Source organism: Salarias fasciatus, chromosome 3, assembly GCF_902148845.1.
Source record: "Salarias fasciatus chromosome 3, fSalaFa1.1, whole genome shotgun sequence".
In the NCBI taxonomy this organism is placed as follows: domain Eukaryota; kingdom Metazoa; phylum Chordata; class Actinopteri; order Blenniiformes; family Blenniidae; genus Salarias; species Salarias fasciatus.
The window spans coordinates 29,379,771-29,442,478 of NC_043747.1; the positions used below are offsets into that span (position 1 = coordinate 29,379,771).

At 46.8% G+C, this 62,708-nt stretch overlaps 2 protein-coding genes across 7 annotated transcripts in view; both read right to left on the reverse strand.

Moving 5' to 3' along the window:
- LOC115409161 (uncharacterized) overlaps window positions 1-4,467 on the reverse strand; it is a 4,915-nt gene extending 448 nt beyond the window's left edge. The window contains exons 1-5 of the mRNA XM_030120173.1: window positions 4,272-4,467; window positions 2,118-2,162; window positions 1,740-1,991; window positions 1,408-1,647; window positions 1,149-1,343 (exon numbers count right to left, since the gene is read on the reverse strand). Coding sequence (XP_029976033.1) covers window positions 1,149-1,343; window positions 1,408-1,647; window positions 1,740-1,991; window positions 2,118-2,162; window positions 4,272-4,302 — 763 coding nt within the window. The 5' untranslated portion in view covers window positions 4,303-4,467. The remainder of the gene's footprint in view (window positions 1-1,148; window positions 1,344-1,407; window positions 1,648-1,739; window positions 1,992-2,117; window positions 2,163-4,271) is intronic.
- Window positions 4,468-28,362: 23,895 nt separating this feature from the next.
- On the reverse strand, window positions 28,363-59,532 carry LOC115408992 (H-2 class II histocompatibility antigen, E-S beta chain-like). 6 transcript variants are annotated; one of them, XM_030119979.1, is made up of 7 exons: window positions 57,871-58,005; window positions 55,955-56,093; window positions 33,506-33,778; window positions 32,729-32,939; window positions 32,524-32,591; window positions 32,332-32,445; window positions 28,363-28,739 (listed from the first exon to the last, which is right to left on the reverse strand). In XM_030119979.1, the coding sequence occupies exons 1-7, from the start codon at window positions 57,913-57,915 to the stop codon at window positions 28,714-28,716; spliced, it is 876 nt and encodes a 291-aa protein (XP_029975839.1). In that variant the 5' UTR covers window positions 57,916-58,005; the 3' UTR covers window positions 28,363-28,713. The 6 variants fall into 6 exon arrangements, with proteins under 6 accessions (XP_029975839.1, XP_029975812.1, XP_029975828.1 ...); XM_030119952.1 differs by lacking the exon at window positions 28,363-28,739 and having other exon boundaries at window positions 32,157-32,445; window positions 57,871-58,009; XM_030119968.1 differs by lacking the exons at window positions 28,363-28,739; window positions 55,955-56,093; window positions 57,871-58,005 and adding exons at window positions 49,052-49,100; window positions 49,206-49,226 and having other exon boundaries at window positions 32,157-32,445.
- Window positions 59,533-62,708: the final 3,176 nt, after the last annotated feature.

Sequence of the window (62,708 nt, forward strand, 5' to 3'; positions counted from 1 at the left end):
CCACTTTCAATAATAAGTAGAGAACTCATTCATTCCCTCAGTTCATTCATTCACATCGGTATCGCTCCTGAGTTTAGGAGCTTTGGCTTTTCTGTTTCACTGTTTTATATAGTGAATATATTTCACAGACATATATTCATCCAGCTCTGACAGCTGCGGGGGGATTTTTTTAATCAGCGGCACCTTGGTGAGACGGAGCTGTTCAGCCAATCAAGGAGCTTTAGTCCGAGGGCGTGGACAGCTCTACTCGGAGTTGATCGGCTCCTCTCAGAGCTCCACACACTACAGGATTTGCGATCGTAAATATTAAACATGTTCATTATCTGCGATCCCCCCTTCCGACGCCTCCCGAGAGGCTCCGACCGGAAAAAATCTCTTGGAACACATCGCACACCAGAGGAGGATCGGACCAAACTCATTTGCATACTCCCGACAATCGGACCCTGTTAGTTCATTTCATTACAATTCTACAATTCTACAACTTCATTCAGCAGACGCTTTTGTCCAAAGCAACGTACAACACAAGCAAGAATACAACATAAGAAAGAAAGAAACCTTTAGTTGGTTCATTGATTTGTTTGATGGTTTGTGTAATCGTGAGGTGGTCACTTACTTTGTTTACTGGCTGGTTGATTGACCGGTTAAGTTGGTCAGTTCTTGAATCGATTAGTTGGATATTTTGTCATTAAAAGTTAACTTGTGATTGGTTAGTGTGCCAGTTGTTGATTGGCTTGTTGATTGGTTGGTTGAATGGTTTGTTTGTTTGTTTGTTTGTCTGCTACTTAATTGATTAGTTGGTCATTTGGTTGGATGGTTGTTCGGTTAGTTGGTTAGTTAGTTAGTTAGTTAATGATGGGTGGATTTCTTGTCTTTGATAAGAAGGACCGAGGGACTGAAGACTTCTTCCTTTCATGCAGTACAGCGATTCGAGCTCTCTGTTCCACTGTCACTGCCTTTATTGGAAATTCTGCTCTGCAAGGAGTTTACATACATGATCATGAAATGTATACACTGAATCTAACATGTTACCTCATTCTTATATAATGCTTATATAATTCTGATACAACTTATACATAATTCTTACCTAACTCAGGTCACCGGTCATTGAAAGGTATGTCTCCACACATTTTAACCTTACAGTTAGTTACCTTTGGCTCTGCCTCGATACATCGACACCATGAGCAGAGTGGAGATGAAGTACGGACAGAAAACCAGCAGGTGGCGGAGAACACTGAACTCCACCTGGAGGGAGGTGGAGTTACTGGGCAGAGCTCCCTCAGTGGGTGGAGCTCCCTCAGTGGGCGGAGCTCCCTCAGTGGGCGGAGCTTCCTCGGTGGGTGGAGCTGCAGAGAGAGTCCCAGCAGGTGAGCATGAGGCTGAATCAGGAAGCAGAGTTCAGCTCCTCACCTGAGACAGAGATCCAGCTGGGTGGAGACTCTCCAACACCTCTGAAGCTACACCTGTAGAGGCCTTCAGCAGAGCGGGAAACATGGCGGAGGGTCATGTGACCTGTGGACTCGGTCCCGATGAAGACGTCATCTTTAAAGAAACTAGCTGAGAGGGTGGAGGGAGCGCTGGTTCTACAACCCAGAGTGACGTCCTGTCCCTCCATCACAGGGAGGACTGGACTCTGGAGGACCACTGTATCTGGACACAGAGAGCAGAGTCCAGCATCTGAGAGAGACAGAGAGACAGAGAGACAGAGAGACAGAGACAGAGACAGAGACAGACTCTCTTACCAGCTACAGTGATGTTGATGCTGCTTCCAGCTGCTCCCTCTCTGGACTCACACCAGTAAACTCCACTGTCCAGGGGGAACATGTCACTGATTCTACATGAGGAACCAGCAGGTTCTCCCCACCAGTCTTCACATGAACTCCTCTGTCTGCAGCTGGTCTTCCTCCAGACTGTCCATCCGTCCTCCTCACAGCTCAGAGACACTGAGTCTCCTTGAAGGAACTGAGATCTGCTGGGACTCACAGTCAGTCCTGCTGAGAACGAGAGGAACCGACGCTGAGGAACGAAGCAGCAGCAGGATGCAGGACAGACTGGACAGAACAGGGACTGAAAACACTGATCACTGAAGCAGGAAGCAGAGGAACGAGGCGTTCACTGACCTGGAGGAGACGGTCGAGTGGTGGAGATGAGAGTGAAGGTCAGACCTGCAGAGAGAGAGGAGCTGGTCTGAGGTTCTCAGGTGGAGGAGACAGGAGAACCTGTAGTTTAAGGTTTTAACTGGACAGACTGGGTGAGTCTCAGGAGTCTCGTTGGCCGGTTTGCTTTGCATCTCTTTAATCCACTTCCACTCCTCTGCAGAGGAGAACAACACTCGACCCAGTAAAGGAACACTTCCCTCATTTGATATAGTTTATTTCATTAGAACTCTGATTCTACCGAGTGACGAGGAACTGGGTTCCCCAACTGAAAGGACAAATTTACCAAATGAGATGAAAGAAATCAGAAAGGTACGATGGATGCCGGCCGTATATTCTAGAGCAGACATGGGCAAAGTACGGCCCGCGGGCCACATACGGCCCGTTAGGCTTTTCAATCCGGCCCGTCACACTTGTCCAAATTATAGTAAAAACCTCATTAATTTCCCATTTTTTTATGCTCCTTCCATGAAAGTGGACAACATAAATTGTGAATAAATGCACTCTGCATTTTTTCAAATCGACACCTCCATGAATGGAAAGGAGCAGCAAGAAGAAAAAAATCCTTATATTTGCCTGCCCCTACTTGAACACATTAAATTTGAAAATTAAAAAGAAAAAAAGTCTCATTTCACATACAAATCCCTTCACCAACAGCACTCTGAATATAACAGAACTCATAACTATTCATCATCATCGCCATTAATGTTCAGTTTAAATTTCAAGTCCATATTGACAATTTTTCTTTTGTTTGGTATGGTATGGTATGCATTTATTTGTCAGGGACAGTGCACAACCAAACATTAACCAAAAGAGGAGAGATGCTTGGTGCCAGGTTATAGCCAAATGCTAATTTCCACCAGTGAGTCCCTGGGCAGGTTGATGTTTAACAGAGAGACATTTAGAGTTAGATTACAATGACCAAAAGAAAAAAAGAAGAATAAATAAACTGTTAAATAAAAACATGTCTTTGAGCAGTGTTTCTGCACAGCCATATACCCGATCACTCCCTCATTCACTCTCTTTCAGATCACCAGTCTCTGTCACTCACAACACTACAGCGCTAATGTAGACACATTTGTTTTGTGAGCAGCCATTTGTTTGACAGACGTGCAAAAGTGGGAAATTCTGTGCAAGTCAAGATCTCTATTGGAAGTTTATTCCAATGTTTTATGGCCACATATGAGAAGGCTGTTCTGGCTGAAGCCGTATTATTGTTAGAGACACGACATTCTCCTCTAGAAGAGGAGCACGTCACTCTTTCTGATATTCCTGATGTTAAAGAGATGAAACTTCTCAGAGGTGGAGGCATACCATGAAGAACCTTAAACAGTAAACAGAGATTTGTAAAAATAATTACGTTTTCAAAACTTAAGATCTTGTATTTAGTAAGAATAGAGCAGTGGTGAAATCGTCGAGGTTTCTTATCGTGAATCTTGACCACTTGTTTATATGATTCAAGGAGTTCCAACACTGTTTTGCACGCCTGAGACCAGGATGTTATACAATACATAAAACGTGACATAATCATAGAATTTAGATACATGAATGAAGCCTCATTACTCAGCAACCCTCTAATGTACTTATAGTTTGAGAGAATAAATTTGAGGGAGTTGCAGAGTTTCTTTGTATGACTTTTAAATGTTGGTTTTGAGTCCAGAGTAATTCCTAAATATTTAAAATCTGGAGTTAGGTTTAGGGTTATCAGACTTGTTCTGTCCCAGTCGGAAAAGTTTTAGTTCCCTTCTCCAGTCAGCGCAGATATGTAACCAGAGGACCGGATCTCTGACGGAATGGCGGGCCGAGACGCTGGAGGACAGGCTGTTTGGAGCTAATTGAACTAGTAGAACTAACTGAGCTCACGGAACTAGCAGAGCTGAAAGAGCTAATAGAGCGAACGGAGCTAACGGAACTAGTGGACCTAACAGAGCTAACGGAGTTAAGAGAGCTAATGAAGCTTATAGAGTGAACGGAACTGACGGAGTTAACGGAGTTAACAGACCTAACATCTGCCCCTCCAGAGCTCACCACAACTCCTGAGTGTCTGATTGACTCAGAGTTTGAAATTTGCCGGAGTCAGGGCAACGGCGGGCCGTTCTCGCTCGAAGCGGTTCTTACAGAGCAGCTGCAGAACACGTCTTCCCTCCATCGTCCAGTCGGCCTGGTGGCTCCTCCTCCTCCTCCTCTTCCTCCTCCTCTCTGGATATCAGAGCTCCTCGTGGTCCTGGATGATCTGGATCAGAACCAGCTGCTCCTCTCGGGCTGGACTCCTCTCAGATCTGGAGGTTTTAGTCTCTGACGGTTTGACACTTTCTCTCAGCTTCACCTCTGAAATGTGATCGGAAAGAGAAACTAACACCTCAGAGCACACACCCACACACACACACAGACACACAAACACACACAACATAGACCAACTTAAAGGTATATTGGAGGATTCTCCGCCGATTTCATACAACATGGCCGATTTGCCATTTTTGGAGCACTGTGCATGCGCGGCTCGCTTCATGAGGACTGTGGGAGCGCGCACGTCAGCCACATGTCAGTTTGTTTACATCCGCACAGCTGGAGCATCGTCTTTCCGCATAGGATTAAAACGCATCTGTAACCATGTCGGACTTTTCATTGGTAAGTAATAACCCTTTGGGAATTACGTATTAGTGGAAGAACGTCACAGAGGCGGCGACTCGACATGATACGTCATCACGCTAAAGTGGTCCCACATTGACTGGCATCATGATTGCCTAATCACGAGTTGGAACCATACAATTCTGATTGGTTCTAAGGATCCTCCAGTATGTCTTTCAACAGCCCTGCATGAACTGATTCTGTATTTTAATTCTAAAATAAATAAGATCCACTGAAACCAGCTGATCTTCATTAATGGCTTGGAATTTAATTTACAAGCCAACTTCTCACCACAGCAGGACGATCTCTGGAGTAATGGAGATAAAGTCATTCACAATGAGTCTTTTCTCTGGATCAATGGAGATAAACTGTTTCACATTAAGAGTCTTATCTCTGGAGTCGCACAAAACCAAGATGAGGGATTAATCCAGGATATCTGGGTTATCCTGGATAAAATAATCTAGGATCCAGTTGCTCTCATAGGACAGACTAACGTGAGACATGTTTTAATGTACGTTACCATGGAGATTTATTGTGCGGAGCTAGTGACAGCTCTGGGATTGATTGCTGGAGTCTGGTTAAGGAATCATGTTGATCCTGAGTCCTGTGATCTCATCCTGGACCGGTCTTTAGTGCAGGTGCCTCTGACCGTGTTCCTGGAGACCCCCTATCCAGCATGTTTTAGTTCTCTCCCTGCTTCAGTACCCCTGCTGGCATCAACAGGCTCAGTACTGGGCTCTGCTCTGTGCTCCAGGAGGACACAATCATTAGATTGAGGTGTGCTGAAGCAGGGAGACCTAGAACGAGTTGGATAGAGGCTCTGCAGGAACAGGGTCAGAGACCCCTGCTTCAGTGGAACCAAGTAATGCTGAACCCTGTGCTTCTGGACTGGATGAGCCTGGATCAGTCGTTAATCCTGGATCAGTGAATCCTACTTTTGTGCAACAGGCTCCCGGACTGAATATGTTTATGTACCCTCTGACATTCACCATTTCTGGATGGGTTCTAATGGGTTCTAATGGGACACGGGCTCTTTTTTGAACCAACATCACTGCCCCCTGCTGGAATCTCCCCTAAATTACAGCTTTTCTGATCAGATTCTGATTCAGGAAGTTGAGACGAATCTCTACCTGAATAAACAGTCTCCTCTTTGTTTATGACTGACTGTGAACTGAAAGTGTTCTCCTCCCTCACTTCTTCCTCTCTCTCTCTCTCTCTCTCTCTCTCTCTCTCTCTTTCTCTCTCTCTCTCTCTCTCTCTCTCTCTCGTGCGCATGCGTGAGCGTTTGGTGAGTGGAGTGTGTTAGTGAGTGTCTGAGCGTTTCCTCTGAAAACTTTGGTTTTCGACCTCTTTTTTCTCGCGGATGGTTTTTCTTGTTCTTTGTTTCACTTGTCACAACTGTTGTAAAGCACTGGGGGTTTCACGGGGGGGGGGGGGGGGGGGGGGGGGGGGGGGGGGGGGGGGGGGGGGGATCACGGTGTGAGCGGGTGCGGCAGCAGCCGGTGTTTGGCTGGGTGCCATGGCCAGCGATGGTGAGGCTGGCGGGTTTGAGCGTCTCTCCCGGAGGCATGGAGTGAATGTCCCGGTCGGAGCGGACTTCTCCGTGGAGGAGTGCTCTGGCGGTAGGAGAGGTGGTTGGTTGTGAGGCGGTGAGAGCAGCGTTGCGCATGAAGGTGGTGTTGTTTCTCGAATCTATTGATAAAGTGAACAGCGTGGTGGAGCGAGGCGTGGTGCTGCGGGGCGCTCATGTCCGAGTTTTTCCTTTAATGAATCCTGCGCAAAAAGTGATTGTTTCCAACGTACCGCCGTTTATCAGTAATGGGGCTCTGCTGAAGGAGCTGTCACGGTATGGTCAGACTGTGTCTGTTATGAAGAGAATCTCTTCAGGCTGTAAATCCCCTCAACTGAAGCATGTGGTGTCATTCAGGAGGCAAGTTTATATGATCCTGAGAGTTGGGGATGAGAAACCTAGCATCGTGTTGAAGTTTAATATTGAAGGTTTCTACTACACTGTGTTTGCTACTTCAGATGTTATGAAATGTTTTTTTTGTGGGGAAGAAGGTCACCTGTTGCGCAGCTGCCCTGCTAAAGCTAACAAACCAGCAGAAGAGACTGTTCAGGCTGAAGGAGAGGGAAACAGTGAAGATCATGCAGAGGCGGAGCAGGAGCAGGAAGGGCCGGGGGCCCAGGACCCGGAGGGGCCAGCCACCCAGGACCCGGAGGGGCCAGACACCCAGGACCCGGAGGGGCCAGACACCCAGGACCCGGAGGGGCCAGACACCCGGGACCCGGAGGGGCCAGACACCCGGGACCCGGAGGGGCCAGACACCCGGGACCCGGAGGGGCCAGTCACCCGGGACCCGGAGGGGCCAGACACCCAGGACCCGGAGGGGCCAGACACCCAGGACCCGGAGGGGCCAGACACCCGGGACCCGGAGGGGCCAGTCACCCGGGACCCGGAGGGGCCAGACACCCAGGACCCGGAGGGGCCAGACACCCAGGACCCGGAGGGGCCAGTCACCCGGGACCCGGGTAGCGAGCCCCCCTCAACCTCTGCTGAGGCTTCCACAGAACCCAGTCAGACCAGTACAGTCAGTCAGTTCACTGAAGATGGTGATAGAGAACAGGAGATAGATGTGGATGTTCTTTCTGAAGGCGAACAAAAAGTAATGGATGACGAATCTGTTTTTAAAGTACCAAAAGCTAAACGGAAAACCAACAGAGAAGGAACAGGGACAAGACCAAAGAAAATGGCAGCACTGGAAACAGCAGATGTGAATAAAGGTAAAGATTCAGATGAATTATCTACATCGGACAGTGAGCGGGAGTCTTCAGATTCAACCCTCCCTGATGGTCAGAAGGAGAATGGCTACAGTCTTGAGCAGATACGATTCTTACAGGCAACTAAAGGGAAACGGGAAGTAAAAGTGGAAGATTTCTTTCCAAACCGTTTGTTGTTTGTTGCATCAGCCAGGTGGCTGATGAGAAACAGAGGTCCTGAGGGGCTGGAGAGACCAGAGGTTTACCGTCTTCAGAAACTAGTTCAAAAGGTGAAACTACAACTTAATGATGGTTAAAAGTAAATCAAAACAGATAAAAATGTGTTTCACACATTTTTTCTGGTTCCTTGCTGCACTTCTTCTGACCATGAGCAGTTTTAGGTTTGCATCTTTAAATCTAAATGGGGCCAGAGATGTTAGAAAGAGAGCAGTCTTCTTTGAGCTCCTAAAAACTAAGAATATTGACGTTGCCTTTGCACAGGAAACCCACAGTAATGCTGATAATGTTGTTGACTGGAAGAGGGAGTGGGGTGGGGACATAATTTTCAGTCACAAGTCCACAGTCAGTGCAGGAGTTGCAGTTCTTTTTTCAGAGTCTTTTCTGCCATCATCCTATGAGGTTGAGGAAATTGTAGAGGGAAGATTATTGAAAGTCACAGCAAAATATGAGGAATGTACCCTGACTCTTTTAAATGTGTATGCACCAGTTAACCCTGGTGAGCGGTGTGCTTTTTTAGAGGATCTATCCAATGTCCTTTCAACCTGTGTTGTAACGGATTTCTTGATCTGTGCGGGTGACTTTAATTGCACTGTCACTGACTTGGACAGAAACCATCTGGAACCGAATGCGCAGTCAAGGAGGAAGCTGAAACGGATCATTGAGACGTATGAGCTGACTGATGTGTGGCGCTCTAAGCATGGCGACAGCAGGCAGTACTCCTGGGCACATATGAAGGATAATCAGGTTTCCCTGGCCAGGTTGGACAGACTCTATTGTTTTAAACATCATGCCCAGATTTTTAAATCCTGCACTTTAAGCCCAGTGGGGTTCTCGGATCACTGTTTGCTAATGGGAAATATTTTTATTACAGGGGTAAAACCCAAGAGTGCGTATTGGCATTTTAATACTGTTTTAATCAATGACGGCCATTTTGAAAAGTGTTTTGATTTTTTCTGGAAGCAGTGGAGGTCCAGAAAACCTCAGTTTTCCTCCTTGCAGCAATGGTGGGATATTGGAAAAATACAAATCCAACAGTTTTGTAATCAATATAATTTCAATGTCACTCGAGAGATCATAAAATCAGTCAAAGATCTAGAGATGGAGATAGTGGAGCTTGAAGAATTATGTGGTTCCACAGGAGATTCAGGCCATTTTCAGGCCTACAAAGCAAAAAAGACAGCTTTAGCAGATCTGCTGGGGCTTAGAGCACAGGGGGCGCTAGTCCAATCACGCTTACGAAATATGGCTGATATGGATGCTCCGTCTAAGTTCTTCTTTTCCCTCGAGAAGAAGAATGGTCAGAAGCGACTGATTCACTGCCTGAGATCAGCTGATGGGAGGGATCTGACAGAGCCAGAGGAGACCAGGAGGAGAGCTGTGGACTTCTTCTCAGCACTGTACATCAGTGAACACAGGGAGGATCAGCTGATGTCCAGCTCCTTCCTTGAAAACCTGCCACAGGTGTCAGCACAGGACAATGCAGACCTAGAGCGGCCACTGACACTACAAGAGCTACAAATGGCGCTCAGTGGGATGGAGAACGGCAAATCTCCAGGCCTGGATGGCCTACCTGTGGACTTCTACAAAGCATTCTGGTCCACAATCGGGGAGGATCTGCTGGATGTTATCAGAGACAGTTTGGCTGGTGGGAAGTTACCCCTCAGCTGTCGGAGAGCGGTCCTCACCCTCCTACCGAAGAAAGGTGACCTTTCCGAGATCAAGAACTGGAGGCCTGTGAGTCTGTTGTGTGCTGACTACAAGATCCTGTCCAAGGTGCTGTCCAATCGGCTGAGAAAGGTGGTGGAGCATGTCATTCATATCGACCAGTCATATTGTATCCCCGGCAGATCAATAAGGGATAATATATCCCTAATTCGAGATTATTTGGAAGTCTCTAGTTCATTGGGTTTGAAATTTGGTCTGATTTCAATAGATCAAGAAAAGGCTTTTGACAGGGTGGAGCACCAGTACCTTTGGGATACTCTCCAGGCATTTGGTCTCTCCCCCAGCTTTGTAGCCATGATTAAGACTCTCTACTCTGACATTGAAAGTATATTGAAAGTCAGTGGTGGTTTATGTGCTCCTTTCTCTGTTGGGAGGGGCATTAGACAGGGCTGTGCGATGTCCGGAATGCTATATTCTTTTTCCATTGAACCCATGCTGATTAAGATTAGGAATGATTTGAGGGGGGTCAGACTCAGGCAGGATGCGTCGCCACTGCACCTTTCTGCTTATGCAGATGACATCATGGTGGCCATCACTGGCAATGAGGACATTCAGAGGCTGCTGAACATTACTACTTCTTTTGGAAAAATTTCCTCCTCCAAGGTAAACTGGGACAAGAGCGCAGCTCTGCTTGTTGGAGAATGGGGCGGATTTGAGCCAAGTTTACCTGGTGGAGTTTGTTGGAAGAGAAATGGGATTAAATACCTTGGAGTGCATCTCGGTAGCCAAAGTGAGGTTATGAAAAACTGGGAAGGAGTTGCAGAAAAAATGGAAGGCAGAATAAAAAAATGGCACTGGCTATTACCCCGGATGTCCTATAGGGGGCGCACACTCATCATTAACAACTTGGTGGCCTCCCCACTTTGGCATCGGTTGACTGTTCTCGAACCTCCGCAGGATTTGTTACGGAGTGTTCAGAGTTCCATCGTTGACTTCTTCTGGGACAATCTTCACTGGGTCCCTCAAAGTGTTTTGTTTTTGCCAAAAGAAGGAGGAGGACAGGGGCTGGTTCATCTGCTAAGCAGGAAGGCTGCCTTTAGATTACAGTTTCTGCAAAGTTACCTCTATGGTTCTGAGTTTTTACCATGGAGGCCAGTTGCAGATTTTATTTTTGGTCAGGTTGGGAATTTGGGTTTTGATAAGACACTGTTTTGTTTTGATTGGGCCAACTTAAGTGTAAACTGTTTGCCACCTTTCTATGCCAGCGTGGTCAGAGTGTGGAGGCTGATGGAGGTGAGCATATTGGATCCTACTGCTTCCCTGCACTGGCTGCTTAAGGAACCCATACTCCAAGGGGCACGTCTGGGAGCACCGTGGAAAGACGCCCCGCTAATGTCTGCAGTTTTCTTCCAGAAACGAATAACAACGGTTCAACATCTGCTGCAGCTGGCTGGAGAAAACTTGGATAACGCTGAGGCCCTGGCAGAGAGGCTGGAGGTCCGGTCTGTCCGGACTGTTGGTGCCATCCTGGAGAAGTTCAGGAGGGCGTTTTCCAAAGAGGACAGGGCGCTCCTGCAACAGTGGTCTAATGGCCAAGTAACACCTAATGCTTCTGATCATTTTCCTAGGGTGGCGATCAAAGCAAATCTTCCGGACTGTGGCATGGCAGACCCTCTGCTCAGCGGCTGTGTGTGGATGCCTCTGGACTCTGCTAATGGGAAGGGTCTTTACCAGGGGTGTGTAAAGGCCTTAAACAGAGAAAAACTCAAAGAAAGGGCAGACACACCATGGAGAGCCTTTCTGAAAGTGAAACCAGAGTTTAAACCAGCTTGGAATGTTTTCTATAAACCACCATTGACAAAAAATGTTGGAGATTTGCACTGGCGTGTTTTACAGGGGATTTTAGCAGTCAATGCCTTTGTGTCAGTGATCAATCCTTCGGTTCCAGATGGTTGTCCTTTCTGTTCTATGAGAAAAACCGTTTTTCACTGTTTTGCCCAGTGTTCCAGATTAACTCCACTGTTCAGAGCACTCAGCACTTTAGTGAGCCGGTTCAAAGAGCACTTTACGGAGTTAATGTTCATTTTTGGTTTTTCTTATGGGAAGAAGAAGAAGAGGAAGGGGAGATTGTTGAATTTCATTTTTGGACAGGCAAAAATGTCAATTTACCTAACCAGGAAGGAGAAGATCAAGGGAGAAGGGAGATTTGATGCTCTACTGCTGTTCAAGAAGCTTGTGAGAGCTCACGTACAGTTTCAGCACAGGTACTACTTCAAAATGGAGGACTTGGAGACTTTTAAAAACACCTGGGATCATGATGGTGCCTTGTTCTCTGTTAGAGATTCAAAAATAACTTTTGCGGATGTTTTGCTGTAGTTTGTGGCAGAGAATGGTTGACTCTTTATTTATTTATTTATTTATTCCTTGTAATTATTTAATCTCTTTCGATTTGGCGTTTTGTATATGTTAGCGTTGACTTGATACAACCCAGCCTTGTTAAAATAAAGGATTGTTGAAAAGTCAAGTCTCTCTCTCTCTCTCTCTCTCTCTCAGTGGAACCCTCCAGAACTCCAGAACATGGCCCTGTTCCTGCTCTTCACTGTGATCTGCTGGATGTTTGTGGACTCTGAATCTGCAGGTCAGTGTTCTCAGGACTTCTTCTCTGCTGGACTCTGACAGGAGGATTTACAGTACAGGACCAGAATCTGAGTCTATCGATCTGGTCTCACAGTCTCTCAGAAAATGAACCCCGAGAGTCACGCTTTAGAAACCCTGACATATTCAGCAGAGCAACACAGTCTGATTGACATGGTCTAAATTTGAAGGTGCTGAATTCAAATCTTGTTGGTTTTGGAGTCTTTAGACTACTCTGGGTGTCAGATTCAGGATTTGAACCTGAAACAGAAACATGACATTAAAGTGGTGTTCCAGATGTTTAGGAGTCATCTTTCCATTAATGTCAGATCAAGTCGTCATGAACTCCAAATGAGAAGTTCAAAAGTGGATAGAAAGTTAGAGTGAACTCAAAGTCAAGTTGAAGAAGCCCCAGTGACTCTGGGTCAAAGGTCACACTGTAGGGATCACTATCAGAGGCTTCAGATGGTGATCGGGTTCAGCAGGTTGATTAAAGAGCCACTCAAATACACACACACACACACACACACACACACACACACAGCCAGTCTCGTATTTCTATCCTTGTGGGGACCTTCCATTGACTCCCATTCATGTCTAGCCCCTAACCCTGACCCTTACCCTAACCCTAACCCACACCACAACAAAGCCTAACCCTAAAGAAATGTTTTTGCACTTTTACTTTTTTCAGTAACAACAACATGGTCAAGAAAACACTGTTTCTCCTACTTAGGACCGGAAAAAGGTCCCACAAGGCACGTCGTTCCACGTTTTGCTATCCTTGTGGGGACATTTGGCCCCAACAAGGATAGAAATACGAGAACACACACACACACACACACACACACACACACACACACACACACACACACACACACACACACACACACACACACACACACACACACACACACACACACACACACACACACACACACACACACTCCTCTCTGTTCTCCTCTCTGATTGGCTGCTGGAGGAGTGAAGAGTCTCTCCTGAATCTGTTTCTTCTCAGGTTCAGTCCAGAGAAACGTCTCAGCTGTTGAAGGAGGAGATGCTACTCTGCCGTGTGAAGCTCCGAACAACAAGACCATCAGAGTCGTATCCTGGACCAGACCGGACCTGGGGAAGAACCCGCCTGTTCTGTTCTACAGAAACGGATGCTTTAATCCAGATAATCATCCTTCTTATCAGAACCGAACAGATCTGAAGAATGTGAAGGACGGAGACGTGAGTCTGACCCTGAAGAACGTGACCTTCAATGACAGTGGGACATTCGAGTGTTTCATTACCCAGAGAGGAGAAAACAACAATTCTATAAACTCCCTCAGCTCCGTCTCTCTCTCAGTGGTTCCTCCAGGTCAGTAGTTTCAGCTGCAGGTTGTTTCATCATGTTGTTGCTGAGAGTTTAGAGAAAAGACAGCAGCTCTTCATCATCCTCTACCTCACTCTGTTTCTGTCTGCAGGAGACACCAGAGGACCAGAAGCAGATGGAGGGAGAGGACATGTTGCTCTGAGTGTTGGCCTGACTGGAGCTGGTCAGATTGTTGTTGCTGCTGCTGTTGTCGGTGGTGGTGGTGGTGGTATTTTGGGTGTTGTGATGTGTAAAAGACGCCGAAAGAAGAACTGTTGCCGTCCTGTTGGTTCTGATCCAGACCGTAACGAACCATTGAATCGGGTCTAGTACTAACTACAATGGTAACAAAACTTTCCACTCAGCTGGCACAATGAAATACTATGAATGAAATTACTTCGTTTCAGGCCTGTTTCTTCAAGTACGTTGAAAAAGGAAACACAAATCTCACTCGACCACCAACAAGCAAGCACAAGACATCCAACACTGAGTTTGGAGTGGTGTTGAGTAAAGAGTACTCGTCCAGCGGGAGGGAGGTGGAGCTGGAGTTTAGAGGTAGGGTTGCCAACTCCCAGAGATTGAAATAAGGAACGCCTCTCGCGGGCAGGTGAAAAGAACTGGGTTTTTGGAGGGTGAAAAATGCATATCTAACAGCATTTTGCCACCGTTATACCTACTACAGACTATAAAAACACATGAGGCTACTGCATCACACCTACAATAACTCATGATCAGCTCGATCAGTTTGTATTTGAGGCCTACAGTGAGACAGTTATCATTCCAGTATCATCATGATGGACAGCAGCTCTCAGCCACTGACCGGACGGTAGAGCAGCTCAGCAGCTCCTTCAGAGGAGACTGAGACCCTCAGAGCAGGAAGGAGCTACCACAGGCCTCTCATCCCCACCGCTGTCAGACTGTACAGTTCTACTGTGTAGAATATGAGCAATAATCCTGGACATTATAATATCCTGCACCCGCCCTAAAGAAATTCAGCGACACTTTATCATCCATTCACTCTGCTGTATCCAGTCACTCTGCTAAAGCATATTGTACATATTATATATCGTACTGTATAGTTATGTATTGCATCATATATTGCATATTGTATTGTATATATTGTATATATTATATATTTCCTGTTATATTTTTAAGATTCAGGTTGTACATACAGTTAAAGGGCAACTCCGGTTTTTTGACACCTGGACCTTATTTCTAGGTGTGTCATGCTCATATACTCACTCAGACAAACATCGTGCAGCTCGGAGTCCTTCAGAAGTTATTTAGATCCAAACGATGTAGCCGCACTAGCGGGGGTGCCACAGCAATGGCACGTTAGCGCGGGACATAATCTCTGCAAAGTCGCTCATTTCGGCTGTATTTTTCCTCCATCGGCGCTGGGTTGCCTTTCGGTCGGAAGGGGGGCCTCCGGCGGTGTCCCGCGGCCTGGCTTGGAGCGCGCATCCGCCGGGCGGCGGAGATCTGGATTCTCCCGGCGAGGAGAGCGCTCCGGCCGTCGCGCGTCCCGCGGCCGGCCCGGAGCGCGCATCTGCCGGGGAGCGGAAATACGCTTCCTCCCGGCGAGGAGAGACGTCCAGCGGCCGCGTGTGAGCCGTGCGTCTTCGCCGGTGTCCGGAGCCTCCGTGGAGCAGCTGAGGGCCGTTTTCCAACTCGGCCCCTGGAAGTCAGACGCCGGGGCACCGTGACAGCCGAGGCCGACTCAAAGTGCCTCTCTGCTGGGGAGAGGAGCGCCGCAACGTTCCCATCCGAGCTAATTGTGGCTAAGTTAGAGAAAACTGTCAGCTCTTCAGCTGACCCACCTGAAGACGGTAGACGAGCTGACTTTATGATAACACTGGCGATGGATGAAGAAATACAGCCGAAATGAGCGACTTTGCAGAGATTATGTCCCGCGCTAACGCTCCATTGCTGTGGCACCCCGCTAGTGCGGCTACATCGTTTGGATCTAAATAACTTCTGAAGGACTCCGAGCTGCACGATGTTTGTCTGAGTGAGTATATGAGCATGACACACCTATAAATAAGGTCCAGGTGTCAAAAAACCGGAGTTGCCCTTTAAATCTGCATTGTCTTTAGCTTCTATTATCAATCCTAGTATGATTTGCACTATAACTTGTTAATTATTGCACCATTCATTACTTTTGCACCCCGCTGTGGGTTCTATGGGCTGATACACCTGTAAATTTCTCCATTGTGAGATTAATGAAGTCTTCTATTCCTATTCTATTCTATTTTTATTGCTAAATGTGCAAAATAACATCAAACAGCTGCTGTCTCTTCTGGATTTTAACATGTTCTTTTTTTTTAATTTTCAACTAAAAAAGTGCCAAATCAAAACTGAAAAACCTTCTGAACAGAAAAACCAACAAGGTTCCGTTTCTAAACTGAAAACAAACCACAGTCTGCAGCAGCAGACACACATCAATGAACTAAACATGATATATCCGATATGGAAACGGCACAAACTTACATGTCTCTGGAAGCCACGCTGCTGCTTTATTAGGTGCGTTCAACATGAGAAAGCCAGAGGCAGACTTTTGAGACTTTTGAGCCGCCCCGCCCAGATGTGGCCCGGCGTCACTGATACGTAGGACCTACGTAGGGCATCGACGCATTGGTGCAGAAAAAGTAACGGAGCAACACAAAAACAGAATCCACAGATCAGAGGCCTGTTCTACTGTGTCCAACAACGTATGATCATTAACCACACTGCTAAAAAGCACAAATAGTAAAAAAAACAACAACAATAAAAAAACAAATGATAGAATAAGCAGCTCTCACCTTTAGCAGAGCTGCAGTCTCCTCTTTTTTTGACTTTTGAATAGCACAACACTTCATATTGATCTGAGCAAACCAGCAGAGTTTGCTGTTGTTTTTTAAGGACATAATAGACTGAAACTTAATGTTTTTAATGAAATACTATATTTTGACTGAGGGGGCGAGGCAGTCTGCCCCCCCTTGACGCCTGGTCTGCACTTGCAGCAGCACGCACGTGTCACATGTAACTTAAAATTATTTAGTTTTTTTAAATTTTATTTATTTCAGTTAACTGAATATGAATTAACACAATGTGACACACGAAAGAAATTATTATTTTGTTTTTAATAAGAAAAAAAAAAATTACCCCTCTGACAGCCAGGGGGGGCAAGGAGGCACAGGCGGGGGGGGCATTGCCACCCTAATTGACACCCCGGACGCCGGGCCTGTAAACACCCCCCACTGTGGGAGTCATGAGAAACACAAACATGGAGAACACAGGGTTGTCCGAGTTGGAGGCAGACTGATAACTCCGCCCCACGGCTGCGCAGTCTACTTTGTCTAGCTCCGTCTACCTCTGGCTTTGCCATCGTGAACGCACCTAATTTTTTGATTTACTTCCTCCCATGCGCTCTGTGACCAAACTGACTACTGGCCAATGAACTGCCGTAGCCTACGAGGAACGGTCTTTTTTGACCAATGAGATAAGAGTGATTCTGTGTTGTCGAGCCATCTCTGTCAGCTCATTGGTCACAGAACGTCAGAGAGCCGGTCAACAATTTACCATAAGTTTTCAAAAAAAAGCACATGTTCCATCGCTCACGTTTTGACTCTCACAAAAATATGGAACAAAGTGCGTTCCTTTCAGCTCAATACGGAACGCACACTTTTACATCCAAATACGGAACGATTCTGTTTTTCAAGGAACGGTTGGCAACTCTAATCGGGTCGAGTCTGAGACATCGACTGGAATCCCTCCATCCTTGACCAACCATGATGAAGATGATGGACACCACGAGCAGGGCCGTTTCAAGGAATTTGGGGGCCCCAGGCAAGATGAACATTGAGGCGCCCCCCCCCCCCCCGAAAAAACAAAACAAAAACAAAAAAAAATAGGGTTACGGTTTCAGTTCGCCCATACTTTATAACAAAAACATTTTTTCTGGCTGCCGGATGGATAAATTCTCTTCATCCTTGGTTTTGTTTCATGTTTTCCCAGCTGCAGGGCTCATGAAACCAGCTGGCTGTCAGCCACTCCTGAGAGGGGCCCCCTTGAGGGGGGATCCCGACTCCCGATAACAGTGTCATTGCACCTTGGCTGCCAAGGGGCGCTCACACGGTTTGTCGTTGCATTTTATTCATAACAGTCGTTGTCTTGGGGCCCCAGGCCAGCAGTGGGCCCCAGGCAATTGCCTGGTTTGCCTGCCTTATCACGATGGCCCTGATTATGATCCGTAATTAATCTAATTAATCTCTTTTTTTAATCTCACCTAAAAATTCCTTAGAAAAGCCCTCAACTTCAGGTACTTTCATTTAAATTCATTAGCCTACATTATTGTGGCAGATAAAAAGATTGATATATATATAACAGAAAAAAATGGCTTTATAAAGTCATTTACTGTTTTTAAACAGACTTGAACAGATGCGGTAATAGTAACTTACATTCCCCTGTATTTGAAACAAGACCCAAGAGCTGCCGACAACCTTTACTTTCGACTATCAGGGGGGAATATTGCTGTGTTCCTTCTCCTTTCCATCTTCGTCAGAGTCAGACCCCAGTAGAAGAACACTCTTCTTCTGAGCTGGGTCCTCATTCTCTGCGGAGGGCTGGAGAGTAGCTGCTCTTCTGGGTTCTGCTGCTTGGAGCATGTTCGCCAGACTGGTCCACACCTGAATGAATGAATGAATGAATGAATAGATGGACAGGTGGATGAATGACTCATTAATAGTAAGTGCAGTAGGCCATTTTATTTTGAGAAGCACTTTGTGTTGCATTTCTTAAGTGTGAAATAAAGTTTGATTTGATACATTGGACTCATTAGTCCAGCTTATCCTTAGTCTTTACCTGTTCCCTCTTTTCTCTTGGAAGACATTTCAAATCCTTAAATCGTGGATCCAGTGCTGTGGCCACCTTGAACCATGTCTCGTTGGCACCAGCTCGCCGTGCTGCCAGGTCCTTCTGGAAGGCATTCTTGAACTTTACCACACAGGCTGGATCGTCGTCAGTGATGTCCATGACGCGGACCAGATGGCGAAAAGCAGGCAGCACTTCAGAGCAGGAGATATAGGCCTCACCGCCCAGCAGCTCAGTCACATACCTGCAGAGGTGGACAAGTTTGAAAAATAAAATTAGCTGGATCTTTAAAAGTGTAGCTGATTCCCAATGTAATTGTCCTTAAAGGTAACTGTCTAATGTTCATTTATTTCTGGAATACACGTAACGGTTTTTAATTAAAATGGATGGGTGTTTATTTGAGCTTACCTGCATGGTTCGAGCAGGACCTCCAGCTTCTGCAGTTTCCCCCATTCAGCTTCAGTTAGCATGACCAATCTGTGGTTTTTGTCAGTCGCGGACTTGCTCATACGCGGGATGTTCTCCTTTAGTTCAGTTTGGCGAAGAGCTTTGCTGTGGCTCACTAAACTGCTAACGTGTTCGGTGCGAACGTTAGCTGTGGCTACACTCGCGACTGGGTGCTTTGCGTTGATGTGGTAGGCTAAACTTGAGCTGCTTCGATGGTAAGCAAACTCCTTACACAGAACGCAAATCACTTTACCTCTGTCAGTGGTGCCGTCGGGGCGTTTTTGAAAGGTAAACTTCCCATTCATTGGACCAACAACTCTCACACGCTTCTCCATTTTCACGTCTCCTCTCTGCGACTCAGGTCTCCTCACCTCGCCTGCCCAACTACAATGGGAGCCTATCAGCTTATGCTAAACAAGCCCAACCCCCATGAGAGCCAATCAGTGTCCACTTCAAGGTGTGACTGTTGTCCACCCCCAACAACTCAGACACAACAAGCCGAACGCATAGAAACGAAAGACAACTTGCATACAGAAACAGACATTAAAAAGAAGATTAACGCGACTGAAAAAATATAACGCGCTAAACATGAATGTAATTAATTAATCACAGTGAACGCGATAATTTGACACCCCGTACTGATAGTTGTTAAGTTCTTTAGTTATTGAGTTGTTCACTAAGTCAGTTGTTATGAAGACCGTCTGTGGCTGTGTATTTTTATGCCTATCTATACTTCATATTTACTTACCTGTCATTATTAACTGTAAATGCGAAAAACTTATCAAATTTACCAAGTATATACTTGCCTGATGTATATGTGCCTTTTATTTGTTACAGTTTCACACTGAGGTTCAGTAAATCATCAGTACAAGTCCCGGCTTCACTGGTGTTATTGAGCCCTGTGTTTAACTGACTGGGTAACCCATCACATGGTGAGACCAGTATACTCTCCTTCTCTGAGACACAGAGCTTCAGGAAACACAACGAAAGAAACAATCTGTTCTATTTTTTTCTTTTTAATTTTAGATAAAGTGTGTGTATAAAGGTGTTTGTGTCTGGGCATTTATACAGAGCTGAGTCAATCGAGCCACTTTTCTCGGGCTTTGTCTCCCTCTTGTGGTGACTGTTGGTTCCTCTTCATATGCTCTCTGTTCTCCATACTGTTCAAGTACTTTTATAGAACTTGTTTGCTGTACCTTTTTTCTGTATTTTCTTCTAACACCAGCGAGCTGAGACAGAATATCAAAAGTAAAAGCTTTATTTTTATTTGCCAAACAGCAAATAAAGGCACTGCTATTTCCTTGAGCAGTGGAGGAAACACTTCAGGCTCATTTCTCCATGATTGATAACAGTGATTCTGAAATGTTGCTTGTTAGGTTGTGGGCACTTATTTGATGTTAGAGATGTTTTTTTTTTTTTTTTTTTTTTTTACTTTTGCTTTGTAAATCCCCAGTCAGGAGTCAGCCGTCTCACTGAGCAGAAGAAACTTTGAGGAAACTTCTGGAGATTTTTGCTTTTCCCTGTAAACACACTGAGTGAGCGCTGTGGTGACGTCACGTTAGCCCCGCCCATCTTTTATATACAGGCCTCGTGGCAGCCTTTCCTGTTTTCCTGGCCCCGCCCCCTTGCTGAAGGGAGGGGGCGGGGCCCGAGAGTGACAAGGGGCGGGGCCTGAGAGCCCAGGACTGTGGTGTTGTGTGATCACTCATACCTCACAGGAAGGACTGAGTTCATAGCCCTGGGGGACGCCAAGTCCCCCACCCCACACTGTCCCCTCTACTCTACCTCAAGGTTGGCCCCTCTTCCAGCGCCCCCCCTCCAAACTGCCAAACTGTGGCCGTCCCTCTCCCGTTCTGCTGTCTTTGTCTCCTCCAGGCTGGACCACTGTGATGCTGTCCTCATCGGAGTCCCTGGCAGGAGCCTCCAGAGACCAGCATAGCCTGGGTCCCGCATGCACAGTGCAGCCCCCACCTGTCTCCCTGAACTCGTCCACCCAGAACCCGTCTGCGCCACCCAGGACTTTTAGTTCGTGCTGCCTTTCCTGAGTGATTTCACTGAGGACCGCTTTTACTGTTTTTATTGGCCCTCATTTATCAAACGATCTTTCAAATGGGTGAATATCTGAGCGGTGAGCTCATCGTACAACGAGGCTGTGTGGCATTACTGAAACTTCCGTATCTCACCTGTAGGAGCCATAATATAGGGTGTGTATGTGTCATTGGGTGTTTAAGGTTTCCATGGTAATGCACGGGTGCTTGGTCACGTGACGCATGCGGTGGTGGGCGGTCACTGTCTGGTAGTTATTAAAAGGTGTGTTCACCTGCAGGCAGGGGGAGAGAGGAGAGCGGGGTCGCCATAATTTTTGTTGACCGTTTGCCGTGTTTTGGCCCGTTTACGTTGATGCATGTTCACAGAAAGAGGTCATTGGAGGTGCAGCCGACAGTTTGTGCTGACGGATGTGAATTAAATGATTTGAACTGCACTTACGTCATCGTGTGCTTTCTGGAGGACGCGGCAGCGCGTCGGACAAACAGGAACCCTCACCCTTCCTCTCAGGGCGACAAGGTTGGCTTGGAGTCGCCGATACATCACTGATCTCAGCGTTTGAATGATCGGGTGTTGATAAATGTGGCGGCTGAATTTGATCGTCATTTACATGTGACGCCCTGAAACATTTGTGGTTCTGAAGCCCCGCCCACTGAGGTCAAACACAGAAAAGGAGCCATTTTGCCTGTAAGTGGCGACTCCAAGCCAACCTTGTTGCCCTGAGAGGAAAGTTGAGGGTTCTGTTTGTCCGACGCACTGCCACGTCCTCCAGAGAGCTTCAAATCGTTTAATTAACATCCGCCTGCTACACTGTCGGCTGCACCTCCAGTGACCTCTTTGCATAAACGAAACGGGAAAACAACACGGCATGCGGTCAACAAAAACTATGGCAACCCCGCTCTCCTCTATCCACCTGCCCGCAGGTAAACACACCTTTTTATAACTTCCTGACAGTCACCGCCCACCACCGCATGTGTCACGTGACCAAGCACCCGTGCGTCACCATAGAAACCTTAAACACCCAGTGACACATACAAACACAATATTATGGCTCCTACATTCTCTTTCTCAGAATCTGAGGCTTTGACTCTCGTGAATTACGTCTCTTCTCCGCCGTAGCTGGGGCAAGACCAGGACCGGTACCGGTTTGTGACGGTCCAGAGGAAGGCTAGTGCTAAGCACCGCCACGTAGCACTCCAAGAACCGCTTCACGTCTGCAATAGGTTCTCTCCCCTCAGCGACGACACACCGGCTGAACTGGACACGCTGGTGATTGGCAGCTCTATAGTTAGAGATGTGAAGCTGCCAGCGGTGAAGGTTAGGTGTTACCCGGGGGCCAGAGTGGGGGACATCGAGGGGAACCTTAGGCTTTTAGAACAGGAAGGTAGGAGATTCCGTCGAGTCGTGATTCACGCAGGCGGTAATGATGCCCGGCGGAGACAATCAGAGGTGCTCAAATTACAAGTAGCCTCTGTGTGTGAATTGGCTAAGTCGATGTCTGATGCTGTAATATTCTCTGTTCCCCTGCCCAATTTGGTCAATGATGAAATGTATAGCCGACTTTCATCATTCAATTGCTGGTTGTCTAGATGGAGTGAGGAAAACGGAGTTATTTTTCTAAACAACTGGTGCACCTTCTGGGGAAAGCCAGGGCTCATCCGAAGGGACGGCATCCACCCAACTTTGGATGGTGCAGCCCTTTTAGCTCACAATATGGCTGATCGGCTTAGTACTCTAAATTGACAATCCAGCTATGAGCCCCGGGCGCAGAGTAGTCGTGTAGAACGCTCCTCTGTTGATCTTGTTGATCCTGTCACTAATCCTGCTCCCGGATTTTTACAAGTCAAGCATGGAGGTTTACCTCAGCTAACAGAGACTGTGTCTGTCCAAAGTGCTCAAAGCATTAGAAAAGGACAATTGGTAAAAAGCTTAACACCTGTACGAGACAGAATAACTTTTCCAGTAGGAAATACATAAAATGTGGTCTACTAAACATTAGAGCAATCTCCACTAAATCTGTTAGTTAATGACCTTATCGGTGACAATAACATTGATCTCCTTGCTCTAACAGAAACTTGGCTTCAGCAAGATGACGATGTGAGGCTCAATGAATGTACCCCTCCAACCTATGTTAATTTCCAAACAGCTAGATCAACAGGTGGAGGTGGAGGTGTGGCAGTGATATCCCACTCCTGTCTTCTTCTTAAACCCAAAACTAATGTTAAATTCAACTGTTTTGAAAGCTTAATACTAACGCTTACTTGTCCAAATTGGAAGAATCAAAAAGCTGTGCTATTAATTATTGTGTATCGACCTCCTGGTCTTTACTCTGACTTTTTAACTGAGTTCTCAGAGTTTTTAAGCAATACAGTATTGACTCATAACAAGATCCTTATAATAGGTGACTTTAACATCCATGTGGATGATTCTGGTGACAGTTTGAGTAATGCGTTGATTGCAGTATTAGATAGTATCGGTTTCACTCAAAATGTTGATGAATCCACTCATAGTCACAAGCACACCCTGGATCTGGTCTTAACATATGGGATAGAAGTCAGTGACCTGAATGTTCTCCCTCAGAACCCCATACTCTCAGACCATTTTTTGATTACTTTTCAGGTTTTGATTGAAGACTACTCTGCTCAAAAAGATAAAATTCAGCTGATACGGACATTATCTGAAAAATCTGTGGCTCGGTACAAAGAATTGATCCAGCCTGCATTTGCTGCATTATCTAGTGAACTCACAGAAATGAGCTTATTGACCAGTGGTGATAATAGTGATCAGTTTGTTGACAGTGCTATGCACTCACTAAAATCTGCCCTTGACGTAGTGGCTCCGTTGCAGCTGAAAACCAACCGACCCAGGCGCGTTGCTCCATGGTTTAATTCTGAAACCCGTGTTCTCAAACAAAAAACTCGGCAATTAGAAAGACTGTGGCGTAAATCTAAATTGGAACAATCTCTGAAGGTCTGGAAATGTAGCTTGCTAAGCTATAAACAAACTGTTTTTAAAGCCAAGACATTATATTATTCTTGTTTAATAGAAATAAATAAAAATAACCCTCGGTTTCTGTTCAACACTGTAGCCAGACTGACAAACAGTCATACTGCAGTGGAACCAGTAATCCCAGAATCTTTTAACTGCCATGACTTTCTTAAATTCTTTAATGATAAAATCATAACCATCAGAGGTAAAATCAGTGAAGCGCTTTCCTCAGATCAAGCTCAGGGAATCCAGCCACTGCCTCCACCTGAAATACCTGAAATACTAGATAGTTTCTCACCAGTAAATGGGGCTGAGATTACTTCGATTGTAATGTCTTCTAAAACCTCGACCTGTCTCCTAGATCCAGTTCCAACTAAGCTTTTCAAAGATATTCTTCCAGTTATCTTAAATACGATCATAACTATAATAAATACCTCTCTAGAAATTGGCTATGTGCCACAGTCATTTAAACTCGCAGTAATCAAACCACTGCTGAAAAAACCTAATCTTGATCCTGATATTCTAGCTAACTACAGACCGATATCAAATCTTCCTTTTATTTCAAAAGTCCTGGAAAAAGTCGTGGTTAAACAGCTTTGCCGCCACCTACAGGACAATAGTTTATTTGAGAAATTTCAGTCAGGATATAGAGCTTATCACAGCACTGAGACTGCGTTAGTTAAAGTCACTAATGACTTGCTATTGGCGGCTGACGCACGTCTCGTCTCAATCCTGGTTCTCCTAGACCTCAGTGCAGCTTTTGATACAATCGACCACAATATTCTCCTGCAGAGGTTAGAATGTGAGGTCGGCATCAGAGGAAAAGCCCTCTGCTGGTTCAAATCCTATTTATCCAATAGGTACCAATTTGTTCACGTTAACCAACAGTCCTCACCGTACTCCCAGGTCAGTTATGGGGTTCCTCAAGGGTCTGTGCTTGGGCCAATTTTATTTCTGTTGTATATGCTTCCTTTAGGGAACATAATTAGAAGTCACCATATCAATTTTCATTGCTATGCAGATGACACACAACTGTATTTATCTATGAAACCTGATCAAACTAATCAAATAGACAGACTCAGTGACTGTATCAGAGAAATTAAATCCTGGATGACTACGAACTATCTCCGTCTTAATCCTGGCAAAAAAAAAAAGGTCATTATACTAGGCCCCCATAAACTGAGAGAGTGTCTATCTGAACAGATTATCACCTTAGATAACGTCAGTGTATCCTTCTCCTCTACTGTCAGGAAACTCGGGGTCTTATTTGATCAGGATATCTCCTTTAAAGCACACATCAACCTGGCTTGTAAAACAGCATATTTCCACTTGCGCAACATTCTACCTGGAAGCGATGCAGAAAAACTCATCCATGCATTTGTTTCTACTAAACTGGACTACTGCAACTCCCTTCTGGCAGCCTGCCCAAAAAGTGTATTAAAAAACTTTCAGTTGGTTCAAAATGCGGCCGCCAGATTATTAACTGGAACTAGAAGACGTGAACACATTACTCCCGTTCTAAAATCTCTTCACTGGCTTCCTGTCGAGTTTAGAGTTAGATTTAAAATCCTTCTCCTCACCTACAAAATCCTAAATGGGATGGCTCCGACCTATCTCCAAGATGCTTTAACGCCTTATCAACCAATCAGAGCACTTCGCTCTCAAAATGCAGGGTTACTGGTGACTCCTAGAGTCTCTAAATGGACACTAGGTGGAAGAGCCTTTAGCTATCAGGCACCGTTTTTATGGAACCAGCTTCCAAGTGGTGTCAAAGAGGCAGACACAGTCTCCACATTTAAGGTGAGGCTCAAGACGTTTCTCTTCAATGAAGCCTATGATCAGGTCAGCTAGGGATTCTAAACTAAACTAAACTAAACTAAAGTAAACCAAACCAAACTAAAGTAAACCAAACTAAACTATAGTAAACCTAGCCAAACTAAACCAAACTAAACTAAACTAAACTAAACTAAACTAAACTAAACTAAACTAAACTAAACTAAACCAAATTACACTAAACTAAACTATACTAACTAAATACTAGTTTAAACAGTTAAGTATCCACAAAGCTGCCCCAGGAGCTAGAATGCTGTGGGAAGTACGGTGCACTGAGCCCTATCCTCTAATGTCTGAATGTTCTTCCCTTTAGTCCGTTCATTGCTTTTCACCTGCTGTTCCCCCCTTCGAGGGGGAGTCTTCTCCAGTTTCAGTTGCTGACTCCACTATTACGAGGGCCTACGAACAAGCTCCGGCCGGACCGGGAGGACACTCCTGTCAGTGCTGCCTGCGAACTGGCTTCGGTTCTACTTCTGGGATCCGTGGTTCTTGTGCTGGACCGTCCAACGGACTGTACTCAACATTGTCCTAGGCTTTACTTCTTATTGTCTCATGCTAGCAGTTGCCAAAGCTGTCCGTCCCTGGGAGAGGGATCCCTCCATACTATGGTTCTCCCCAAGATTTCTTCTTTTCCCACTGGGTTTCTGGAGTTTTTTCTTGCCGGATGTGAGGGTCTAAGGCGGTGGTTGCTTCGTTTTGTCTCATTACTGTAAATATTGACATATTACCATTATGCTTATTCACTGTTTTTATTTATTTATTTTTACCGACCAATGTAACATCTTGAAGCCCTCTGAGGCAGCTGTTGTTGTGATACTGGGCTATACAAAAATAAATTGATTGATTGATTGATTGATTGAAACGTACGGATGCACGCACAAATGCAGCCGGACGGGTGTCAGTTTCAGAGCGTCCGCTGTCCATGGTGCTGAAAACTCTGATTAAAAACTCACTGGCTAAATCTGTACCATCTTTGATACATTTAAATATAAAATGAACACAAAACCTAAAATCACACAATCTATTCAGATAGATATAGACACAGCTATCTAGATCTTTTGGAATTCACGTTGATTAGAAAAAAATAGACTCGGCGGTCTCTTATAGTTGAGAGCAACAAGGCACATTCAAATAGGCAGTGTTTCAGACCACAGCATCCTGATAAAGATAATATTTTGAAGGTTTCACTGACTCACCAGTGGCTCCGATGTTAGGTTGTGGATAGTACCGCTAGCGGCTAGCATAGTGTTTAGCATAGAGTTCAGATCAAGTGCAAAAGAAAAAACTGGTTCATGCCGCACAGCCAATCAGCGCTGGCTTACAGCTGTGATGCATTCATGGACAGTTGTAATCGAAGAATTGGCAAATTGGAGCCCACAATCATATGGTATACCTTCTCGCACACACTGCACTTTTTTTTTATAATGATTTATTTACGATTAAATGTGAACACATCACATGAAACGGGGCCCTATGACCTTGTGGGCCCTGGGGCGACCGCCCCCTTGCCCCCCCTCTGGCTTCACTACAGTTTGTTGGTGTTGCTCCACCTAGCCTTGAGGTGGAGGAGAACCCTGTTAGAATCCCTCTGCTGGGGGAGAACCCTGTTAAAATCCCTCTGCTGTGTCAGGGAGTCCTCTGATCCAGTTCTTCAGTGGCTTTTATTCGGAAGCTGAACTGGTTCCTTGTTATGCTGTTCTGCTCTGAGAGGAACGTTCTCCTGGTTCAGGTTTTATTTCCAGAAGTGTTGAAGTGCTTTTAACAGCTGCTGGATCAAACACCAGGCTGAAGTTAGCTTCTGACTGGAAGCTTGAGAGCATCGACCGTATAAGAAGTGGACAAAGCATGAGGCCGACCAGGAAGTGTCAAAAACTATCCATATCCCAGCATGCACCAGAGGCTGCTCCAGACAGGCTGAGTTCCTGCAGCTCACTGTTTTTTTTTTGTTTTTTTTTTTGTTGCATTTCATGGTCAGAAGAGAGACCAGCTGGTCTGTCTGAAAATTTCTTAATATGGAGGTTAAAGTTTCATAATGAGGGGGCGTGGCTACTTGATTAACAGGTCTGCTCTGGATGATTGACAGATCCTTCCAGCTTCCAGCACGTTGACATGAAGTTCTCCGAGAACTGATATTTAGCTCAGTGACTCAGTTTGACTAGTTTTTGGTTCAGTGGAACCAGGACTAGTTCCTGGATTAACGGCTCTGAAGACCCTCAACGGTTCTGTTCTCAGTGTTCCTGTAATTCTATCATTTCTGACAGGAAGCACCGTGAGGCTGCAATAGAAACAAATGGGTGACGACAGGAACGGCACCACTGAGAGACAGCGGCTCTGCTGGGCTCAGGACAAAGGAACAGGTCAGAGGTCAACTCCACCCATGAGTATGGTATCTGCTGTTATTGGTGTGGGACAAGGGACATCTCTCACTGTCCAGTGTTCATCTGTGTCCTTCACTGTTCTTCACCTATCCTGCAGACCTGGATCATGTGGAGTCCGAGTGTAGACACAAACACCTAGACACACCTTGAGTGTGGTGATACTTTAAGGCCAGGGAACAGGTCCGAGTGTCTTCGGAGGTTCAAGGATCAGGTCCGAGTGTCTTCAGAGGTCCAGAGTGTTGAACATCTGGAAATATGGGTTCGGTTTCATGTTCTGTTTCAGAGACGAAGGACGAGAACCGAGCAGCATCACTATATGAGAACACGTTCTAAGAGCTGCTGTCACTGCTTCATGATCCACTTCTAATAAAGAACAAACACCGAATTCAGACTCGACCCTTTATTCATCAAGAACAGAACGTTTCTAAATAAAGACAACAAAATGATCTAAAGAGAACCGAGTGAACTTAGTAAATCCACTGAGGAACCAGGTGGGACGTGTCCACAGCTCACAGTCTGAACTGTGACATTTTCCTTCACTCTGACAGACAGAAACTGGAACCAGGCCCAAATCCAAGACCAGCAACATGAACACAACCAGAACCTGGACCAGGAACAGGATCTGATCCAAGAACAGCATCAGGACCACAGCCAGGAACAGGACTAGGACCAGGATCAGGATTAGACCCAGGAACAGCATTAGGACCACAACCAGGACCAGGATCAGGATCTTGAATCAGCTGCTGGGAACCAGGGTTCTTCCTGAACAGACAGAGAACATTGATGGACTTTATTTAGGTAGTTGCAGATGATTCAGTTCATACATTTATACGGTTCATACAGTGAAAGGAAGATTTTACTGGGTAAAAATCATGGAGATGTGAAACAGGAAGTGTGTATTTTTAAGGTGCTTTTGTTTTGTTAAGGACAGGAAGTTCCAGTGTTTCTCATCATCCAGTTTTTTGGGGTTTTACTCTGAAACTGCAGCTTCTCGTCAGGAAAATACTCAGTCCATGAACGACTGTCTCTGGAGGAAGGAGGTCCCCCTTCACCATGAAAGTAAAAGATCCATCAATCATCCATCTATATGCCATCCATCCATCCATCCATCCATCCATCATCCATCATCCATCCTTCTGTCATCAACCGCTTATTCAGGACCAGGTCTTGGGGGCATCAGTCTGAATAGTGATGTCCAGACTTCCTGCCCCCAGACTTCCTGTCCCCGGACTCTTCCTCCAGCTGTTCCTGGAGGATTCCGAGGCATTCCCAGGCCAGCCCAGAGACATAGTCCCTCCATCCTGTCCTGAGTCTTCCCTGGGTCCTCCTCCTGGGGGACATGTCCAGAACTCCTCCCCAGGGAGGCGTCCAGGAGGTTCCATCCTAAAGAGGAGTAGAGCCTCCTCAGCTGCTCCTCTCCATGTGGAGGAGTAGCGGCTCTACTCCCAGCTCCTCCCTGGTGACTGAGCTCCTCCCCCTGGTGATGTAGCTCCTTCCCCTGGTGACGTAGCTCCTCCCTGGTGATGTAGCTCCTCCCTGGCGATGTAGCTCCTCCCCCTGCTGATGTAGCTCCTCCCCCTGGTGACGTAGCTCCTCCCCCTGTCTCTAAGGCAGCGCCCAGCCCCCCTATGGAGGACTGCTGGAATGTTCCCGACAGATTTGCTCTTCCAAGAGCAGCCTGTTTAGGGCTGAACGATATGGGGAAAATATTGAATTGCGATATTTCCCCTCAATATTGCGATTGCGATATAGAATGCGATATTTAGTTTAGTCTATTTTTTTAATTATTTGTTTCAAAGTTTACACATTTCTTTCCCATATGTTAGTTCTGTTTGTTTGAATTAAATTGAATGATGTATGACTTGTAACAAAGTGAACTTTATTAGGACATTCGTTAAAAAAATAGAATAAAATCTGTAAATTCAAAATGTGAAAGTCACTAAAAAAACAACTTAAGACACGTGGAATTAAGCACCTATGAAATGGCTTTGGCCTGTTCCAGCGCACTAGCGATAATTTTTTCTTTTGATCCCATCTTGTTGGGCTCTCTGTAATGAGGTTATCCTCACGGATGCTGAGTCCCCTCTGCACCTCAGTCAGAGCTCTTCTTTTTCCAGCTGTGGGACAAGTATCCCACCAGCTTCCTGCACATCCTGTTGCCCTTAAGACACTTTCATCTTTAAGTACATTCTCTAAAATATAAATACGAATAATCACATTTTTGTCATAAGAGGCTACATCAACATAAAAAACACTACTGACTACGTTTACATGCAGTCAATATTGGGGTTCAGGTAAATATTCCGGTTTCTGAAACATTTAGAATAACCCGTTAACCTGCTGAAACAGACAGCTATTCCTATTTACATGATCGGGATCTCCTCATTCAAACGAAGGCGCACAGATGACACCATGACTGCATTTGCACTTCATGCCACTAGGGGTGCTGTTTGCATGTTCAACCTTGTTTTACACAGACGCCACAGAGGAAGAGGGGCACTGCAGGCTCTCTGCATGTTGTTAGAAAAAAAAGGAAGTCGACAAGACGTGGTGCAATGCACTTTTTTTTCCAGTAAAAGAGAAGAACTGAACGATCGTTTCTGCACATTTTATTCACTTAGTAGCATCTAAACTGGATCACGAGCAGCTCCTGTACTCAAAAGACCAGGATTCCTTGTGGATAGAACATGTGCAAAACAGTATTTAATGTCCCTTTCGACCGGGATATTCCTCTCTTTCTCCCTCCCTCTCCCTCTCTCTCTCTCTCACACACACACACGCACACGTGTGCATGGCATTCCTTGCAGAGGATGTGTTGCTGTTCCACATCTTCTTTTTTAAATCCACTGCCATTGTGCAAAACAAGGCTCGGTGATCACGCTGCTCCACTCAGCGCACCTTGTTAAACCAGCAGTCTGCACGGCGCCCTCCGATGTAAATTTGTGTCACGTGACTGTCCGATCGCGCACCTTGTGATGCGCAAATCGCGTTTTGTAATGTTGCGAGATTATCGCAAATGCAATCTATCGTTCAGCCCTACTGTAGGTATAAAGCTCCTCTTGATGACATGGTTTCTTACTTTATTTTATTGATTTTGAGTACTGATTTAAAAAAGGGGGACCACCACCCCGGTCTGCCAGTCCAGAGGTTCGCGACCGCCACGCGATGTTTCAGAGACAAGTCAACCAAGACAGTCCTGAACATCCAGAGACTGAAGGCAGTCGGCGCAAATCTCATCCACCACCGGTGCCTTGAGACCCAGTAGCTGACCAACCACCTCGAGACTTCAGCCTGGGTTATGGGCGAGTCCACCTCTGAGACCTCAGTCCACCTCTGACAGAGGGTTCCACCAGACATTCCCAGCAGACCTTCACAACACGTTTGGGTCTGCTGAGTCTGTCAGGGTTCCTCCTCCATCAACTCACCACCAGGTGATGATCGGTCCACAGCTCTGCTCCTCTCTTCACCTGAGTGTCCAAAACACGAGGTCAGAGGTCAGATGACACGACAACAAAGTCCATCATCGACCTCCGACCTAGGGTGTCCTGGTGCCAGGTGCACTTCTGGACCCCCCTGTGCTCGAACATGGTGTTTGTTATGGACGAACTGTGACTAGCACAGAAGTCCAATAACAGAACACCTCTAGGGTTCAGATCCACCCACCCATCCCCCCCAATGTTCTCACTGTCTCTGCCCACGTGGGCCTTAAAGTCGCCCAGTAGAACCATGGAGTCTCCAGTCGGAGCACTGTCCAGCACCCCTCCTAGGGACTCCAGGAACTTTGGATACTCTGTCACTGCTGTTCGGCCTGTAAGCTGAGACAACAGTGAGGAACCTGTCCCTGACCTGGAAGACCAGGGACCAGACCCTCTGGTTCTCCTGGAAGAACTCAACACATGGACCTGACCAGACCACCGCCTCTCACTGCAGGCAACACCAGAGAAGTGGAGAGTCCAGGGCTGGGTTGTAGAGTCCAGCACCTCTGGGGGGGGTTGGGTTCTAGAATCCGGCTCCTCTGGAGGGGTTGGGTTTGAGAGTCCCAGCTGTGTGAGGAGGTGGTTCCATCCGGTTACTGCCAGCCTCCCTCTCAGGCTTAGGCTCCTCCCCCAGCCAGGTGACATTCCTGGTCCCCAGACCCAGTCTCTGGGTTCAGGGGTCGGGCCGCCAACCGCCCTGCTGCCAACCAGTGCCCCTTGTTACTGTGATGGAATGAGGGTTTGAAGTGGTTTTGACCAGGTTGAACTGATTTTTAACTGGTTTGAACACTGAACCGGTTTAACCCGGTCTCTGACTGGTGTGGACCAGTTTGACCCGGTCTCTGACTGGTGTGGGCCGGTTTGACCCAGTCTCTGACCTTGGGCCTCCCTCTTGTAGTAGATGAAACCAGCCAGAGACAGAACCAGACCCAGGGTCAGTCCAGAGGCTCCGATGATGATCTTGTTCCTCTCAGACTCTGGTAAGGACGGATCTGAAGGACAGATAGGAGACACAGAGACAGACAGGTGAGGGACAGACAGACAGGTGAGGGACAGACAGGTGTCTTTACCCCAGTCGGTGATCAGAGGGTCCTTCAGGCTGGCGTGATGCACCACACATGAGATCTTCTCTCCAGACCTGTTGGACACAAACCAGCATCCTTCAGTTCTGACTGGACCAACCGAGACCTGGACCTGGTCCTTGAACCTGGACCCTGTATTTGGACCTGGTTCCCGGTGTGTGGGTGTGGCCCCGGTGTGTGGGTGTGGCCTCACCTGGGCATGTACTCCAGGTGGGAGTGGATCTGGTAGTACCAGTCGGCGTCGGCCATCCGCTCAGTGGACGTGACGTCCTGCGTGACTTCCTGTCCGTCCCTCAGCCAGCCCACCTGGATGTCTTTGGGGTAGAAGTCGTAGACGCTGCAGACCAACAAGCGGCGGCCGCCGCTGTCAGGAGTCTCAGAGTGGATCCTCACGTAGGGCGCAACTGGAACCACAACCACCAGCAGAACCGGCAGGATCAGACAAGACCAGGAACCGTTCAGACCGACTGGAAGACAACCTGAGTCTGTTTGAGGACTGGAACCTGGAACCGGTTTGAGTCTGAACGCTACAAAGGAGGAACCTGAACAGAACCTGGATTCATCTTCACTGAGCAGAGAACAGCCGCTGGTTCTACTGTGGAGGTTCTCGAGTCTGACCACCAGGGGGAGCCTGAAGTTCTCCAGTCTGACCACCAGGGGGAGCCTGAAGTTCTCCAGTCTGACCACCAGGGGGAGCCTGAAGTTCTCCAGTCTGACCACCAGGGGGAGCCGGAAGTTCTCCAGTCTGACCACCAGGGGGAGACTGAAGTTCTCCAGTCTGACCACCAGGGGGAGCCTGAAGTTCTCCAATCTGACCACCAGGGGGAGCCGGAAGTTCTCCAGTCTGACCACCAGGGGGAGCCGGAAGTTCTACAGTCTGACCACCAGGGGGAGACCGAAGTTCTCCAGTCTGACCACCAGGGGGAGCCTGAGGTCAGACTAGATTTATCTCAAGTTCCGTCGGACTCACCTGATTTACTCAAAACGTTTCTGTAGAAGAGGTCAATGTTGTGTTTACAGAATCCCTCCTTATCCCTTCTCCTTCGAGCCAACAAAGATGGGTCGTTGTTGAAGTGTTCTGCCTGTTTCACTCCAAGCTCTGTGTATCCCACGTATTTGCCCAGACTGCTGGAGAACCGCAGCAGCTCCTGCTTGTTGTAGAAGTAGGAGTTGATGTACTCGATGTCCTGCAGCTCAGAGGAGTTGAACACACATTGATACTGCATAGAGTGCATAAATCCATCTGAAAGCAGACAGGAGAACCAGGAGAAGCAGATATCAGTCAATATCTGTGAGTTTCAGTTGGATTGAGTCTACATTCTTCAAACCGTTTTGCACCGAAAACCTCCATATCTTCTCCATATTTTCCACAGGAACATTTCCATCCATGCGCCTCCATTGTTGGAGACACATGGATGGAAATGTTCCTTTAATCTTGAGCCCCCAACAGCACGGGGAAACATGACTTGGTGGTGCAATACCGCTGTCCCACCTCATGAGGGTGCTCATGAGACCCCCCAAGACGGAAGTGGCTGGCTAGGTCGGCACCGGATTGGCCGCGCTGGAAGCTGGGGGCGGGAGCTCTGCCTGCCAGTCAAAAGGACCACAGCCATTCCACAACACCAGTTTTTGGCCAAGCTCTGTCTAGGGATGACGTGAACCAACTGCGTCTGACCCACGGCCTCAAATCGTCTCGCTGGCAAGACGACGGAACCGTCCTTTCCCTCCTTTCACCGGTGAACTTTTCCCCAACAAAGCAGAAGGGCAGAAGCTGTCCTGCAGTGGACCAAGTTTACTGCCTGCACCCAGCGGCACAGCTCCCTCTGTCTCCTCCTCCTCCTGCAACCTGAGGACGCTCGAACCAACCGACGTACCGGACTTCCCTCTGTTCTTCACGTGAAAACCCAAATGAGCCACCTAAATCCAACTGGACGCCGTCGAATGACCAAGATCAAGGCGACGGCTTTGATTCCCCCTGAAATCTGCACTCATCGGTTGACAGGAATACACACACCGCTGCTGTGCAGCCTCGCCAAGCCAGCCGCCCACAGCAGCTCCATTCCGCTTCTCCCCAACGAGCAGTGAGCCTGGGCTTAGGTAGCAGTGTGTTAGGCTGTTTTCACATATATTTGGATCGAGGCAAAGGCACTAGGAAAAAAGATACAATTTTTCAATTTTCAACTAATACATAACTTTTCACATATGCTTTTCATGACTGCACAGAGCAGCCGCTCTAAACAAGAGAAGTGTGGGGTATCCATGACAACCAGGCTGAAGTTGGCGTAAAACCAAAACAGCAGCCTTGCTAATGGTAAACACCAGGGCTATCACATGACAGTCACGCATTTCGGTCTCTTGTCACGCACTCATGCCACACATTGCATTTTTCACACTGAAAAATTAAATACCGGGAAATGTGCCTGGAGCGCTGCTGCTATGGAACTGAACGTGTGCAAGCCTGTCACTTACCTGTCAATCAAAAAAGGAAAGGGGCGGGGCTAAAATCATGCAACAACCAGTGGAAAAAAAGCAATGTTATCAGTCTGCCAGAGAGTGAGAGACAGAGACTTTTCCCAGGATTGATCTGATTACGGGTGCCTGTGTAGGTCATAAAGGCGCAGTATCTGGACTTTGGGTCGAGCTAAAGCCGCTGCGCTTTCACACATCTGCCGCGCCGCATCGTAGGTCGACCCAAGCCGCTCCGAGACCACCCCTTTCAGCCGCTCTCGGGGCAGGTGAGTTAGAGCAACAACTAGAGCAAGTGGCACTTTCACACCAACCCAGTTGCGCCATGCTCGGTCCAAAAACTCTGTTAGGTTGAGCTAAATTGGGTAGGTGTGAAAACACCCTTAGTTAACCCTTTAAGCTCGGGGCCATTTTCGCCTAAAAGTTCAACTAAAGACGTACCCAAAGTAAACTGAATGCTGTTCTTTAACTGTTTGGAGTACATGCATGGTTGGGGTCTCATTTGAAAGCTGACAACCTGTATTTTCACCCAGTGCAGTCAGAATTACTCTAGGTGCTACTGGCACAGAGTTATTTATGTTGCAGCACACTGAATTAGGATGAATTTCATTCTCGCCTGAATTTTTTCCCTCATAAAACACCTGGAAATAAGTGTGGAAGCACTGAAAGAGCTTGAAAATACAATTTTGTTAAAGCCTGGGGTCTTACATAGTTCAGGTCAAAATGTCAGAGCAGTACTACAAGAAATGAGTGTTTCACACATGTATTTGTACTGCTATGCCCCGGCGGGGTCAATTTTGGACATCCTCTGTACACCCTCTGGATGTCCTCTGTACAATGGTATATGTTGGTTTTTGGCCTGTTTTTACATTATTTTCACTCCAAAATCTCATAAAGTACTCAAAAAATCACTTCAGATAGGCTTCAGTGTGGGATAAGGCACTCAGGTAACGCTTCCTTTTACAGTACGGTAATTACCATGTACTAACATGGTAATTGCAAGGTAATAAGGAGAAGTTACTGTAAAGTTACCATGTAATTAAAGGATAACTATGTTGCTAATTACCTAGTACTTTTAGAGTAATTACCAAGCCAATTCCAGGCAAATACCAAGTAACTACCTGATAGTAAGTATTAATTACTCGGTGATTATAATGTATATAGCAACTATGTTGTTAATTGCCAAGTACTTACTAAGTAATTGCTAAGTAATTACCATGTAATCACTGGGAAATGTAGACGTTTTACTAGGTGTTACTAGGTACTGCTAGGTGTGTACGCTATGTATTTCCCAAGTAGTCAAGTGGTTTTTACGTCCATATTTGTACCTCCCTCGGCGTGATGAAAACAAGGACAGCACAACAGTTCCTTCTTAATGCTCAGGGTTTATTCACTTTAACACCCAAACCCCAAACGTGAGAACTGAAAACATACAAATATACATATTAATAAACATAAACTTACACAATAAACAAATACACACATTGCACAAAACACAAATATCTTTAAACCTTCAAAAATACACATGAAACCGACATTACAACCGAAACATTCACCCAAGCCTGAACATGAGACCACAGCCACCCAGCACCAGCTGCAGAGCTCCACAAATGAGCAATTACCATGTAATAACATGGAAACATACCTCACTTCCTTTTACAGTACAAATCCACTTTAATAACCATCTAATTTCCTGGTAGATATTTTTCTATTTACTGGGTAACTAATGAGTAATTACCATGTAATAACATGGAAACAGACCTCACTTCCTTTTACAGTACAAATCCACTTCAATAATTATGCATTTTCAAGGTAGGTATTTTTTGCAGTTCCTGGGTAACGAAAGAGTAGTTACCAGGTAATAGTGTGGAAACAGGCCTCACTTCTTTTTGCAGTAGTCTACAGTTCAACCGTAATTATCAGGTAAATGTAATAGTTACTGGGAAATACTAAGAAGTTACCAGGTAAGTAGTAAAAAACACTTGACTACTAGGGAAATTGTAACCCATGTCGCCTGATTGCCCATGAACGCACCACGCACTGATTGGCCCAGGCCACTAGAGGGCACTAAACAAATATGGCCGAGCCGAGCCCACTTCCGGTTTCTCCGGCTGTGACTGTGTTGTTGCGGCAAACCCTCTCTGCCGTGAGAAATTGCCCTCGCTGCGGCAAAACTACATGCGCTGACATCAGAAATCATACCTGCAAATGGTGAGTTACTCCACTCCTGTGTGCCACCGCTTCCAAATATTCCACCTTAAGTAAGCATTTGACTGCAATCAGCACTCGTGGGTAACTCAGCCTTGTCTCCTTATGGTAACAGAGACACGATCCACTCCTGCCTCAAATCCGCTTCATTCTGTGCCTTACAAACTACAACAGCCGATGGTGAGTCACCTAAACAGTAAAATCACTTGAACCCTTCCCATAAAATAAAGGATGATATCATCTAATGTGTCTAATTTGATTTAATTTCGGCACTTCCGGGTTAGCGCCGGACCGGTTCCGAGTGGTTTTTTTTTTTGTTTTGTTGAGTCTCTGTACCTGCAGTAACATCACCATACTATGTGACGTGACGGCCGTTTGCCGTTATCTCTTTTTGTTATTTCTTGGGTTGCATTTTTTATTGTAGCCTTAGGCTCAATACAGTGCCATTGATACAGATTGTGAAGTTAATGTGATACAACTGATTTATTTATAGATATTGATTTAAATGGCCATTTTATTTATGAAGAAATGATTTGTTACTAGTAACTGAACTTTGATACTGATTGTGTTTTTTGTTTTGCATCTCCTCTCTCTGGCCTTCATTTTAGGTCAGGTTTTTTTTTTCCCCTCCTACCAAAAGAACACTGAAAAAGATTCCTCCTTTGGGAGGTGGCGAGCTGCCCAAGCCTGGTAGGGCTTCTTTTTTTCCAATTCGCCCGGATTATAAAAACTGAACTGAACCTTGCGAACAAACTCAGGATCGTATGAACTGAACTAAACTCTGCGAACCAGCCGAAGAATCGCATGAACTGAAATAAACTTTCCAAACCAACCAAGGATTCTATGGACACCTGAACTGTGCCTAAGGTTGAAGGGTTTTTTTTCCACTCTTTGGGTTTTTTTCCCCCATCTATGAATTTTCTGTTGTGTTTGGCCCTTTGTTGTTTATTATTGTTTATGTCTGTCATTGTCCATACATTTTCCAAACTCAATTCCTGTTTCCACTGGTTTTCATTCACATACCGAGCTCCCATAGCGAACCTGGTTTCTTTTGTTAAGTTAGATACACCCCTCCATCGCAATAACTCAGCCCTAACGTTTATTTGCTTTAATTCCCTTGTTACACCCCCTGATAAGCGTTACAAAATACATAGCATACACAACTAGCAGTACCTAGTAATACCTAGTAAAACGTCTACATTTCCCAGTGATTATATGGTAATTACTTAGCAATTACTTAGTAAGTACTTGGCAATTAACAACATAGTTGCTATATACATTATAATTACCGAGTAATTAATACTTACTACCAGGTAGTTACTTGGTATTTCCCTGAAATTGGCTTGGTAATTACTCTAAAAGTACTAGGTAATTAGCAACATAGTTACCCTGTAATTACATGGTAACTTTACAGTAACTTCTCCTTATTACATGGTACTTACCTTGCAATTACCATGTTAATACATAACATACATAACCGTACTGTAAAAGGAAGCGTTACCGGCACTCATATTGAGAGGAGCAGGGATAGGCAGCAGGTGCATCCCTCAGCAGATGTCTGAGAAGTCACAAAACCCCGCTCGCGGGCCAGCCAGCCATTCAGCAAGCTCATTGGCTACCAGCCCTGTCAGTCAAACGTTTCTACCGACGTGATTGGCTCAGAATACGTTGATTACGAGTGATGACGACCGATGACGTGGGTCCATCAGTTTCGGCAGCAGTTGGCTGGTTAGCCATCGGAGGGAGGGATGAGTCACTTGATTGGTTGAAATATGACGAATAAGCAACGGAAACCGATCAGTCGCCATATTGGATATCCTTAGCGTGAGTGAGAGAGGTCTGGATGTTTATATCTGATAAAAATATGGATTATTATCGGACCCGCACGCGGAGAGACGCGCCGCGTGCGCGCGGTGGCGCGTCTAATTCTGGATTATTTGCTTATTTCAAGACATGTTTTGGACAAAAGGCTATACTTTCTAGCTTTGCCTGGATGCATACGTTTGTACTGTGGCAGTTTTTGCTGGATTATCTGGATTATGGATCATCTGTGATCAGTTATGAGCCTCCAAAGGTGAGTTGCGCTGTTTACTTAAAGTTAGGGTAGACAATGTTGTCCAAAAGCATTTTTAGTCATACTGAGTGAAATGCTCCTTGCCCCCTGGGAGAAGTCAGTACATTATGTGGACGGAAAAAGGTGCTGAAAAAATCTGACCACTGCAGCGGCCACAGGAGTGTAAAAACTCCGACCAATTGTATCGCGCGGACTGCTCTTTTCAGGAACCAATCAAATCCCTTTGGCGTTCTACCAGCCCCCTGCGCATACATTTCAATGGCGTGCACTGGCCCTGGTTCAGTGCGCGCGCGTTGCCAAGGAGCTCGCAGCTCGTGTGAAAAATAGAAGGAAGTGGAGCGGGCGCGCTGCGCTCCTATGCGCGTTGTGTGTGGGCAGTCAGAAAGGTTAATAACATTGGAGGCAATCACAAACTCCCTGCGCGTTGCGCTTCCTCGTCCAGTGCGTTCGCTCCCAACGGGAGCTCCTCCAATGGGGCAGGAGCTGGGCGGAGCCTTGGGGAGATGCTACATTCGTGCTACATGCTAGTTTTCCAAGATCGTCGACCCTAGCTTTAATTTGCTGTATGGTGGACAAATGTGTTATTACCCGCTGTGGTAATCACATCTGAAAGTGGTTTATAGCAGCGGATTCATGAGAATCTCAGCTTTCTAACGGTACATAGTACATCTGTGGAATATGCAAAATGCGTCTGGATATTTGATAAATGCATCGGGTGAAGTTGACCGGCCCGCTTAAGGGGTTAAGCTTGTACTTTTTATTTGTGAACTTGACTGAGGCATAGATGGATTACTGCATGGGCAAAGTGGGCATGTGCCCAGGGCCCAAGAGCCAATAGGGGCCCTCAGCCAGACTTTAATTTTTTTTTATTTTTTTTTTGGCCAAAACAAAAAAACAACAACAAAGTATGTACAATGTCACAACAGTTTTTTTTCCACAATGGAGAAGCGGGCGTTCAGCGGTTTAGAAAAATGAAAGCTAAGGAAAGAAAAAGAGGATAAAAATGCTGCTTTGGTGCAGCAAATACCAACAATTTCAACATTTTTTTCAAGATAACAGAGGCAAGATGATAGTAGTTCTACTCATAACAGCAGAGGCAGTTGTACTGCACCTCACAGCTCAGACGAGCAGCGGGATGCTAACACTGCTAGCTCAAGTGCATTGGAGACGTCTGATAGTGGTGGAGCGACACTGCCTTCTACTGACACCGTCTGCAGCAGCAACACGGCAGGCAGCATCTGGGCAGCCGAGGCCACGCCAGGTCAGTCTGAGCTAAGTCCTGTCACATCGACAGTGAAGGATGCAATGGTGGCGGTGGCCGAGAATGGACCCGAGAGTGCCAAACGGCGGAAGAATGATGATGATACCTGGTGTGAAACTGCTGCTGATCCTGCACTGTGGAGAAATATTTCCAGTGACAGAGTAAAGAGTGTTCTTATTGAAAGAGGGCCGTTTCAAAACAGACGAGCAAAATACCCTGCAGTGTTATGTGTGTGACTCACACTTTAATACTGTTTGTATGGTGGCCGTGGGCCCATGACAAGTTTGTGTCCAGGGCCCTTGGTGATGATAATCCGTCCATGAACCTAGGTTTATGTTCCTTTAATGTGTGTGACTGTTCCTTCATGTCTTTTTCCTCTTTCGCCGTCTCCGACCTCCCCCTCTCGCTCCCCTCGCGAGTACGCTGCTCCCCTCTCATATCAGATCCACAGAGCGATGTCAGCCGGCGCCACATTGCTCATGCATGTGAGAGGAGCAGCATCATGCTCATCTTTCACTCTCTTCTCCTTACTAACAGACTTAGTAAAATTTCAAGGAGGCGATTTGAGCGCATCTCACTCGCCCCCACCTCTCTCATTCCACCGCGCCACCCGTTTCCCTCCGCCCTCTCTTGGGGGGCAAAACGAGCTGAACCGTGCTCACTCTCTCTTTCTCCTCTTCCCCCCATTCTCCCACTTTGGAGAAGCAAATCCGCAGACTGTGATCCAGGGGGTTGAGAGAAATACCCCTCCTCTCTATCACCTGACATACACACACACACACACACACACACACACACACACACACAGTCTTGTATTTCTATCCTTGTGGGGACTGTCCATTGACTCCCATTCATGTCTAGCCCCTAACCCTAACCCTAACCCTAACCCTAACCCACACCACAACAAAGCCTAACCCTAAAGAAATGTTTTTGCACTTTTACTTTTTTCAGTAACAACAACATGGTCAAGAAAACACTGTTTCTCCTACTTAGGACCGGAAAAAGGTCCCCACAAGGCACGTCGTTCCACGTTTTGCTATCCTTGTGGGGACATTTGGCCCCAACAAGGATAGAAATACAAGAACACACACACACACACACACACACACACACACACACACACACACACACACACACACACACACACACACACACACACACACACACACAACTGAGCTTTGAACCTGCTCAGTTTTGTTATTAGATGTGTTGATTAGAATAGCCATTGTTAATAAACGCTCATTAACTGAACTGGACGATTCATGGTGGTTTTTGGTGTCTTGTGACTCAGTTCCTGGTTGTAACAGTCTTGAGCTCAAGCTCACGCTTCTCTGATAATTTGACAGTTGTTTATACAAAGATTAACAATCAGCTTCAATTAAGTTTCCATCTTGCAGACTGAAAGTTGGTATTTGTTCCTCTAATGAGGTGGTGCGCCAGAATTATTAATTAAATAAACCAAAGCTTTATTTAAGTGCGGGGGGTGGGGGGTGGGGGGGGCGTGTGAACCTAGGGAATAGGGCAATTGTTTTCTTCTTGCTAGTGGGGGCGTAACAGAAAATAATTGAGAAGCACTGATTTAATGCATAATTCACAACTTCGCTGAGCTCATGTTCTGTAATTCACCCATTTCCAGTAATTGGTCATTTTTGGAATTGTTGATTAATTTATAACACCTGATTAATCAATGATTTAATTACGACGTAATTGATTGTTATTGGTGATCCACTGTTAATAACCTGCAGTTATTAATTGGTAAATCACAATGTACTCAAATTAATAAGCAACTAAAATCACTTAAAGTAATCAATTACTCCCGGTAATCAATACTTTAGTAATTTACTACCAATTAGCCTACTAATCATAAACCCAAACACCATTCAGAGCGTCAGTGAAATTCCAATGGACACTTTCAAAATAAAAACTCCTTGCTCTTTTTTCCAGCTTTAAGAGTTCAAGAGTTAAAACTGAAATTCGACTTAACAAATCAAGACTACTTCCGCTACCTACCAACTAAAGGCTCGTTCATGCTTCACATGTCTGCGTTTCCGTGTCCGCTTTGGACCCTCCGTCCACCGATGCAGATGCGCTTTCTCCCAGGCTACATTCTGGGCTCAGCTCTGCGTGGTCCCTGCAGGCCACTGATGTACGTATCCTCGAGAAGCTTTTTTCCGGCACAACAGACTGTTTACCTGCTCCTTTATTACAGCTTGTTTAGAGAAAATTAATAAACATACATTGTCAGTACATTATCATTTAGTATTAAAGTTTGTTTAGCCTTTTTTTTCGGTTTCTGAATTGCGGAGGCGGCGCCAGAGAGATTAGTTACTTTCACTTCTGCCAGCAGACCTGCTCCTCCCTCCAGACAGAGTCTGCTCTATCCATGCATGACTTTTTCAGTCTCTCGGTGTCTTTGAGTGGAGCCAACAGGCTGGAGCTCCGTCTGCTGTCACTTTTACTGTCATGTTTTGTTTGCTGTGGTGCTCTGGCGCATGCGTATACCGACGCGACTTGCGCGCAACATGGTCTCAAAATCTGGCTGCTGCGCAGACAATTGGTCCGCGCAGACCCTAGCGGACAGGAATTCATGACGATTTTTACTTCACGCGGACCAACACGCAACGCGCACCCACGGACATGTGAAGCATGGGCGGGCCTTAAGTGTTTATGTTAGCTATCTGTCTAGCACAATCCAGTACGACTGTGTGAGCACAGAATGCGTGGATTCGCAGATGCATTTTTCCCTGGCATGATTTACAGACAGGCATCTACAGGCAGCTCTGTGTTGCCGGAAGACCCTGCAGCACACATGCAGGGTTAAAAGCACCAAACACTTTTTTTTTAAGTCTGTTTCGTAAAGTTGAACAAAGCTGTTATAATTTTTTACTGTTTCATAAGTATTTATTTTAAGCTTGAGACTGTAATATACTGTAATATCTGTCATCATTGTGTCATTTTTTGATGTAAATTGAGGGAGCAAAAGCAGCATCGGCCCCAAATATTGGCTCAAGAAAATCAGCAGTCCATAATCGGCTATTGGCTAAGTGTGATGGGAAAAAATCATTATCGGCATCAGCCTGAAAAAAATCCATATCGGTCTGTCACCACTCAGACAGCTGTTTAGAACCTGTTTCTTCCAGCTGGGCAGTATCGCTAAGCTGAGACCCTTGGTGTCTCAGAACCATCTTGAAATGATCATTCATGCCTTTATATCCTCACTCTGGACTACTGGAACAGCCTGTTCACTGCCTCAACAAGGAAGAGCTACTGGTCTCCAGTAAGTCCAGAACTCAGCAGTGAGGCTGCTGACTAGCGCCACCTGGAGGTCCCACATCACACCTGTGTTAAAATCCCTCATCTGGCTCCCTGTTCTGCTCCGTGTCAAGTTTAAAATCCTGGTGCTGACCTTCCAAGCCCTACATGGCCAGGCTCCCATGTACATCAGAGACTTAATCAAGCCTTACAGCTCGGACCAAAGCCCGAGGTCCTCTGATCAGAACCTTCTGAGAGTCCCCCGGATTCATTTTAAAACCAGGAGTGACCGCTCATTTACATCCACTGCCCAGCGCCTCTGGAACCAGCTGTTGTCGGTAATATGTTGCAGCCAATAGCTCCCTCTGGGGGCACAGATGTGTTAGTGCATTTCTGTCTGCTCCTGTTTAACTCTTTGCTCAGCTCTGTAATGTACACAGGCGGTGAATACAGCGACTTAAGAGACACAGCCCGACTCCGTCAGTTATTCATGCACCCACACCTGTAACATGGTGTCAGAAGTGGTACTGGAACCCGGAGTGAGTCTTTTGGTGCCCGTCGCTGGAACAACGTTCCACTATTCGTTCTTCTAGGCTACGTTAGATGTTTCAGTTAGCCTGCTAGCATTAGCATCATGTAGAAACGATGGCTTCCAACATTCCGCCACCGGAGCCCATGAAGATGACTGGAGACCTCCACAGCAACTGGGCTGGCTTCCAATCAGAGTTTGAGGATTATGTGCTTGCGACCAGGATCCAAAAAGCAGAGAAACCGGTGAAGGCGGCAATGCTCAGGAGGCTAATGGGGAAGGACTGCCATCTCGTTTACAAGCACAACCTCGGACTCACAGCGGAGGAGCAGAAGGACGCGGCCGTGATACTCGACAAACTGGGGCAATACTTCAAACCCATCAGAAAGATGATTTTTGAAAGGTCTTCAGCAAACTCAAACAAGAGGATGGTGAATCCGTGGATGCCTTTGTTACAAGACTGAGAGAGAAAGCTGCCACATGAGAAGATGGAGCGATAAGAGGTCAGCTGGTAAGGGACAGGCTTGTTTTTGGGATATGTGATGAGGGTGCTAGACAACCCATGCTAAGAGAAAAGGACCTTAGGTTGAAGGTCCTGTTGACATTGGCCATGCAGCGGAGGTGTTGGACAACAAGTTGAAATCTATGTCAGTTAGCAGCACTGTGTCAGATGAACACTGTGGATGACCCGCTGCGAGGGGATCTTGAGGACAGTGATCATGATTAGAAAGATGTGTGTTCTGCTGAAAGCGTGGTGGCTGTTAAAACTCAAGGGAAAAAGTGGTTTGTGAACCTGCCCCTGCACAGAGGGGTCCAGAGGTGCCAGCTTGACTCTGGAGCCACCTGCAATGTGAGGAGCATGAAAGACAAGATGAGACTGGCACCTGGGGTGCCACTTCAGCGAAGTTTCACCAGACTAAGGCTTTACAGCAGTGAGTGGATGAACTCGCTGGGCGTATACAACACTCAGTGTGTCATCAGAGGCAGGAATTACAGACTAGAGTTTGAGATTGTGCACACCAAACAGAAGCCCCTGCTTTCAGGGGAGACATGAGAGGCTTGGTCTGATGCGTTTCACCATTCCTGAAGAGCTGAAGAAAGTGGAGCATTGCAGTACAGGCGAGCTGATGAGAGATTGTCTCATAAACACTTACACTGACGTGTTCACCAGCCAAATTGAGTCGTTACCAGGTGATGTTCACTTTGAGTTGGATAGCAATGTGGCTCCTGTCCAATGTGCACCAAGAAATGTCCCAGTGGCTTTCAAGACAGCCGTTAAAGCACAGCTGGACCAATATGACAAGGATGGACACTTAACCTCAGTCACACAGCCCACAGATTGGATTAGCAATCTGGTCATTGTGAAGAAGCCGGACAAATTGAGGCTTTGCATTGACCCCAAGCCCCTCAACCAGGCCCTGAAGAGATCCCATTACATCATGCCCACTTTGGATGATGTGTTGTATAAACTGCCAAGGGCACGCATCTTTACTCTGGTAGATGCACGTGATGCGTTCCTGCAGTGCCGCCTTGATGAGGAGAGCAGCCTGATGACCACATTCTGGACGCTGTGGGCAGAAAACGATGGCTGAAGCTCCCTTTCGGCGTGTCAGTCGCTTCAGAGCTGTACCAGAGGAAACAACATGAGCTGCTGGCAGGTTTAAACGGGATCGAGCCCATCGCTGATGACATCCTCATAGTTGGCGTCTGCAGATCAGAGCAGTCCTGGACATGCTGAATCCAACAGATGCAAAGGGTGTACAACGATGTGTATGCTCGTAGGTACTTATCAAGGTTCATGCCCCATTTGTCAGAGGTGTGTGAACCGCTGAGAAGGTTGCTGGACAAAGAGGTTCCATGGCACTGGCTGCACAAGCACGAGGATGCTATGAAGAAGATCAAGACGCTGGTCACCGCGGTACCAGTACTACAATATTATGATGTCACCAAGCCAGTCACCATACAAAGTGACTCCACTCAGACTGGTTTGGGCTGCTGTCTGCTTCAGGATGGACAGCCAATTGCATTTGCCTCCCATGCACTAAACCAGACAGAGCAGAACTGTGCGCAGATTGAAAAGGAGTGCTTGAGCATCGTATTTGCTTGTCAATGCTTCCATTACTGCCTCTATGGGAGGGGTGATGTAACTGCAGAGACAGACTACTGTCCACCAGTGTTGATCTTCAACAAGCTCCTTCTCAGTGCACCAAAGCGTCTGCAGAGCATGCTCCTTCAGAACTACTGCCTCACAGTGGTGTACAAGCCAGGTCCGGAAATGTACATAAGTGACATGCTCAGCAGGGCCAGCACCCCGCCACAGGGAACAGACACCCATTACAGACGTGAAATGGTCTTCAGCATACAGCAGGAACAGTCTGACACAGCGGTCATTCAGCAAGCAGACTATCTAAACGTCACCAGCCAACGCCTGGACAGATTCGGAAAGACACAGAGGAGGACGTCTGTCTTCAAACACTCAAGGCGGTTGTGCTGGGGGGATGGCCAGAACACAAAGAGGACTGCCCCATCGCCATCAGAGAATATTGGGGAATCAGAGATGAAATTAACGCACAGGATGGTGTGCTTTTCAGGAGCCAGCGTGTGATCATTCCGAAAGTAGTGCGTCCCGAGATTCTGAGGAGCATACATTACAACCACGTGGGGGGTGAGGCTTGCTACAGACAGGCCCAGGATACTCTCTTGTGGCTCAACATGCAGGGGTAAATTAAAGACTTTTTACAGCAGTGCTCAGTGTGCAACGTGTACGCACACGAACAACAAAAAGAGACCATGATGTCACATCCCCTCCCCACACGTCCCTGGCAGCTGGTGAGCATGGACCTGTTCAGCTATGCAAGGCAGGACTTCCTCATCATGGTGGATCACTACTCCGACTTCTGGGAGATTGATCTACTCCCAGACCTGTCAGCAGAAACAACCATCCGAAGGTGCAAGGCTCAATTTGCACGATATGGTATCCCTGACCGTGTCATCTCTGACTGTGGAGGTCAGTTTGACTGCAGAGAGTTTAAGGCATTTGCAATGGAATGGGGCTTCGAACATGTCATGTCCTCAAAAAAAAAAAAAAAAAAAAAAAATCAATTTGAATGGATTTTGTGAATAATGAAATTCAAATAACCACTGTAACAAATGAAACTTGTCTGAACCCATAAAAGGACTTCTGCCGATCTTACAGCAATCATTTTGCTGAAAGAAGCAATTTTCAATTTTTTTCTGAATTTTAAGTAATACTTTTCTGCAGCTTCACTGGAACGTACAAGAGAAATAGAACTCTGCCCGAGTATCAAAGGAGTTCCTGCCAATCATATTGAAGCAATAAGTTTGACCAGAAATTTGCATAAATTTTTATAAATTTTTATGACTAATAATTTTCAGTAACTTCAGTGTAGAGTGAATGAATCAATCTGTCTCAACTATCAAACTATGAAATATATATTATATCAGAGTGTTTAAGCATTGTTAAAACGACATTCTGGATTCTATCAGAGATCATGTTTACTTGGGTTGGGTATCTTTAAGAACTTGGCGATATGATACGTACTTTGATATAGTGTGAACACATTAATTTACTCAATAAAGTAGAACTGCATGCATTTCTCTTCAATTTATTGAAGAATAAAGAGTATAACAACGTACTTTCTTGAAGCTTGAAACAAAGTGCATTGAACCACTTATTGCTGATAGTACAACACAAAATGTAATTGTGCAACTGTGTTGTCAAAATAAACAAACTGACAAAAGAAAAGTGTCAGAGATTGAAATGTTTGTTCTTAAAGGTGCATTATGCAGTTTGCTCGTTTTATGTGAAACACCGACCCCTGCAGGCCTTGGGCTTAACTGCAGCTTAACATGCACAGAAAAGGAGAACTCCTTCCTCGCTCTTTTAGTAGCGCTCCAGTAAATTTTAAGCTTCTTTTGCCTGCGTGGGGTCTGTGCTGGAGTTGTGGCAGTGCTAAAAGCTGGTCTTTTCTTACTTCCTGGAAGATCCATCCTCAGTACTGCTCAGTTGTTGCTGCTAAGCATCTGGCAGAGTAATGGCAGACAAAACGAAACTTAAGGATATCAGGCCAGCGGGAGCATGCATTACATCAAGCTCAGAGCGATTCGTACCTGAATCACTCATATTGCTGTGCTTTCAGTGCCCTGCACAGGAAAATAGGAGAGACTACGATCTTGCAGAAATAGCTCTTGCTGCCCATCAGGCAAAGGTGAAAAAGTGTGTGGGTGTGAAAAATTGATAATTTAATATTTAAAACTGTACTGTGCTCCTTTAAGCACACCAAGAACTGGTATAAAATATCCAGCTTTAAATGAACTTGTTGTGTTGTTGTACTCAGAAACCCACAGAGGGTGCTGTTGGCCTAGGAAATAGAGATGTTCAAGTGTGTAAGAAGGAGAAGAAATAAATGAAAGCATGATGCACAACTCTTGCTATTTCTTTCATTTTTGCAAGTCAGAACATTTTGGTGACAAGGATGATCGTTTCAGTGCCTTGGCCTGCTCTATTTTTGCGTTGCCCAGGTGAACCGACTACTTCCTTCTCAACATGGCTAAAAATGTTCGAGAACTACATTGCTAGTTATCGATGCCATGGGTGTATTTACAACAACTCGAATCTGCATACGGAACTGTGCAAGATGGAGATTAACTGAATGCAAAGTTCCTTGAAATTTACCAGGATGCGGGAGTAAAATCATCTACTTACCTGCAGCGTCTCCAAGTGGCCTTGCAGCATGCGGTGAGAAGAGGAGTTTCTGCAAGAGATGTTGACAAGCGGTTGCTAATCCAATTTTGCCAAGGATGTTGGGACAACAACCTTCTTGTTGAATTGCAGCTGAAGCAGAAAAAGAGTAACCCACCTCCATTTGCCGACTTTGTACTACTCCTTTGCACGGAGGAAGATCAAGATGCAACGAAGAACATTAGAATGAAGCAGCATTTAGTTGCAACAAGGCAGAAAGTCACCAGTCAGGTTCAAGTTGTACGAGCTGAAGAGGAACCCGATGTGTTCCACCATCATGTCCTTACAAAGCAGTTAACTGAACAGACGTCTTCCATTCAGAAACAACTGGCAGGCCTCACTGCAAGTCAGGCCAGAACGGCGCCGCACACTGCTATGAAGACCTTTCAGAGACTAGGGGCCACCAATCTGAAGTCTACTCCATCAAAGCCAGGTTTCTGTTTCCGCTGTGGAGAAGACGGACTGGTCAAGCCACAATGTGAAAATGCTCCAAATTCATCCCCAGTGAGTGCCAAAAGGAAACAGTTCAGTGATAAACAAAAGTGGCATACACCACACATTTCTGGACATTTTAACTAGTCTCAAGTCCTGCTCAGGGACAATGAAGAGCTGTGCTGGACAAAACCTGTCCCACAACAAGAAAACCTGTCCAGTGTGCAGAGATGAAGTCCAATCTGAAAGCGAAGAAGAGGTTGCCGAAGGGATTAGTTGGTTCTCAGTGTATGGCAGAAATTGATGTTGCCATTCATACTCGCCTGTGTCTTCTTGATACTGGATCACAAGTAACCACCATCCCTGTGTCATTCTACAATGAACACCGATCAGATCAACCCATTAATTCTCTGAGTGAGCTAATCCATATCGATGGTGCCGCAGGCCAAAGTGTTCCTTACCTTGGATATGTTGAGACTACAGTAACATTCCCAGAAGATTTTCTTGGGTCCACTCTTGTAATTGACACTCTGGCACTTGTGGTTCCAAATGTCAGATCCAGTTCGCCAACTTCAATGTTGGTATGAACACTCTTGATTTTGCCTATGAGCAGTTCTGCAGCGATGGATCTCATGCTTTCCAGCCGAGTTCACATAGACTACGTTTACATGCAACCAATATTCGGGTTAAGGTCAATATTCAGGTTTCTGAATCATTTGGAATAACCCGTTTACATGCTTAAACAGACAGAGTTACTCCTGTTTACATGATCAGGGATCTCCCCATTCAAACTGCGGAGCACAGACGACGCCATGACTGCATTTGCACTTTATGCCACTAGGTGTGCTGTTTGCATGTTCAACCTTATTTTACACAGACACCACAGAAAAAGAAGGGTGCTGCAGCTGCTGCAGGCTCTCTCTGCATGTTGTTAGAAAAAGAGTAAGCCAGCGAGACGTGGTAATATGTTTAATGATGCGATGCACCGTTTTTTTCAGTAAAAGAGAAGAACTGAACGATCGTTTTGGCACATTTTATTTACTTAGTAGCAGTTAAACTGTGTCACAAGTAGTTCCTGGACTCAAATGACCGAGATTCCTTGCGGGTAGACCATGTGCAGAGCAGTATTTCATGTCCCTTTCCACCGGGATATTCCGATGCGCGTTTATATGACCAGAAATTCAGGTTAGAAAAGGAGTAACCCAGGGGTAATATTCAGGTTTTTAAAAACCGGAATATGAGCATATTCAGGTTTTTGCACGTGTTTACATGGCTGTGCGCAACCGGGTTATTGCTAATATTCTGGTTAAGAAAGGGTTATTGACTGCATGTAAACGCACCCATAGCTACAAAGTTGTCTTGCAAACTCTCCAGCTGAGACACCAGCTGAGGCTCCCCCACTTGTGAAGAAGACCTCAAGATACTTAAACTCCTCCACTTGAGCCAGAGTCTCTCCACCGACCTGGAGGGGGCAAGTCACGTTCTTCCGGTCGAGGACCATGGCCTCGGATTTGGAGGTGCTGATCCTCATTCATATCGAGGTCAAGGTCAAGGTTTATTTCTATAGCACATTTAAAAATATCACTTCACACTCGGCTGTGAACTGCCCCAGTGCATGATGGTCCAGATCGGATGAAGCCAACAGGACAACATCATCTGCAAAAAGCAAAGATGAAATCCTGTGCTCCCCGAACCGGACCCCCTCCTGGCCCTGGCTGCACCTAGAAATTCTGTCCATAAAGATTATGAACAGAACCGGTGACAAAGGGCAGCCCTGCCAGAGTCCAACATGCACCGGGAACAGGTCCGACTTACTGTCGGCAATGCGGACCAGAATCCTGCTTCAGTCCTACAGAGACTGGACAGCCATGAACAAGGGGCCCCGGACTCTGTACTCACAAAGCCCTCCCCACAAGACACCACGAGGGACGCGGTCGAATGTCTTCTCCAAGTCCACAAAACACATGTGAACCGGTCAGGCAAACTCCCACGAACCCTCTAGCACCCTATGGAGGGTCTAGAGCTGGTCCAGTGTTCTGCGACCAGGACAAAACCACATTGTTCCTCCTGAATCTGAGGTTCGACTATCAGTGGAATCCTCCTCTCCAGTACCCTGAATAGTCTTTCCCAGGGAGGCTGAGGAGTGTGATACCCCTATAGTTGGAGCACATCCTCCGGTCCCCCTTTTAAAACAGGGGAACCACCACCCTGGTATGCCAGTCCAGAGGTTCTGTCACTTTGGGTGCACCAGTCATGTTAAACATCACATCAATCCTAATGACAATACCTTTTTCAAGCATCGTGCACGACCCATCCACCCTCATGACATCAAAGCAGTTTGGAAACATCTCCAAGAGCTTCTTGATGCGGGGGTAATAAGGGAGTCTGAATCCTCATTTTCATCTCCTATTGTGGTTGTGAAAAAGAAGAATGGAGACGTCCGGTTGTGTATTGATTATCGGAAACTGAATTTACAGACGATTAAAGATGCTTATCCTTTACCAAATCTGGAAGAGTCTTTCTCTGCACTCAGTGGTGCCAAGTGGTTCTCGGTTTTTGACCTCAAATCAGGCTATTATGAGATTGAGATGCATGAAGCAGACAAGGCCAAAACAGCCTTTGTCACTCCCTTGGGTTTCTGGGAATTCAATCGGATGCCACAAGGTGTTACGAATGCACCCTCAACATTTCAACACCTGATGGAGAAGTGCATGGGAAGTGTGCATCTGAAAGAGGTCCTTGTGTTCATTGATGATCTTCTCATCTTTGCTGATCCCCTCGAGGAGCATGAACGACGCCAACTGCAATTACTGGACAAGCTCAAAGTGTATGGGCTGAAACTTTCAGTGGACAAGAGCAAGTTTCTGCAAACGTCTATCCGGCATTTAGGGCATGTGGTTTCCGAGAAGGGCGTTTACACGGATCCTGCCAAGGTCGCCGCCTTGAAATCCTGGCCAGTTCCACACAATCTTAAGACCTTGCATTCATTCCTGCGCTTCGCAGGTTGTTACTGGCGCTTTATAAAAGGTTACGCTGCCATTGTGAAGCCACTCAATGACCTGACTCGAGATTAACTGCCATTGGCATTGCCATTGGTTACTTCAATGACAGGAAGAGAGGGGCGAAAATATGTTCATTCCAAGTAAATGCCACTGGCCTTTCCAGCTTGTCCATCTGTCCAGCCTCAGATCAGTGTCCAACTTCACTCGAGCCTACTTGTGCCACAAACTCAGCCAGAAACCTGGAGGTCATGATTGATGACCAGCTGACCTTTAAGGTTCACGTGGCCTCAGTTTCTCGGCCTTGTCGTTATGCCCTCTACAACATCAGGAAGATCAGACCCTTCCTGACCCAACAGGCCACACAGCTTCTGGTTCAGGCTCTCGTGATGTCACGCATTGACTACTGCAACTCTCTTCTGGCGGGTCCCCCTGCAGGTCCAGAGGATCCAGAATGCAGCAGGTCTGGTCTTCCACCAGCCCAAAAGAGCTCAGGTCCTCCTCTGTTGATCTCCCTTCATTGGCTTCCAGTTGCAGCCAGGATCAAATTCAAATCTCTCCTCCTGGCTTACAAAACGCTTACAAGAACGGCTCCAGCCTACCTGGATTCCCTGATCCAGGTCTACTCTCCTTCACGCCCTCTTCGCTCTGCATGTGAGAGACGTCTGGCGCTTCCAGCCCAGCTCGGCTCTAAACCTCCAGCCAGACTCTTCTCCTCTGTTGTTCCCAGATGGTGGAACGAACTTCCTAACTCTGTGCGTTCTGCCAAGTCCCTTTCTAATTTCAAGAGACAATTGAAGACTCAATTGTTCAGAGAACCCCTAGGGACTTAATCCAACCCCGTCTTTGGGGAAGAATAGGTCAGGTGTTCTAAAACCCAGCACTTATGTATCACTGACTAAGTTGACACACACATAAAAAAAAAAGGGGGGGGGGGGGGGGGGTAGTGGCTCCTCTTCTGCAACTTGATGGCAACTCCCTTGACCAATCGCACTTGAAGCAATTGAAGCATTTACTAATGTTTTTTTTTGTTTGTTTTGTTTTCCTTAATGGTTTTTTTCTTATATCTGTATTCTTGCTTGTGTTGTATGTCGCTTTGGACAAAAGTAAGTAAGTAAGCAAAGTAAGTAAAATGTATTTATATAGCGCTTTTTACAGACCAGGAGTCACAAAGTGCTTCACAACAAAAAACAAGGTGTAAAGATAAAAGAACATTCAAAAGAGCATGTAACATAAAGATAAGGGATTTGTAGACATAGCTCCGAAATAAAAGCAGTGTTGGAAACCGTATAATCAGTATATGGTACCGCCAAGACACACAGTGTCAGTGGGTCTGAAATGCCTTCTGGAACAGAGGTGTTTTTAGATGTTTTTTGAAGGCATCCACTGAGTCCATGGACCAGGTCTAGGGGGACCTGGTTCCAGAGGCGAGGTGCGGTGGACGTGAATGAGCGGTCACCCCTAGTTTTAAAGTGAGTCCGGGGGGTTCTCAGCAGGTTCTGTTCAGCGGACCTCAGGCTTCGGGCCGAGCTGTATGGCTGAATTAGGTCTCTGATGTAGATAGGTGCCTGACCATGTAGGGCTCGGAAGGTCAGCACCAGGATTTCAAACTGGACACGGAACAGAACAGGGAGCCAGTGGAGGGATTTTAAAACAGGTGTGATATGGGTCCTCCTGTTGGTGCTGGTCAGTAGCCTCGCAGCTGAGTTCTGGACATACTGAAGACGAGCCAGCTCTTTCTTGTTGAGGCAGGTGAACAGGCTGTTGCAGTAGTCCAGTAGTGAGGTAATGAATGCGTGGATGATCATTTCTAGCTCGTTTTTTGACACCATGTGTCTGAGCTTAGCGATATTTCGCAGCTGGAAGAAACAGTTTCAAACCAGCTGCCTCGAGTGGTGGTCTAGTGACATGGAGCTGTCAAAGATCACCCCGAGATTCCTCAGTTCAGTTTTAGTTGAGGGCCTCAGATCACCGAGGTGCTGTTTGATAGTGGGGGTGCAGGGCCAGGAGGGCGGTAGACCAGGAAAGAGTGAAATGAGTTAGAGGAGCCAATTTTGATCATTTGGGACTGAAAAGAAGTGTCGTGGTCAGTGTTCATCGTTCTGCAGGAGTACCTGTCCCGGTACACAGCAGCAAGACCCCCCCATGGAGACAGGGGCGGGGCCACGAGGCGGCAGCAGGACACAACTCCTTCAGGTGGATGAACTCCCCGTCTCTCTGCCAGGTCTCAGTGAGGAACAGGAAGTCCAGGTTTTCATTGGTAAACAGTTCGTTCAGTGAGAAGGATTTGTTTGTAATAGAGCGAGCATTCAGGAGACCAATACGACTACCTGGTGATGACGTCACTGCGCTTGTGTCAGCTGAGTCCAGTCGGATTGGCTGCAGCCACCTCCCGCGATCACGTGATGTGCGGCTCCGCCGGTGGCCGTAGGCCGGCTGTTTCTCCGTTGATGTCAACATGGAAGTCGAGCATAATCCCGGTAACCCGGCGGTGAGGTCCGATGAGCAGTGCTGCAGCTTCAGGTCGTCCAGGAGCAGCGTCAAAGATGGTCGAGTGTAGCACTCCGCCAGCGGATGAAGACAGCAGGCGTCTGAGCGAGCAGGAGTAAAGGGCTGGAAGAATCGCGGACGCTGTGGTCGCCATGACAGACAGGTTCCTATGGCGGTATGGGGGCCGCTCCAGCAGCTGGACCATCGCAGAGCCTTCAGTTTCGCCAGGGTTCCAGCTCTTTTCCCATGCCTCCTTGGACGTTTCCTCCGTGGGATGATGGCGGCTGGCAGGAGGTAAGCTGGCACAGACCGCAGGTGAGGAGGGAGAGTCCATGTTTGGTCATCCAGATGAAGCTTCTGGCGTACTTCTTGGGGCGATTTAAAGCTGAGGAGCGTTTGGCGATCATATACCAACACGGCAGCGGAGTCTTGGCAGAGTAGACAAAATAATGCAGCAGTGAGGAGCAGGTAGAGCAGGACAGGCAAACACACGCGCCATCTTGCGTGTGCGTGTGCTAAATGAAATTGTAGAATTGTAGAATTTTTAATGGAAGGTTAAACCAAGTCTGTACCTAAAAAAGACAGGCTGAACACAAACCACATCAAATAGGAACAACCTGAGGATACTCTGTAACATTGGCTTTAATCCATGACTTGAGATTTTTATTCCGAAACAGCAGTTGGTCAACATGCTCTGAGCTGAGCAGACTCCTCTGTGCAGCAACAATACCACCCGCTGTAGAGAATACACGCTCTGAGGACACACTCATCCCTGGGATGCACAGGCAGACTTTTGCAAGGTGTGACAGTGGTGGATATTCACACTGGTGCTATTTCCACCAACTGAGAGGCTTATCCTCAGCAAGAGACAGGGGTGGTGCCTCCTTGTACTTGGTCATCTCGTCTTCAGCACGAGCCTGTGTCGTTCCGTGTCATGCAGCAGTACCTGAAGTGTAAGTGGAACCAAGTAGGTCAACCAGACTGCAAAAGTTCCTTGCTCTCTTGGGTGGTGGGTCAGCAGGGATGTCATTGGTTTCTTTAGCCTGGCAGTCCTCCTTTCCTGGGGTCTTGCTTTCAGCCTCTTCCTATAATATAAAATAAATATATTGCGAAAGAGGAGAGAGACGAGGGATCTGGATCAAGTGATGTTTATTCTTCACACACACAGTGACAGCTGTCATCCAGGAAGCCTCCTTGACAGAACACCTCCACCTATTTAACCTCACTGACAGTGTACACACCTCCCCACGTCACCAAACCCTGCCGCCTCTAATGTGAGGAGACTCCCTCCCCACAGACACCACAATATTACTAAAACAATTAAAGCTAGGGTTGGCGATCTTGGAAAACTAGCATGTAGCATGAATGTAGCATCTCCCCAAGGCTCCGCCGAGCTCCCACCCCATTGGAGGAGCTCCGTTGGGAGCGGAGAGCGGAGATGTTCACAGCGCGCGCAGTGCGCGTGGCGCTTCTGCGTCCAATGCGTTCCTGGCGTAACCTGTCCTCAGCGCTTCGTTTCTTCGTTTTTCTTTATCTGCACTACGCCAAGTTATGGCGCACTCACCGGTAAGTAAACCCTCAAACATTCGTCTCCGCCATTCTGCAACGACGCTCCGTCCTTCTACACGCACTGAATCAGGGTCAGTGCACGCCACTGACATGTACGCACAGGGGGCAGGTCGAACGGTGAAGGGATTTGATTGGTTTAAAAAAAGGTGTCCCGTCAAGACGATTGGTTGCTGTTTTTCCCGTTTTACTCCTTGTGGGGGACCGAGCGGTCACCCCGACTCGGGATCAGCTCGCCTGGATCGCGTTGGGAGAGGTTTGGCAGAGAAATGAGGTGGAGGTTCACAGGTTCGGTGCAAATTCTTCAGTTTATTTGCAGTCTTTAAGTCCCACACCCTCACAACAGGCTGCTGACAGATGCTTCTCAAAACTGGCAGCCTCACAGGCTCTCCCCCCTGACTTTACCATGGTCCTCCTTAAATAAGTCCAGCCCAGACCTAATTAACCAATCCCTGGTCTGGGTCAAACCAAAATTCAGGAGGGGTATTTCATCACCTTAACCTTATTTACAAGAAGGTTTTAACCCGATCCCCAGTGTATATCAAAAATAAATGAAAATATAAATTCCATCATACACCAAAGATGACCTTCCCCACACATCCATTCCCCAGAACATAAATATTTACAATAAATACACAATTGTGCGCCCCCTCACATAATGGACTGCTCCTCCCTGCATCAGCCAGGTGAAATACAGCTTCACCAGCGGGCGCGCTCCGTTAGTATCAGCTGGGCAGAGTGAAGGAGGAGGAAGTGCGCGTGGTGAGTAGTTGTGTGGCGTTTCTGCTTGCATGTGTCCTCAGGAGGTAGTGGGTACCTCACTACCTGCACTCGAGCCGCAGCCACGCCACTCCTCACTGTCACACATGTGAGAGAGTCTCAGTTTCCAATGAGAAGGGGCTGCTACCTTCTCACACTCCTGCTGTAGATAGCGGATATTTTCCAAACTACTTTAAGAACACGCCATGAATTGCTTCTCATCGGGTCATAAAGATCATTTTAACCAGGATTTTAAAAAATGTATCTCATTCAAATCACCAACCCTAGCTTTAACATGCATTAGTTCTATTAAGCTACATATGCTCAGAGACATACAATTGTAAATTTTGCATTTTAATGTAATCAACAAGAAAAAAAAACTATATTTTTTACTGTTATATTTTAACATACCATTTTGGTTTTTGTCCTCTTGCGCTATTTATTTGAAATCATAATATGCCAGTTTATTTAACTTAATTGTCAAATGTTTTTATTCAATGCAGCTGTAATTAATGCAAATGAAATGAAAGGGCTTACCTCAGATGAATCCTGGATTCCTGCTGCCTCTGCAGTTATTCTCATGTAGATTTCCTCTCACTCATCATCGGAAAGGAAAGGTAAAGCTTTGAATCTTGGATCCAGTGCAGAACACACATACATTGTCTCCACCTGCTGGTCTGTTGTGTAATGGAAGATTAATGAAGATTTTGATGTGTTGCACCACATACCCATTTGAAGGGTGCACAATGTTTTGTTCCTGGCTTCTGATAAACGGTTAACAAAGTTCCGGGTCTGTCTTTCTTTTATTTATTAAACCCACAGTAAGTTCTAGACAGAACATAACACTGGTCCAGGTACCCTTTGCTGAGATCAGTAGAGATAGCTGCTTTGATTCTTTAACTATCTCACTGTCTGATAGACTCTCTTGAAAATCATGAATCAGATGAGCATGAAGGGCACCACAACCGACAGGGTAGGAGAGCTTTCTTTGGACATCACAAGAGTAGCCATCTTCATGGGCTTCATTGCATCAACTATCTCCTCTGCAGGTGTAATGTTTGACTCACATAAGGTGCACACTTCTTTCTCCGTCTTTCTCACCTCACTGGACAGAAGTGCAGCAGATACAGCTGGTTGTTTTTCAAGAAAACTCTCGAGCATATCATGTGCACTATTCCAGCGAGTGACATCAGTGATCAGTTTGAGTTCAGGTAACTCGAGCAGCTTTTGCTTTTGATGTAGTACGTGGCTGGCTGTGGCAGGGTGTAGCAGGGTCTATCAGGGTGTAGCAGGGTGTATCACGGTCTATCAGGGTGTAGCAGGGTGTAGCAGGGTCTATCAGGGTCTATCAGGGTGTAGCAGGGTGTATCAGGGTGTAACAGAGTGTATCAGGGTCTATCAGGGTGTAGCACAGTGTATCAGGGTGTATCAGGGTGTATCAGGGTCTATCAGGGTGTAGCAGGGTGTAGCAGGGTCTATCAGGGTGTAGCAGGGTGTAGCAGGGTCTATCAGGGTGTAGCAGGGTGTAGCAGGGTCTATCAGGGTCTATCAGGGTGTAGCAGGGTGTATCAGGGTGTATCAGGGTGTATCAGGGTCTATCAGGGTGTAGCAGGGTGTATCAGGGTGTATCAGGGTGTATCAGGGTCTATCAGGGTGTAGCAGGGTGTAGCAGGGTCTATCAGGGTGTATCAGGGTGTATCAGGGTGTAGCAGAGTGTATCAGGGTGTATCAGGGTGTAGCAGGGTCTATCAGGGTGTAGCAGGGTCTATCAGGGTGTATCAGGGTCTATCAGGGTGTATCAGGGTCTATCAGGGTGTAGCAGGGTGTATCAGGGTGTAGCAGGGTCTATCAGGGTGTAGCAGGGTGTATCAGGGTGTATCAGGGTCTATCAGGGTGTAGCAAGGTCTATCAGGGTGTAGCAGGGTGTATCAGGGTCTGTCAGGGTGTATCAGGGTCTGTCAGGGTGTATCAGGGTCTGTCAGGGTGTAGCAGGGTGTAGCAGGGTCTGTCAGGGTGTATCAGGGTCTATCAGGGTGTAGCAGGGTGTAGCAGGGTGTATCAGGTCTCCTACCTGCACTGTGTCCAGTGAGGAAGAGGAGCAGGATCCAGGTGAAGGATGAAGTCATGCTGCTGCTGCTGCTGCTGAAGCTCCTGAACAACTGACTCAGTCTGACTGAAGAAAGGAGTCACATGACCTGCTGTCACCTGTTGCCAGGTAGAATCACTGGGAGATGCAGCGGCGAGAGCAGGGAGGTACTGCACTAAACCAGGATCAGGGATGAAGCCAGCAAACTGTGGTTATCCTGGGTGAAGTTAGCCTCAAGTCGGTTGAACAAAAGCTGGTCAAGTTCATCCTGGACGAGTTACCATGTTGATTTATTCTCTGCAGCTAGCTGCTCCACAGCAGGATAACTACCAGCATAAGATTAATGGGGGCACAACTTATATATAATTTCACGATACAAAATAATCTCGTCGACACATCACATGTACCAGAACAATCCGAAACCACAGCGCCACAACAGAGCCAATAACTAACAGAGACTCAGTGTGATCATGCAAGTGTTATAGTGATAGTGATAGTGATCTTGCATACATGACTTCTGACCCCTGAGAAGGCCAGAAGCAGGCCAGAGAGACCCAGACAGCCGGCGATCATCACAGAGCCTGGATCCAAGCCGCTCCCCGAGGCAGACGCCCACGCTCCGGTCCAGAAAGGGGGGCAGAGGAAAACCCCGGCACCCCCGGGGCCCGGGCTCCAGGGAGCCAGGACCGGCAGTAGCCAGCCCACCCCGGGCATGGGACACCCGGGGCGGGCAGAGCCGAGAGCCCAAGGCCCAGGAAACCAAGAGCCAACCCTCCACACAGGCGGAGGGCCATGACACACCCGGGAGAACCGGCCCACGTGGGCGGCTACCCACCCAAGGCCAGTACCCCCCCCCCACCAGTGCTCCGGAACAGACACACATCCGCTTTCTTTCTTTCAAGGTTGCCCTCCTTTTGGCCTTGGGCTCGGCCAAAAGAGTTGATGACTTGTGCGCCCTTTCGCTCCATCCCTCCTGCTTATCGTTCAGTCAGGATGGCGGACTGGTCCATCTTTGGCCCAGTCCGGCCTTTCATCCCAAGGTGATTACCTCGGACTTTCGGTCCGGATCAGGGCACTTGTCGCTCCGCCGGGCTTGTCAGTGGACCAGGCGCAGCTGCAGTTATTGTGTCCGGTCAGGGTCTTGCGTTGCTACGTCGAACGTACAGCTGGCTTCCGGACTATGGACCAACTGTTCGTGGGTTTTGGGGCCAGGGGGCGTGGTGCCCCACTGTCGTCCCAGTGCCTTGCCCACTGGGTTGGTGGTGCTATTGCTGCAGCTTACAAGGCACGGAACAGTCGTCCGCCAGCGGTGATGCAGGCCCACTCCACACGTGGTATTTCCACAACTGTGGTTCTGTGCAGAGGGGTCACTGTAGGTGACATCTGTCAGGCTGCTTCCTGGTCTTCGGCGTCCACCTTTGTGCGGTCATATCTCATGGATATGTACATGGACTCAGTGGCTCTGTCGGTGTTAAGCGGGGACAGGGGTCCTGTCACTTAGACGACCTGACTGGTCTCCCTGGCTGCTGTGTTTTCCCTGGGGGAATACAGGCTGCACTGGTGAACCCTGGTGCATGCTGGGGAGGCTCTGTTGAGGCCTTACCCGGTGTGTGTGTGTGTGTTTACTGTCGTTATGTTACGACTGTTTCTTTTTTTTCTTTTTTTTTCCCTTGTCCTGTTCGGCAGCTGGGGCGTGCAAAATTGTATGATTGCAGCCTTTTACCATCTGAACAGATTTTAATGTTGCAGCATGACGAGACTGAGTCTCCTCCTGCTGCTGCCTTTATTTAAAGCTGGCGTCTGGCATGGCTGAGGACAGGACCGGGACGGAAACGCTCAGAGAGCGAGACACAGAAAGAGAGAAAGATAAAGAGAGGGAGAACGGGGGCGGGGGGGGGGGGGGGGGGGGGGGGGGGCACACAACCTATGTACAAATTCACAATACAAAACAGTGTTGTCGACACACCACACATAACCAAGAACAATCCCAAACCCCAATCTAGACAACACCAAAACAGCCGACAACCAACACAAAAACTGACAGAACCATACATATACCATACATATACATGCAATTTTTTTTTCTTTTTTTTCCTCCCCTGACGAACCATAGTAGTGAACAGATCAGGCCACAAAAATAAAAGGAGGTGTAGGGAAGGAAGGAAATGCAAGGACACCACAAACTTTTTTTTTTGAGAATATAGTGAGTAGTAACTAGTAGTAACTAGTAGTAACTAGTAGTAAACTTGGGGCGTGCATCATGAGAGGTCTACTACAGATCACCATTACTCTAACCACCACAAGAAGACAAGGTAACCGAGTATGTGAAGAGTGATTAAAGATCAGTGTGATCATGCAAATATGATGGTGATAGTGATGGTGATAGTGATCATGCATATATGACCTCTGACCCCTGAGATCCAAGCCGCTCCCCCAGGCAGACGCCCCCGCTCCGGTTAAGAAATGGGGCAGAGGAAAGCCCCGGCCGGGGACCCCGGCGGTCCCGGGGCCTGGGCCCCGTGGAGCCACGACCGGCAGGAGCCGGTCCACCCCGGGCGCCGGACGCCCGGGGCGGGCAAAGCCGAGAGCCCAAGGCCCCAGAGCCCAAGAGCCAACCCCCCACACAGGTGGAGGGCCATGACCCACCCGGGAGCCCCGGCCGAGGTCAGAGGTCATATATGCATGATCATTATCACCATCACTATCACCATCATATTTGCATGATCACACTGTTTAGCGCCTCAGTGCGAGGGTGCTGGACGTCGGTGTCTTGGGGGCTTGGTGGGTGGTGCCTGGCGTGCGGCCTGCTTTGCTCCTTCATTCCCGCGCCAATCTTGTCAGCCTGTCCAGCTGGGGGTACATTTATCCCTACAGCCCCCGCTTTAAGTAGTTACCAACAGCAAAGCCCGTAGGTGGGCTAAAAACACTTGTAGAACTGTAGTTACATTTAGAAACTATTATTTTTTGCTCCAGAAGTTTGTTTTGAACAAATGAAGTAAAGATGAACTTTGACATGAGTGACCCTGAGAGAACAGAAGGAAAACTGAACTCTGGAAAACTGAGGAGTTTCCAGAGAAACAGAGACTGATTGATTCATGTGAGCCTCCAGGATCAGACTGTCAGTCCTCCTACTGATCATCCAGTTACTGGTTTGTTCTCCACTGGAGAGATTAGTAGTTGGTTTCATTCTCTCTGATCAGTGCTCTGATTGGTCCAGAGCTTCTGTCCACCGACCTCGTCTCCCTACAGGAATCAGACTTCAAAAAGCAGAGCGAGGATCAATGATTCA

Coding starts and splice junctions, on each gene's coding strand:
- LOC115408992 (XM_030119952.1), bottom strand. CDS start 57,915: ATGAGAATAACTGCAGAGGCAGCAGGAATCCAGGATTCATCTGAG. Junction 56,094..57,870: donor GAATCCAGGATTCATCTGAG/GTAAGCCCTTTC, acceptor TTTATATTATAG/GAAGAGGCTGAAAGCAAGAC. Junction 33,779..55,954: donor TGGTTCCACTTACACTTCAG/GTACTGCTGCAT, acceptor GTCTGCTTTCAG/ATGGATTTATGCACTCTATG.